Source organism: Medicago sativa, chromosome 1, assembly GCF_051527215.1.
Source record: "Medicago sativa cultivar Bolivia chromosome 1, Bolivia_mono, whole genome shotgun sequence".
Lineage (NCBI taxonomy): Eukaryota > Viridiplantae > Streptophyta > Magnoliopsida > Fabales > Fabaceae > Medicago > Medicago sativa.
Window position 1 is genome coordinate 90,191,672 of NC_140749.1, and position 72,089 is coordinate 90,263,760.

The 72,089-nt window shown below is 32.5% G+C and overlaps 6 protein-coding genes across 6 annotated transcripts; 3 read left to right on the plus strand and 3 right to left on the minus strand.

Moving 5' to 3' along the window:
- Nucleotides 1-9,896: 9,896 nt before the first annotated feature.
- Nucleotides 9,897-12,176, minus strand: LOC146958987 (uncharacterized). Its single transcript, XM_085752874.1, has 2 exons — nucleotides 11,685-12,176; nucleotides 9,897-10,655 (listed from the first exon to the last, which is right to left on the minus strand). The coding sequence occupies exons 1-2, from the start codon at nucleotides 12,174-12,176 to the stop codon at nucleotides 9,897-9,899; spliced, it is 1,251 nt and encodes a 416-aa protein (XP_085609000.1).
- A 1,330-nt stretch (nucleotides 12,177-13,506) lies between these two features.
- Nucleotides 13,507-14,058, minus strand: LOC146958988 (uncharacterized). Its single transcript, XM_085752896.1, has one exon. The coding sequence runs from the start codon at nucleotides 14,056-14,058 to the stop codon at nucleotides 13,507-13,509; it is 552 nt and encodes a 183-aa protein (XP_085609022.1).
- A 2,260-nt stretch (nucleotides 14,059-16,318) lies between these two features.
- On the plus strand, nucleotides 16,319-29,998 carry LOC146958989 (DEA(D/H)-box RNA helicase family protein). Its single transcript, XM_085740508.1, has 19 exons — nucleotides 16,319-16,742; nucleotides 17,295-17,449; nucleotides 17,554-17,641; nucleotides 17,845-18,090; nucleotides 20,114-20,209; nucleotides 22,400-22,588; nucleotides 22,703-22,862; nucleotides 22,945-23,075; nucleotides 24,173-24,340; nucleotides 24,427-24,699; nucleotides 24,963-25,157; nucleotides 26,206-26,409; nucleotides 26,559-26,628; nucleotides 26,722-26,870; nucleotides 26,952-27,257; nucleotides 28,309-28,368; nucleotides 28,495-28,647; nucleotides 28,772-28,882; nucleotides 29,066-29,998. Exons 1-19 carry the CDS (start codon nucleotides 16,482-16,484, stop codon nucleotides 29,525-29,527), a joined length of 3,477 nt encoding a protein of 1,158 aa, XP_085596634.1. The 5' UTR covers nucleotides 16,319-16,481; the 3' UTR covers nucleotides 29,528-29,998.
- A 1,166-nt stretch (nucleotides 29,999-31,164) lies between these two features.
- On the minus strand, nucleotides 31,165-34,461 carry PDE345 (Aldolase superfamily protein). The gene is made up of 6 exons (XM_085740509.1): nucleotides 34,205-34,461; nucleotides 33,612-33,881; nucleotides 33,138-33,247; nucleotides 32,952-33,042; nucleotides 32,188-32,457; nucleotides 31,165-31,694 (listed from the first exon to the last, which is right to left on the minus strand). The coding sequence occupies exons 1-6, from the start codon at nucleotides 34,346-34,348 to the stop codon at nucleotides 31,416-31,418; spliced, it is 1,164 nt and encodes a 387-aa protein (XP_085596635.1). The 5' UTR covers nucleotides 34,349-34,461; the 3' UTR covers nucleotides 31,165-31,415.
- A 4,268-nt stretch (nucleotides 34,462-38,729) lies between these two features.
- LOC146958991 (2-oxoglutarate and iron-dependent oxygenase domain-containing protein CP2-like) lies at nucleotides 38,730-44,078 on the plus strand. Its single transcript, XM_085740510.1, has 9 exons — nucleotides 38,730-39,183; nucleotides 40,795-40,842; nucleotides 41,145-41,321; nucleotides 41,418-41,568; nucleotides 41,667-41,753; nucleotides 42,731-42,855; nucleotides 42,998-43,116; nucleotides 43,224-43,335; nucleotides 43,866-44,078. The coding sequence occupies exons 1-9, from the start codon at nucleotides 38,854-38,856 to the stop codon at nucleotides 43,899-43,901; spliced, it is 1,185 nt and encodes a 394-aa protein (XP_085596636.1). The 5' UTR covers nucleotides 38,730-38,853; the 3' UTR covers nucleotides 43,902-44,078.
- A 15,417-nt stretch (nucleotides 44,079-59,495) lies between these two features.
- RHA2A (RING-H2 finger A2A) lies at nucleotides 59,496-60,413 on the plus strand. Its single transcript, XM_085740502.1, has one exon. The coding sequence runs from the start codon at nucleotides 59,600-59,602 to the stop codon at nucleotides 60,092-60,094; it is 495 nt and encodes a 164-aa protein (XP_085596628.1). The 5' UTR covers nucleotides 59,496-59,599; the 3' UTR covers nucleotides 60,095-60,413.
- The last annotated feature ends 11,676 nt before the right edge of the window (nucleotides 60,414-72,089 follow it).

The window sequence follows — 72,089 nt, forward strand, 5'->3', positions numbered from 1 at the left end:
TATTTTATAGTGTGCACAAGAGTATATGGCGATGACGAAAATAATATTGTGTACACATTTCTCTTGATCTCACATATATATAAACGAGAGTGGGATTTCTCATTTGAGCTCATAATATATAGTGTTGTGTACACACTCCCACTGATCCCACATATATATAAACAAGAGTAAGTGGGATTCTCATTAGTGATCACTGATATAAAAATATTATAATAATGTAATATTCAACAGTGGGATACTTAATTGCTAGTGCAAAATTATTAACATAAGTGGTTATATAATTTTAACTAACAGAGTTTCATGAACTCAACCACATATTTTGCACATAAGCATAGCAGAATTATTAACACAAGTGGTAACTCAAGGATAATATAAAACCCCTTAAATACATATTTTATCAATGGCAGATATCATCAAAAATTGGGTTTCATAGTTAACCACATATTCTGCATTTGGAATTAAGGAGAATGTAAATTTTCATTTAAGAATTTTATAACACAAGATCTCCTTTTCACAATTAAAATTCCAAAGAATTTTATAAATATAGTAACCTTTATATGACATAGTATGATGATTATATAAAAGGTTTATTATCATATGAGTGAGATAAGTCTCTATTATTATAAAATAAGATATGAGACTCTATTCACAATTTTAATAACTCACTCAAAACTCAAATGCTACAATCATACTTCCACACATTTGAGAAAATATCAGATTACACGCAGTGGAAATACACAAGACTTATATTTTATTGTTACTGAGGATATAAGAGAAAATAGTCATAAGCTTTCATAAGTATTAAAGAATAGCAATAGCATAATTAATATCCTCAATATAAGTCTCTATAATAATTTCATATCTAAAGTTATGAAACAAATAAATATATTTGTTTATGAGATATAGTTAGTTGACATGTAAAATTTTTCTCACTTGTTGAAGAATGATATTTTCTCCACTTGGTGGAGAATGATAGTTAAACTATCTTACTCACAAAAGGATGATTATGTTAAGTAATGTTCAACCCATCACGTTACACAATACATAGCAATGATTCTCCCACTTGATAGAGAACTAATCATGATAGTTGAATTAAAAGTTTAAAAATATTTTAAATAAAATATTCAACTATTTCTCTATCACAAAATGATATGTAAAGTAACGTCACACCTATAGAGTATGTCCGTCACTCACATAACAAAGGGATGGTACCAATCCGATATATTTATATATATAAAAAATCATATTTAGGTAGAAATTTAATTCAAAATGTAATAATATTGGATTGCAAAATTTATATAGTTTTCTACATGTCTTTTAATAGAGTAACTTACTTATTGTAATCTCATTCAAGGACCTTAAGGATAATAATAAGTAAGAACTATGTCATCACAATGTACAATTCTTATGTCTCAAAATTTAAACATTGATAGAGTATTATAATTGACATAAGTATAAACATTTTAGGTACATTGAATAATAACAATTATATTAATAACAACACACCGATAGGGTATGACTGTCACCAATATAATGCTAATCTATTTAACAAAATTTGCATAATTGTATCCACGATAGGTGAGATTACAATTATACAAATCAACAATGTTTATGCCCAAAAGAATATGATAAAATAATATCATGCATAAACAATTCTTAATTTACTCAATTTCGGTCATATTCAAATAATAGAAAAATGTGCTTAACAATATTTTAAATTAGCACATCATAAATATGACTTTGGAATTTCTTTTATATGAAGTAGTATAATAACAAAAGTTATTATTTGGAATACAAGTGTGTCAAATAGTTTTCCAATTTATCCAGAATAGAACTCTTAGAATAATTTTTTTTTAATACTCCCACTATAAATTAGAAAGAACATAAATACAAAATGGAGCATCATAGTAAGAAAATAGTATATAACAACAGAGTTCTGTTTAGAATATTCTGAAAAAGGATTTCACTTCTATATAGGATATCATAATTGCACAACAAAAGAGAAGAAAGACTAAATTTCTTCATATGTGCAATAATAAGCAATAAGTCACAAGAGGATAAAATAATTAAATCACAACTAACCTCGGAGAGTGTGACATTCATCCTTATACTTAGAGCCAATGACTTTTGATGACTTAACGAGAATATCTTATAATATGGTCATCTCAAAATATTTCTCAATAGAGAATAAGCAATTATAAATAAACATATGTGAGACTCTAATTATAAATCAATATGATTTATATAAGAATGAGAATTCAGATGTAAGGATGATACATATTTTAAAAATTGCCTCAATTCTTAATAAGTTGTTTTGATAATAGTTAACGGATAAACAACAAAGAGGCATACAAATTTTAATTCATAATTAGAATATTAGCATAAAAAATGCAACAACGCATCATTCACTATATATAAATACATAGTCTAACATTATTGTGATCCAAATATTTAATTGCGACAAGACACATAATTAGATAGTTAATGATGTTTGTCACAAAATTTAGAGTAATAAACTACGGGTCTAGATTAGAGAGTATAGTAGAAAACATAATGTATATTAAAGAGAAATATGACAATTTTAGATTCAATTAATATAAATGACATATATATACAACTCACTATACTCATTTTGAAAACAAAATATTATGAGGACCTTTCAAAACAATTTGTGACAAGAATCAAAGACAAGTGTCTTAGTTTAAATATGTCGCTAAAAGAATGATCAATTAGTAAACTTTGGATCTTTATGCTAAAACAATATGAATTCAAGAATATCTTATATTAGAATATTTATAATGCCAAGAATATTTAAAATCGTAAAATTTAAATTAATTATATTTGTCATTAAAATTAATAAAATTGAGCCTTCTATAAATTCACAATAGTAACATTTTAATTTATTAGATAGTTAGTGTTAGTAATATGAGAGAGAAATTTCAAAATAGTTTAGACTCAAATATTGAGAATATATGATTTTAAAAGAAGTTATTCTCAATAATCCTTTTAAGATTTGACAAAATTTTGAAGTCCACGCATCAAGAATACAATATCAACAATTCTCAAAATATATTAGTTTATACAAGATATTTGAGACAAGAATATAAGACTGAGTCTAAAGATTCTTCACAATACTAACACTTTAAAAGAATAATTAACATAAGTGTTATATTTTAGACTCAAATCTAAAGAATGCATGATTTAAAAGAACATATGATTCTCATATTAGTATACATCAAATATTTAGAGATCTCATGAACTAATTTAAATCCCAATTTTTATGGGTACAAAATAAATCAAATATTCTTAAGAATATTTTGGGTGCAAGAAAAATTATATTTTTATCCCAAAATAATATAATATTTACTAATTAATTGGGGATGTAAAATTTTGCAGTGACACATTAATCGCATATGAGAAAGTGAGATTTCTCATAGTGTCAAATAAGAGTAAGGAATGCTCGTAAAATTTTCGCCCAAATAGTGAAAATAGAATTTATACCGAGTTAAAACTATACAAATATTTTCAGGTGTCAAAGATTCCAAAATTTATGCCAAAAATCAGAATAATAATTAATAATTATTTGGCATAAAAAAAAAACAACGGTTAAGAGAAGCATGAATGTTTGAGGCATAAATTGGACGGTTGCAAATACCCGGTTTGTTCACTACGTGGGTTTGAACGGTTAACTGAGTTTTTGAGGCATGGATATTTGAATCAATGATTTAGAGAAGCCCCATGAAAATTGATTTTTGGATTCAACAGTATGAGTATTTGAATCGGTATAAAAAAAAAACTGTAGGTTACTAGGTTTAGAATAACCATGATTCCACTCAAAATCTGATTGATTACTCCATTCAAATTTAATTTTGATTCAACTATGATCTCAACAAGGTATGCATTATATATATGAATACAATCACAGTCAAGCATGAATCATAAGAATATGGTGATTACCGATAAATCATACGAATTAGATAATACAATAGCCACGACGATGGAAAACAAAAAATATGGCATATAAAGAATAACTGATTCAATTTGTATGATTCATATTCAATTCATACGATATAAAGGGCAACCAACAATATCTATAAACCGTATCTATTTGACTCTGATACCAATTGATAAAAGTTTTAGTGTTTAGTCATAGATCAATAGATACAAGTATTAGGTTGACGAAGGATAACGGCCGACAACTATGAGAGGGATGACTACCCTCATTCCGTCTAGCTTTAGGTTTTCACAATGATGTTCACAATAATTAACCGTCTGATGGGATGACGTTTAAATAGCTAAACAGCTGAGGGCAGGGACCTCTCATTGGGCTTAGCTAAATGGTTCAACTCATCACGGTTCATTTAAAAAGAATAGCCCAATCACATATATTCATCAACTAATTAGTGTTTAACACAATAGACCATAATTTATAATATAATATTAACTTATAATAATTGATTATTGTCAATCCATAATTGATTAATTAAATAATTAATCCAACAATCCGTTCATTGAATGATATTTTCAAAGTTTAATAGCAATAACTAAACTAAATTAAACTATAGATAAAACCCGATCGAGAGGAGAATATACATGTTTTGTCTAGTACTTTTTTTAATGAAGTTTTATAGGTACAATTTAGATAGTAAAAGACATATAGGTGCAATTTAGATAATAAAAGACATAAAAGTCTTTGATATGTGGATGTGCATGTATTTTTTTGTTACTTGGCTAATTAAACGACGCAAAACAGAAAGAAAGAAAGAAAAAAATGCATAACAAAAGAGACAAAAACTACTCCCTTAAGAGATAAGTTTTCAATGCATCATTTCTTAGTAGATTGAGGATGTCTTCTGGAGACAGACTCGTGAATTAGCTACCTAGAATCTAAGGAGACTTCAAATTTAGCCAAAAAATCTGCACATCAGTTCCGTTCTCTAAAACTAAGAGTATGAGAAATAGAGACATTGCTTTTAGAGATGAGGTCTTTAGTGTCTTGATCTACAATATTATTGGATGTTATTGTTAGACTCTTTTAAAAAAACTCGATGATGATTAATCAATATTTAATCGTAACAAATATTTTGTATTTAAGATTATCCCAACAAATATACAAAAATAATTGTTGAAAAGATTTCAACCACCTTAATTGATTCTTTGTAGCTCAACAACAAGGTCGTCCCTGAAATTTTAAGTACCTGTGTAAACTAAAATAACGGTATCCAACTAATTTTTTTAATATTCTTCTTCTTACACTTTTTTTTCTGCCGTTTTTTTCAATAACTCCTCATAAATTCTACAATGTTCTTTATGAACAAAAAGGGCTACTTATTTTTTGAGTGCCCTTTACTGTCTACTTAATTAATTGAAATCATTAAACTTAGTCTTGTAAATATTTTAAGAGATTAATTAGAATACTCTGACAGTGTAAAATCACTTTACACTGTCAACCAATAGAATTATGTCACATCGTATCATCTTTTAAAATATGTTAATTGAATAAAAAATAAACCTAAAATTACAAGTAACAACTCATGTCGTGCATTGTGTCAAAAAAAATAACTCATGTCGTGCAAACCATCGGTTCTTGGTGCTTGACAGTAACTAACATGGCACTCATGGGCATCCTTAACATAGATGTAAGATTTTTGATCTGGATTTGGAGAGAGTATAACATTATTCAAGCAAAGAAATTGGTGGATTTCACCCACAAAGAAATTTCAGAATTTTATTGTTCCGATCAATCCATATTCTTGTTCTATGTCCCTAAATTACTTGTCGTGTGTAAAAGCACCGTGAGTTACCGTCAAGCGCCAAGAACTAGCATGAGTTGAGACTGTGGTTGAAGAGAAGAAGAACAAGACAATAGAAATAAAGACGTAGCGTGGGTTGTAGGGAGAAGAAGGGGATGAGAACAATAATTTTCAGACTTAATTTTAGATTTATTTTTAATTCAATTAACATATTTTAAAAGTGAACATGATGTGGCAGGATTCCATTGGTTGACAGTGTAAAGTGATTTCAGACTGTCAGAGTATTCTAATTAATCTCATATTTTAATCATATAACTTTTTTAACAATACAATTTTTGTTTTGGTGCCTAAAAAATACGACGGAGTTATGCGTGATCGTACACCTTAAATATGCTCAACACCACGGCTATTGGGGACGGGAATAGGTTAGACCGAGTTAGGCTTTGCAATGCCTAAGTTTGGCCTGATAAATTTTTTAAGGCCCAAGTCTGGCTTACGGCCTATCATACACTTACATTTTAGGCATGAGCCTGGAATTCTAAAAGTCTGATATGACTTGCTATCCTGTTTAAAAACGGCTTGCTATCCTGTTTAAAAACATATATCATACGTATATATCTTTAAATAAACGATGTGATCTAAGTTTAAATAGACTAGCGAATTAATAGACCAATTAGACTAAACTCTATTTTGATAATCAACATTAGTTTTTAGGGAATTTGACTATATATTATATCATATTTCAATTATAGTTTATAATAATACATTTAAATATGCGAAAAATTAATGTATATTAATAACCTTAGATTACTGAAAATGTTAACAAACTTATATTTTAATTCAAAGTACAAAATATAATATAATAGTAAATGATATTATGCATATTTACTTAAAAAGGTCAGCTTAATGGGCGTAAGAGGTTTTTTAAATGGCTTGTGGTCTGACCTTTTAAGCTAATTAGGCTTATAAAAAAACTTAGGTATTATCTATTTAAGAAAAAAGTCTTACGTGACTTGACTTGTCGTAGGCCGTTGTAGACTAATCTGACCTATTCTTATCCCTAGCGACCACTCATTAATTCTTGATTCATTAATTAGATAATCTATATTCAAAATATTTGATGATCAATTCTAAAACATCACCGGAATGCTGACATTGATGTAAGAATACTATGACCTACATTTCACTATTATGATGTATAAGGTTGTATATAAGACTTTCAGTCTTTCACTATTTTAATGTGTAGTTGTTTACGAATTTTTAAGTAACTACAAGTGTTTTGTCATATGATATTATCTAAGTAGGACGAACTTTTAAAAAATTGGAAAAATATCATGTCCAACAAATCAATTTTACAGAATACTACGAATTTGAATTTTCCCAAACGATATATATCTTTTAAAATAAAATAAAAATTGAAAGAGCAGAATAGATGTTTTGTTAAAATAATGGGGGTATGGGGATTAGGTAGGAGTATGTGATAGATTTTTCTCCAAATTATAGATGCAATTTTGAGTAAAATGAACCTACATGCTCCAAACTAAGTATATGCGGGCCTTCCAAAAAAAAAAAAAAACTTATAAGGGGTCCTACATTCAATTTGAAAATTGTTCTTTAGACCCCTTGGATATTTCGTATGCCCCTCAAAAATCCAAAATACCTCTCTTGGATCGTAACTTTCGAACTTATTATGGACTAACTCTCGATCACTTAAGTTCAAGAGTTACAATCCAATCCACGTCAACAACAACCATGTTACTTTAACTTCGACACAAAAATTTGTCGTCCTATAATAAATCATAATCATATGAGAACCCTCGTAACAGATTAAAATGAAGAGTGAAAGTCCAATAAACAGTCTGATATCATAACAAAGAAAGGTAAATTATGCACTTTTAATTTTATCACTCATTAGCAAATTATTTTCCTTAAATAAATTATGCGTGTATTGTAGTACATTTCTACTACGTATATAACCCGTGCGTTGCACGGGTTTGATTAAAATGTTTTAGATAAAAAAAATATTAAAAATAACAGTTTTGTTTACCATGTTGAATTATTTTCTGATTTTAAAAAATGAAAATATGAGAGGTAGAATTTTTTTTTTTAGATACTAAAATATGCAATATATGTAAGTTATGTTGTCACCACCACAAAAACGACCTTATTATTCTTGAAAAGAATCTTGTCTTACTTATAACATGAAACTAACAATACGAAGGACTTCATGATTGCAACGAAGGACTTCATGATTGCTTACCTATGCAATTGAAAAGATTGTTGTCTGACCTATGTTGGGTTGCCATGTCTATGCTTACTTACCTCTAGATTTCTACAAAGACGCCATGTTAAGAAGGTAGGGTAGATAGTTGAAAAAAATAGAACACTATATATACTAAAGAATTACAATACAACATTTGGTTTTCAATTAATGAAATAAATATGTGAACTAAAAGGTTGGTGTGTAATTAAAATCTAATATGCAAATGAAAGGTCTCATAGAAATAATAAATAGTGAACATACTCTCCATTTTCATAATAAAAAAGCTGCATTCAAGTGAAAGAAAAAAAACTGTACCATTAATTTACGTTATTTGTGACTTACCAATTGTCATTGAACCTCCATCATGCTTGGTTACTAATTTTTTTTTTTATTTTTTATAATATTGGTTACCAACTTCTAATATAGCCTTTTTGTTTATTTTTTTTTTTGGGTCTTGCTAACAAGTGCCCTAAGGGCATTGTTTAAGGAACCCACAAAAAGAAACTATGTCTTGAAAATACAAGTCCAACACGTGTTAAAGTCATAAATTTCCAATGCAAAAGTTGCTACTTTTAGATGCTTAAACAATGCCCTTAGAGCACTTGTTAGCATTTTTTTTTTCTTTTCAAAATTGACACTATATGAAGATCACTTGATTTAAGACATGAATGATTAGCTTTGATATCATTTTATACGTAAGTTCTGTTTTTTTTTTTCCAAGGTAAAATATTATATTAATTGTACAATCACACATGTGCATCAGCTCATAACGAAAAGCAATCTTTTTAAAAGAATGAGTTTGCACTTATTTTCTCCAAATTAAACAGAAGTTATATAATAAATTTGTAATTGGTAGATGAAAAAATAGATAGTGAGAAGTTACAAAGCTCAATTTAACAAGTTACATAATAAATATAAGAAAGAAAATATATAAATATTTAGTAAATAGATGAAAAAAGAAAGAGAAAGCCACGTGGTGAATGCTTATAGAAAATAAGTTAGAAAAGGGGTATTTGTGACGTGACATGTAAGCAAAGTGTAGCTTAGAATACATGTATACTAGGTATATAACCCGTGCGTTGCACATGTTTGATTAAAATGTTTTAGATAAAAAAATTATTGAAAATAACAGTTTTGTTTACCATGTTGAATTATTTTCTGATAATGACTTTGAAAATATTTTATTTTTTTTCCTCGTCGAGTGACTATTAAATATAAAGTTAGATAAAAAATTGTTCTTGACATAGATAATGTGTCACTCAAATGTATATAGAAATCAATAGAAGTGGAATTTAATAGTCTTGTCTTATTTAGGTCTTAGTATATTTTTCAATATATATTTTTGTTCAAAATAAAAATATTGGATCACTTGTTTCTTCTATTTGGAAATTGAGAAGAGTGTGACATTGATCCATCTTAGTAAGAGATATTATAAGTTTTCTTTCTCTTCAAAAAACTCGAGACTCATTCTCATAGTTTTTATCCCATAAATGAACTTAGTTTCAATTAATGAGCACCTTTCCGAGATAGGAGATATGATATTTGATATAATCTTTATGATGAGTTTTCAAACGTTCTTCATAGTGGATTCTTCAATAGTACTTGATATTAGTTCTTGAATACCCTTTGATGTACGTGATATTGTATACTCCCTCCGGTCTCAAATGTAAGAAACTTTTCACTTTTTAGATTCATTCAATAAATGATGTATGTGGTCTATATATAGACCACATACATCATTTATTGAATGAATCTAAAAAGTGAAAAGTTTCTTACATTTGAGACCGGAGGGAGTATTCTTTTTTTTTTGGTTACAAAGCAAATTAAAAAGAAACAAAACGAACAGAAACAGAAGCAAAGAAAAGAAAGGAACAAAACAGCTAGCGCCTAATGAACAGATTTCCTAATTCATCTGACCTAAGAAGAGTTAGCAGGCCCTCAGGAGGAGTAGGATGAATGGTCAAAACATCATCAGTCGATGCTCCAAGTTTAGCCATAAAATCCGCACACTGATTTCCTTCTCTGAGAGAATGATGAAGAGAGAAATTTCTTGAACTCAAGATGTCTTTAATGTCTTGAATAATAACAACATAAACATGAAATTGAGAAACATCCTCCTTGATGAGATTAACAGTGAGGAGTGAGTCTGAGTAGCACACCAATTCTTCATAATTTAAGCTGACTGCCAGTTTAAGACCTTGGTGAAGGGCTGATAGCTCGGCAAAGAGAATGTCTTGAGAATTGTTAATGAACCCCGAAAAACTAGAGATGTAAGTGCCTGAATGGTTGCGGAGAACACCTCTGAACCCTGTTCGAATGGGGTCTCCCAAGCAGCTCCCATCCACGTTTAAAATGGTGTAAACATGGTTGTTGCTGTTCCAACAGATAAGTCTAACAGGGGCGAGGGCGCTAGTGAAATTCTGAAGGCAGGAGCTTATGTTCTCTGCAGAATTGAAAATATTGAGACTGAGACGGGTAACTGACAAAGTTTCATTATTAAGACACATAAGGTTGTGGTGCCTCCAAATCCACCACAAACCTGCAAGAAACACCGTGGATCGGGAACAATTAGCTCCTTCTTTTAGCCACTCAATTGCAGAATCGGTATAGAAGAAAGGTTGGGAAGAAAAACCGACTTTCTGCCAAATACAATCTTCGTCTAAGAAGAGATCATAAATGATAATTTAATTCTTTTTAAAGATAATAAAAAGTAATGCTATAGAAAATAACAAAGAGGGGCTTAAAAAGAGATATTATGAGTCTTCCAATGAAGGGTTATTTCTAGGGATAAACAAATTGACCTCCTTCATTCTTCTTCAAATCTTCCCAACCCAAATAAAGTGAACAATCGTATTTTTTAGATCATGATAAGTATGACTATATCAATTTATATTTTCAAAAAACATGATATTTTAGAAGAATGAGAGTTTATAATTGTTAAAAAAAATTAATGACAATTAATATAGTTTTTTGTGGTACTTCAAATATTTCATATGTTTCGTGACACATCATTTTGTTTTTAATAAAAAGAAGACATATCATATTTCATCATAGACACATTTATCACATCATCCTAGTTTAAAACGGTTCTAAATGGGATAACAAAATTTTTCAGAATTTTGCTCTCCACCCAGCACGTTTTGCTCCCACCCTGCAGCCCTTCCATATTTACCCTTGCGCATGTTAACTAACGCAAGTGTAAATGTATGCGTTAGTTAACATGCGTTGCACAACTTAAGTAACACAGGTGTTAAAACACTGCGTGAGTTAACTTGCGTACACATCACGCACCCTATTACAAATGCGTGAGTTAACTCACGCACACTATGTGCATACAACCAGAAGAGGCAGAAACCTCTTTTTTCCCTATTTTTTCAATCCTTCTTTCATACATTCATTCAAGAACAGAATTTTCATCATTCATTCAATAATACATTCAATCAAGAGCAACTCATAATTATATTACAAAAAATAACGGAATAAAATAAACGAATAACATAACGGATAATGTCATAAAAACGCTAAAAAGCGCAAGTGTAATAGGATTACAACCAAATCCTACAAAATGTCAAACAAAAAAAAACTACACAAGTCATAAAACATAAAAGCTACACAAGTCATGCTGGTCCATCCCGTGGACTCCTACTCCTCCTCCGCGGAGTCGGCACCTGCTCCAGCATGCTCCACTCAGACTGTATGCCCTGCATGATGCGAAGAACCTCTGGATTACCAAACAGATATGGATGCCCAATTGCACTGTCCACTCTAGCCCTGATGTTGCTGATGATCTGGTATGGGTCGAGAGGATGTCTGGCCCACTGCTGCTCAACAAGAACCTCCTCGTAAGCAGGGACAGGACGAGGAGGGGCATCAGCTGCGTAGTCAGGAATGGCCGCAGGGGGGTGCACAATAGGATGTGATACTCTAACGAACCATTTCATGTACCCCTTAGTATGAGCCCACGGCTGGTTATCCGGAACCGAATGACCCCTCTGCTGATGGCTGAGGACATGTAGAGCAAACTCAATGAAGGCCTGGGCCACATCATCTGCCGCAAGAACCTCAATGTCTGTAGAAGGCCTGAGAATTCTCTGGACATACCCGTACTGCCTAATAACCCGCTCTAGCAAGTGACGGACCATCCTGTCTCTGCCGGCCATGATCCATCCTGAGTACCAACATATATCCTGAAAGGGCGTGATGTGTCGTCGTCTCTCGTACGACATCCAGGTGACATGAGAAAGGTCCATCGAATCGATGGCAGCTCTGTTGTGACGAGGATCAGTAAATCCCCTGGGAAGTTTCCATTGACTCACAAGCGGGGAAACAGTAGGGTCATAGGCATCATCATCAATCCTCGGAATGATGTTCGAGAAATGCGCCAAAGTTCATCCCTGCAAACACAAAGAAACAAATATTTATATCACCGCAAGAATTATACAAACAACTAAACATTTACGATCCAACAAGTAAAAAAGAAGAAAAACAATTATTACCACAAGCAATGTCATGTAACCGCCGATGGAGGCCACAGATGAGTCGGAGGTAAGAGATAACTGCTCATATAGGAAAGCAAGTCCCATCCCACCCCATGACCAGCTGTCCAACTCGTCCATATCTTGCAGCGCAAGCAGCCAAAGCAGATTAATGATTTTGCTGTTCTTGGCGGAAAAAATGGTCCAGCCAAGCAAGAGCAACAGAAACGCCTTAACGCAGGCTAATCTAACTACAACTCGCTCGTTCTCCTCCTCGACTGTGTCAACCTCAAGAAGCTGATTACACCTATTCAAGAGCTCCTCATATCGCCTCTTCAGTACACCAAAACTGATGTGAGAACCACCCTGTTTTATCAGCTCTTTAGCGGCATCCTCCTATGTAAATAGTAGGTCCGTCTGCATCATCTCTAACCCCTCCTCACGGGTTAACTCTCTATCAGGAAGGAGTCTCCCAGTGATGGGAATGCCTAGGAGACACGCCACATCATCTAGTGTGATGGTCATCTCTCCAATCGGTAGATGGAAGCTGCTGGTCTCCTCATGCCATCTCTCTGTCATCGCACAAACGAACCCGTGAGATATGTTCTCGTACCCACTAGTCAGGAGGGGAGTCAGACCAGACATATTCACTTCATCCCAAAACCACTCATTTTATTCCCCCGGAATAGGCAATGCCAAATTTTTAATGCTCAGCTTATTCTCGTGCGAGATACCTTTCACCCTATGTTTTCTTCGAAACTTAAATACAAAAACAAAACACAATAAACAATAAGTCGTTAAATAAGTAATAAGTAAAACAAACATTAAATATATGTTAACATAAATGTTAATTCTAACATTAAATAAGTAAAATAATAATTAGAATAAGTTGTATAAATAGTAAAACAAGTAAAATAAACACTGAGTAAGAATAGCATAGACATTTAACAACAACATTAATTATTTTAATTGAATTTCAAAACAAAAAATAAGTAAAATAAACATTAAATTATACTTACATCGACATCAACCCGTATCCTACATGCCACATGTCCACCAAAGTTAGGTAAAAGCGTGAGATCAGAAGGCCCCCCGCATAGCCGTCCGGACCGGCCTCGTACACCACCCTCGGCACCCCCTGAAAACGAGGCCCGGACTGCTCAGGCTGCTGAGGCTGCTCAGGCTCACTATTCTGCTGAGGCTCCTCAATAACAGGCGGCTCCTCAACAGCAGGCTCCTCAATAACAAACTGGTACTGGTGAGGCTGAGGCTCCTGAAACTGATACGCATCATGCGGCTGTTGATAGACCTCGTAATGCTGCTGATACTGCGTCGGGTCCATAGTCTGGGATGGACCCGTCTGCGACGTTGACCCCCCTGCAGCACCATCTCTAGTAAGTCTCGTTCCCCCACCTCTCACTCGACCAGCCATAGGAGGGCGTAATGCTTCTTTCTCCCTCCGTGCACTACTAGTAGGGGCCATCCTCCCTGCCCTAAATCTGTCACTCCTATCCTGAGGTGGCTCAGGCGGCTCAGGCGATCTCTGAGACGTATTCCTCCGAGGCATATCTGCACAACATTTAACAAAACACAAATTCAATATACATTTTCACACGCACATTGTGTCATTTCCAACAATTCAACAACAACACTAAAATTCCAACAATGTCATTTCAATCCGTAAACTACCACATTGCAGTCAAACATGTTATAATCAAAATTAACAAACCATATGCTAACTAATTTGATAAGTCACAATCCAAAAAAAACAAAATACTTACCATTGAGACATTTTACCAAACACATGGTGTGCAATTTTCAAACAACTACCTTAATCTAACAATTTGTAGACCCTAAACTACCACATTCTACTCTAAACAACTTCTAAACAACAATTCCTAAGTTAATTCGTCATTAACAATCATCAAAACTAACTTGCAAGCCAAATTTATAAAAACCTAAAAATGTTATATTTCTTCAAAAAAACTAAAATTTCTACAGGTTAAATGCAATTAAGTAGGGTAATCATCACTTACTTGATAATGTGGGAGAAATTGGCTTTGAATGGCGCAAGAATGATGAAAATCAGATATGGGGGGAAAATTTTCGAAGTTGGGAAGTTGGAGAGAAGTTGGAGAAATGTGCTTCTGTGTTGGTGTTATATGACTTAACTAACGCTGCGCAAGTTAACTCACGCAACGCATGTTAAGCCACGCATAAAATATAACTTGCGCAAGTTAAGTTGCGCAGCGTGACTTAACTTGCGCAAGGGTAAAAATGGAAGGGCTGTAGGGTGCGAGTGATTTGTGCTGGGTGGAGAGCAAAATTCAATTTTTCATAGGCTTAAGAACCAAACTAATGCGTCGATTAACTAGGTCAGATCTTAACTTAATTAAATAAGCTAAATTTTTCCCCTTCATAACCAAACCAATCGGTTGGCCACTATTAGCTTGAGCACCAGTTCTATGTCATTCAATACAGGTCGCCTGAGAATCTAATCAAACTATTATATTTTATTATTATTTATATTAATATTAATTTTATTTCGAACCATTGTATTTTTTACTCTATATATTTAATTTTCCATCATAGCTTACGTGCTTATTTTAATAGTATAAAAATCCGTCCTCGTGAACTTAGCTCAGTTGGTAAGAGGACAATACATAATATATGCAAGGTCTGGGGTTCGAACCTCGGCCAACACAAAAAAAAAAATAGTATAAAAATCCACAATGTATATTTTTTTAGACTTTTAAAAATAAGTTTCTTATTTTTTTAAACATCAACCCAATTAAACGGAATCAACCCTACTTATTTTTCTTTGATTTTAATTGGTTAGATTTTCATGATAAAAGATTATAAAAAACCAAACAAAACTAAACCAATTATTTTTATTGATTCAATTTTTTTTCTTTCTTGAAAACAAATCAAACCGACTTTTAAATCTCTATACACCCTCATCCGTCCTCCAACCATCTCTCACCAACTTCATTAGTCAAAACATTTTTGGTTTTCACGGATTCACAAGGTAAACAGCCTTATACTTCATGAGCAAAATTGTATATATTTCTTAATATTGTTTTGATAAATAAATTTTAAAAAAATATTAAATGCGTATTTTTTTACCAGAGCAAACTTATCTCGAGGAAAAACTATATCCATAACAACCATGGCTAATTCAGATGCTACTATTTTCTTACCCTATAGCGAACTTTCAGATGCTACTACTTTCTTACCTTCCAGCAACGAGTTTGAACACAAATAAACTAAACAAGAGATACGATATCCTATTCTTTCTATAAAAAATATACAATCTCTCAGGATATAACAAAAATAAGATAAACCGAGACATGATTTATTGAAAATCTCTACAACCACTTTTGCATCAAGCTTAAATATAACATAATTAAGGTTTAGCTCATCGCTTCGCTTGTAGTAAACCATCAACTCCACCCTCCATAAACGATAATAGAAGAGAATTTTTTTGTCTATATCGGACAAAATTCTCATTATGATCACGCATATACATATCTATATCCACCTTATTTAAATTTATAGTTAGGATGGCATATCCACTTTATTTGAATTTATAGTTAGAATGGCATAATCACAATGAGCTAACACAATTTTGATAAAAAATTACACCTTAAAAGCTTAAGAAGATCACAATGTGTGATTTTGCAAATCAAATACAGTTAGACGAAGTGTTGACCGTTGACCGAGTGAAATGACCTAAGATGTAACTGCACGCTTTCAATACGCGCGTGAAAGAGAGATCTGATGAGCATAGTTCATCATCGTTGTTTTTCACAGTTCATTCTTCCGTCACACTGACACACAGATACACGCACACATAGAATCGACTCATCACAACAATATCCAGCACGACGCCGTTTTACCGAACCTTGCATTGCATTGCATGCTTCCAACTCCATCATCATATCACCATTTCCCAAAAAAACCCTAAACCTCTCATTTCATCATCTCGCCATGAAGGACCGCCCTTCGCTGTCCTCCCATGGCGCCATCTACGTTCCTCCTCACCACCGTCTCCGCTCCGTCGTTACCTCCGCCGCCGCTAACTCCCCCGCTCCCATTTCCGTCAAACTCAGCCAAAATCAACCACCGCCACCTACCACTCTCCAAACCCCCTTATCCAACAACAATGCAAATTCTCGCTTCGTTTCTGCTTACGACGATGCCATTTCCGAGGATTGCTCCAATCATCAACTTCACGTTCCTTCCCTACCGGTAACTTCATTTAAATTTCTCCTTCGTATGTTTATTTATCTTTCTTTATTACCTGAAGCACCGACACCTGAAGCACCGACACCGACACAGACACCTGAGACTACACTTACACATATCAACACCCGTAATAAGTTGAAGAGATGACATAATTGAATATAATTGAATGTAACGACATGTATCTTGTGACGGTGTTGGACACTGACACACCGGGCACAGCTTCTACCAGAGGTATCAGTACTAAGTAGTTCAAAGTGATAATGTTCTTGATTGAATGTTGCCTTCTATTCATGTGTAAATAATACTTGATATATATAAAATTAAGTGTCGGCTCTAGCGACAACAAAGACGACAATATGAGACATGTAAATATTTGAAAAAATGGCATTATTTAATATAATTGAATTATAACATGTGTGTCAGACATACCTTCTATCAGAAGTGTCGGTCTGTAATTCAAAGTGTAACCGTGGGTTTTTGTATAGTAGTGGTTTTCGACTTGAATGTTAATTTTTATGTGTTGTTTTTTGCTTGGTATGATTTTTTGTTTTGTAGAGTGGTTACCTCAATGAGAACATGAATGAATGGAAGAGGAAATTAACGATGCTGTTGAATGATAAGAGTAAGCAAGAGGTGATTTCGAGGGAGAAAAAAGATAGGCGTGATTTTGATGACATTGCAGTTTTGGCAACTAGAATGGGACTGTATAGGTGTGTTTTGTATTATCTGATCTGAATACTTAATGCCTTTGAATCAAAAGTATTGTTTGGTTTGGTCTTTTTTTGTTTAATTTGATTCTGCTTGTTTATGGCAGCCATAAGTATTCGAAGGTTGTTGTCTTTAGTAAGGCGCCACTTCCGAATTACAGATATGATTTGGACGAAAGACGGCCTCAGAGAGAGGTATATGTCATGCTTTGTCATTTGCCATCTACTATCCCATTTTCTATGATTTTAGATACTATACAAAAGCTCAGGGTTCATTAAATATTTTACCTTTTTACTCCCCCCTTTCTACTATTCTTCTGCTTGAATGTATGTTAAGCATAGTGAATTTTAGATCAAATTTCATGAGACACCTTAGTAAAGCTATTAGTTATTGATAGGTGAGCATGCCTCTCACCGTATTCAAGCGGGTTGGTGCATATTTTGAGGAATACCTTAGCCAAAAGTCCAGGGTAAAGAAAAGCTTTTCAGATTCGTCTTTTGCAAGATCAAGCAGTGATGGCAGTCTTGGTACAGATGAAGGGTTTTTTGTGCAACCTGAACCACTAGCATCCAGTAAGTCTGTTGTGGAGAAAATTGCCCGGCAGATAAGCTTACAAATGCGTGATCAACAACAAGCCTGGCAGGTTATTTTGATTTATTAATATAAAATAATTTCATGTCTTCCTTGTTCTGCATTGTTATATCGTTCGTTTGCACTTTCAATTTTTTCACTTTTATATTGTTCCACAATTCAGTTTCATAAGATGTTGATGATATTAACTTTGTTACTACTTTGTATTTTATATTCCATGTAAGATGTTACCCAAGTTGTTGCAACGTTTTATTGGGGAAAAAGAAAAGAGAAGGTCTTTTCGTGTATAATCATTTGTTTTCTTTGAACTTCAATTTTGAGAGCTGTGGTATGGAAGATGGCTATTGCGTTCATGCCTAACTTATATGGTAATAGGATAAAAGAAAAAGTTTTGATGGTTCTTCACGGTCATTAGTCATTGTTGTTAAGATCACAAATTAGATAGTAGGATCAGGCGATTTTATGACCTTACAACCATTAGTCATATGCCTAAAGGTTTTGTTTTTCTTGGTCAGGTTTGCGGCTTGTTACAATACCCCCTCACGATCCTAGGTAGGATCTCAATCTTAACAAGTGCTTACAGATACTAGTTTTAACATATGATTCCATTAATCTGGTTGAATTATCTTTACTAGAATGTGTATCTTTTCCAAATCTCCAACAGCCCTTAGTTGCCTTTCTGGCCATGTTTTGTAAACCCTGTATTGTGAGCTTATTTGTTTTTACCCTTTTCAACAAAAAAAAAAGCCAGCGTTATCAGTACCAATAGCGGGATGATTGCTTTTTTGAATTTTTTTTATACAACTTAAATCAGTAATGGCATATGCATACAATTGCTCGAAAATTAAGATATTGCTCAAAACTCATGATTTTCCAACCTGCTGAACCAAAAACAAAGAAAAAGAGAAGAGAAGAAAAGAAAAGAGAAAGAGGGGACAAAAAACTGAATTTTCAACTTGCTGTATATTTGAACCGAAGAGAGGATAACACTGGGTCACAGCTTGAATTCAGTAACAAAAAGGTCTAAAATTGAACTTAACTCAGAAGCACGGCATGATTTCAGTAATTCAGAAGCTAGAACACAAAAAGAGAAGAAAAGGTAAAGAAGGGGACTAGAGATCTGGGTTCCCAAGTTTCTGGACAGTGATCACAACGAAAAACAGAGCATCAGAAGCATGTTGCGCAAGAGAAGGAGAAAATAGGGCAACAATGACTGGGTTTGCTGGAAACCATCATGTTCTGGCCAAAAAGATGATGGAGAATACTGAAGAGGATTGGTTACACAGAGTCTAGAATGCGTCACCCGAGAGATAGTTGCATCCCACAGTTTCCATTGTAAACGTTTAAATTGCACGTAAAATGCCTAAATCTCTTTAGTTAATGGCTTTCTGGCGCTTTTGATAGACACACTAGAAAATTGTGTGCAATTGGATGCAACGGGACATGGACCTGCTATTGCAACCGCGTCTGAAAGACGCTCTGCAGCTCTGTTTATATATAACATCTAGGATGTTTGATTAACTTTTGAAAGAAAAGAAAAGTATAAAGAAATTATAATTATTGCGAGAATATTTGGGTGTTAGAACATAGCACCTAGGGTCAAGGATGTTTGATAAATTTAGTAAGCTTTAGAGTTTAGCTTGAGTTAGACTGTTAGAATATATGAAAAATATATTATAACATTTGGGTCATGTCTTGTATTAATCTAAAACATCTTAAATTATCTCATGATTAGTTTTGTTAGTTGATGCATTTGATGAATAGTTTTCTTATATAATTAGAATTGGAGTTTAATATCTGTTATGATTATTTTCCTTGTTTAATTAAGGATTAGTAGTCTAGTATTATTATAAATAAGAGTTTGTGCTCAAACTTTTTATATAAAAACAACCACAATTCAAAGTCTTTGATCTTTCTCTTCTTCCATGTATAGATCCCTATAAAAATTAACACTTCAGCAAGCTCCTTGTTCTTTCTCTTCTTCCATGTATAGATCCCTATAAATTAACACTTCATAAACCATTTAGATAACAAAATAGCTTGAATGTTCTTGACATCTTTCCTTTTTATTTCAGGAATCACCTGAAGGAAGAAAAATGCTAGAATTTCGTAGCAATCTCCCTGCTTATAAAGAGAAAGAAGCAATATTATCAGTCATATCAAAGAATCAGGTTTGTTGATAGTTGTATAATGTGTTTCATTAGGGCTATTTATTTTATAGATTAAGCCTCTTTGATTTATTAACAGCATTATAGGTTGATAGTTGTATAATGTGTTTCATTAGGGCTATTTATTTTATAGATTAAGCCTCTTTGTGCATCACCATACTGACATGTTCATGTCAGTCTTGTGATAGCAATGTTGAAATGTCGATTCATGTTGGCCAATTTGACTGGCTTACATGCTGAAGAACAGTTGTGAGGTGGTTCGGAGGATAAATTCAATGTTTTTATGTAAACTGAAAATTGTATCGCGAAATCCACCCATACTGAAAAAAATAAATTGGAGTTTTGGTGGTCGAAATTTTTAAACCAAAGATACCAGGTAATATTATAGAGGTAATTCTTTTATTAGAGAATGAATGGTTTAAATATGTTGGTGGTATTGTTGAATTGCTGTGGCGGCTACTGCAGTGGTCATTAAAGAGGGGGTTGTTTTTGGGGTAGAGGTTGGCTATCGGGAGATTTGTATCATGGACTCTTGTTCATAAATATCGGGAGTATGATATGGATTTATTATTTTGTCCAGAAGATAAAAAATTTCTATCAGATCAATTGCTCTATTGCACTGCTCTAGTTATTCTTTTTCAGACACAAGTGATAATGAGAGTGATGTAATGTGGCATTGTGTCATCCCGTGTGAAGTGGCAGCTGTCAAAGTGGTTTAAATGTGTCCCAAATAGGAAATTGAGGTTGAGTTTAATTTTCAACATTCTTTTACACTTGATCAAATTTGATTTATGGAAACGAAAATTGAAAAGAATCACATCCACAAGAGTATCGTTAACTGTCATAAATCACAATAGTTTATGATAAAGTTAGAATAAAAAATGAAATGATCAAACCTTGATGAAACACATTGGAGCTTTCCGCACCTGTACTAGAATAAGATATAAAGACTGCGTTTGTTTTGGCTTAAAATAATTATTTTATTTTAAAAAAGAGATTTTTGAGAAAAGCTGAAGTTAATTTCCGTTTATTTACTAGGAATAGCTTTTCATATTGAGGTTAAAAATGATTTCTTTAACAAAATGGATGTTTTAAAAATCAGAAACAAACTATTAAAACAATAAAAGTGATTTTTTGGTTAAAAAAATAGATTTTTTGTCAAAAAATCCAAAACAAACAGGCCCATAGTTAGAATTTAAAGAAATTAATTGTTCAAACCTTGATAAAACACACAGAAGCTCTCCACACTGGCTTTGGAATCTGACAAAGCCAACCTCCTGCCAGCAGCTAGAGCTCCTGCTCAAGACATTCTTGGCTTTGGATGATGTTTTTTAGTAGGACGTGTGAGGATCCGTGGTTTGTGTGGGCTTTATTTGTGGCTGCGTTATCAGTTTCACCATTGTTGTTGACGCAGGGGCTGATGGTTTCATGCGTCTAAAACTCGGTTTCTTCTTACCCTTTTTTATGAGCCACCATTCTACGATTCATTATTACAGGTCGTGGGTTTTTGGGTAAGGATTAGATTGATTTATTGGAATAGAAAGGTAGAAATGTTGGTTATTATTTTATTTATTCCAACAGAGGTAGAGAAGAAGACGATGACATGACTTTACACTTAAGTAATCTTTTGCCACATTTTAATCCATGCAAGATAAATTTGGACACGTGGAAACTCTGACGTGACATTCTCCTCCCAACGTAGCTGACAAGGAAATGGTTGGGGACTAAAATTTCCCACTCTAAAATTTTGAGGGATCGAAATGGTAATAAATACTTTGGGACTAAAACAAAAGTCACTATATTTAAAGTGACTAAAAGCATATTTAGTCTCTTAGAATGATACAGTTCTTTTCTTGGCAGTGCACGTGGGATCCTTGAGACCCTTGGAATTATACAAAATATTTTCAGCTTTTATTTGCCCGCTGATAGACTGATAGTGTGACCAGAAATTCTTTTGCTGAACTACCAACGGTTTATTGGGATAATAAATGCTTCTATTAATAAGAAAATTAATAAAATTGTACTACACATCTTGTTTAAATACCATGTTATCCTATACTTTGATTCATATGTGTTGGCTGGTTGCCGCCAAATATATTTTTAAAATAGTTCATAGTCTTAATTTCAATTTTCAATCTTGTTGTAAATTGACATCTATAATTCAATTGTTAATTACTACGACATATTTTGCAGGTAGTCATCATTTCAGGTGAAACAGGTTGTGGCAAGACAACACAAATTCCACAATTTATTTTAGAGTCTGAGATAGAATCAGTTCATGGAGCTGCTTGTAATATTATATGCACGCAGCCAAGACGAATTTCAGCCATGTCTGTTTCGGAAAGGGTTGCTTTTGAGAGAGGGGAGAAATTGGGCGAATCTGTGAGTTTGTCTGCCAATGAAAATTATTTAAATATAATATCCCAACTAATTACTTTGACATGAGAACTTAAGTATTTCTCTAATGGTGGCTCACACACACTTTTTCGTTGAAAGGTTGGATATAAAGTTCGACTGGAGGGAATGAAAGGGAGGGATACCCATCTTCTCTTTTGCACTACGGGCATCTTATTAAGAAGATTACTGGCTGATAGAAACCTCAAAGGCGTAACTCATGTTATTGTGGATGAAATTCATGAACGTGGGATGAATGAAGGTTGAACTCTGAATTTAATCGAGTGTTTGACTTTCAGAAGATTTCTCTTGAATATTAATGTTCTTGCCTTTTTTTATAACAGATTTTCTGCTTATTGTCCTTAAAGAACTCCTTCCCCATCGGCCCGAACTCAAACTGATTTTGATGAGTGCTACCCTAGATGCAGAGCTCTTCTCTTCGTACTTTAATGGGGCTCCAATAGTCAACATACTGGTGCGTTTCAGAAACTAAATGATATTTCCTTGTATATGTTGTAATCTGGGCCGTTGTGTCTTTGGGAATATCTTATGGTCAATGGACCATGAATGTTGGAGCAGAAATGAAAATCCAAAGTGAATTGGTTAGTCTAATAGATTCTATAGTTAACTGGTCCATAACAGGTTTTGTCTGCCCAAACATACCGTTGATCTAAAAACTGCTTTTAGAACTGTTGAACTGACTGTATGATTGGTGAACTGTATAAATGGCCTACTAGTCCATGATGAATTGATTCAATGTTTTAAGTTGAAATATGAGTGAGTAGTTATTTTAGTCCCTTTAAGTTGTACAGGTTAAGCAATTTGGTCCCAAAATTAACAAAATTCCAAAGTGACCCCTGAAACTGAAAATCCTTTCATATTAGTCCTTTTGAGCCATTCAAGTTAGTCTTGAAATTGTCCCTAAAAGGGTTCAATGTGATTGAGGATTTTCAATTTCAGGAATCATTGATAATGTATTTCATTACACTACTTTTTATAGATAGTGCACCGATCGTATCAAGTAACAGTTGAGGGTAAGTTATCATTTCCACGAGGATTGTGTTTCAACAATCAACCACTACAAAGTTATTGCTAATTGGATGTGGTAACAAGATATTTTAGGGCTTTGAATTGATTGAAACAAAATAACAATGCAGATACGATAATTTTTGGTGTTTGGTTTTAAAATATTGTTTGAAAGATGAAATAAAATTAGATGATTTGGAAGAATTTAGTAAATGGGGTTGTTTAGAGTTCCACATCTGATGTGATAAGCCATAAGGCCTGAAAAGGTGTTTATAAGTGGAAGACATTCCTTACCTCACGAGCCGGTTTTTTGAGGTTTACTTAGGTCTATCCAAATCCTCCTAAGAGGGTTCAAACTAGGTAAAATGTCATCCTAGATGGGAATGAAATTGTTTACGAATTCATGTTTCTATTTCAGTTTTAAAATTTTTTGATTACCTTTCTTGGGATAGATATTTTAAATATTTGCTGATTGAAAGGCTAATACTTAGGTGCCAAGAAATATAAGTTTATTAATTGATTTGGCTGGTATGCTTATTAATATAGGGCTTTACACACCCTGTTAGAACTCTTTTTTTGGAGAACATTCTTGAAATCACGGGCTATCGATTGACTCCTTCTAATCAAATTGATGATTATGGTCAAGAAAGGGCTTGGAAAATGAACAAACAGGCTCCAAGAAAGAGGAAAAGCCAAATTGCTTCTGCTGTAGAGGTATGTAAAAAATTATGAACTGCAGTTGCTTCAGCACTTGTTTAGTACTTTCTTAATTTTCATTCATTTTTCGAAAATGTGACCAGGATGCAATTAGATCTGCTGACTTCAGAGAGTACAGCCTTCAGACACAGGAGTCTTTGTCATGCTGGAATCCTGACTGTATTGGTTTTAGTCTCATAGAATATATCCTGTGTGATATTTGTGAGAATAAAAGGCCTGGTGCTGTTTTGGTTTTCATGACTGGGTGGGATGATATAAGCTCTCTGAAAGAGAAGCTCCAAACACATTATGTCTTGGGAGATCCGAAGCGTGTTTTGTTGCTTACATGTCATGGCTCAATGGCTAGCTCAGAGCAAGTAATCGTCTGTCTGTTGACTACTGAATGTTAGAATTTGTGTTATTACCTAACCTATCAGCACTTAGTTTAGCAGCAAAATTTGCAAAATCTTATGTTTGAAATAAAAAGCATGCTAAGATCCCATATCAATTTTTTTTCTTTCTGAAAACCACTTTTAACAATATATTACATGTACAGTTTTTTGTTGAAGAAAGGAAGTATGTGATTGGCCGTCCTACTTACACCTAATATTTATATAAATTGTGCATATTGGATATGCAGAAGTTAATATTTGAAGAGCCTGAAGATGGAGTAAGAAAAGTAGTGCTAGCAACAAATATTGCTGAAACGAGTATCACAGTAGATGATGTTGTTTTTGTTCTGGACTGTGGAAAAGCAAAAGAAACATCATATGATGCACTGAATAACACACCTTGTTTGCTTCCTACATGGATCTCTAAGGCTTCTGCTCATCAAGTAATATTATAATTTTGTTAATTATGCATCTGGCGTTGACCACTTATATAATATGTTAAATTTTTCTGGACATCGTTTTTCATGTTGTCATTATGTATATGTATGGATGTATATTGGTTTACTTTTGGCAAGAATTCTGCCTAGTTCCTATCAGTTTAGTTTGACTGAATGCTTTAGATTCTTGACTAGTGGAACAATTTTTACAGTTTAGTTGGGTTGAGTTCGAATTTTTGCATGATAAATTTGCATCTTTTGCATGACGAATCCGAAGTAGAATATAAAAGAAATCTCACAACATCTTGATGTTATGTTAGAATATTTTGGTTTGTCTCTTAGGATCAGTTTTCAATCTTAGTGTATCTTAGATTTTTCTCCTAGGGTTGATTTCGATAAATTTATATAAATAGGGATTAGTATTTAGTCTTTTGTGACGACTCCTTTCCTATTCAGGGACTAACGTGACTAATCTCCCATTTCTTATTATTTCTCCTCCTTTTATGTAAAATCTCATTACTTCAACAGTAGTAACAATGAAATAACATTATGTGGGTAGTAAAGAGAAGATAGAAGTTATAGGCAGAAAAGTAGAACTCTAGGGCAGAACGTTTCAGACAGATTCAGATGTGAAATTTTCTGTACTTCTCTAGAAGACTTAAAATTATTACTAATAATTAGTATCCCGACCCTCTATTGCATAGGGTCAAATAAACCACAATCATTTAATCTCACTAAGAGGTTCCATTCATTCTATTGGCTTTTTAAACAGCTTGGTACAACGCCATTTGGCAGCAGTCCTGATACCATCATTTATACAGTGAATCGGACAATTTGAATACTTTTTTAGTTCAGGGGAGGGGGTTGGCACATGATTATACGTCCAGGTTTAGTGTGTTGTGAGAGTGAAGGTATTCAGATTGATATTAACATTTTGTTCTCTAGGCTATGCGTTTATGGGGCATTTGTGTGAGTTAAGGTATTAATCATGAAATCGTTGGATGTTAAACATTAATTAATGTTATTCTGTTTTCCCCTGTATCCTTTTTTCTAGAGAAGAGGAAGAGCCGGTCGTGTTCAACCTGGAGAGTGTTACCATCTGTATCCTAGATGTGTATATGATGCTTTTGCAGAGTATCAATTGCCAGAAATTTTGAGAACACCTTTGCAGTCTCTCTGTTTACAAATCAAAAGTCTAAGACTTGGAAGTATATCTGATTTCTTGTCTAGGGCTTTGCAGTCTCCTGAGATACTGGCGGTAATAATTAATAAAGTTGATTTATTCTTTAGAACTCCGTCAAATCATGCATGCCTTTATTTTTAATCAGATAAGTTGTTTATTCATTTATTTTGTTGATTATTTTAATATAAATTTTGCCTCATTTTTGCTTGATTATTTATTCATAGGTACAAAATGCAGTTGAATATTTAAAAATAATTGGGGCCTTGGATGAGAATGAGAATCTGACTACTCTAGGTAGGTTGATACCTGACCTAGTACTGGAAAATTTGGCTTCTTAATTTTCCCTCAAAATGGTGAAAACTTGTGATTGGTTTTTTCAATTGACAGGAAGCTATTTGACAATGCTTCCTATGGAACCCAAACTTGGAAAGATGCTTATATTAGGGGCTATCTTCAATTGCTTGGATCCTATATTAACTGTTGTTGCTGGACTTAGCATAAGAGATCCTTTTCTTGCACCAATGGATAAAAAAGATGTAAGTTGCTTCTGTTTCGGATGATTGGCTAATGCTCCTGAACTTGATTTCATTATTTGAGTTCAAAGTTCTTCACTGTAGCTTGCAGAGGCAGCAAAATCTCAATATGCAGGTGCATACAGTGACCACCTAGCACTTGTACGTGCCTATGCGGGTTGGAAAGAGGCTGAGATTGACCTGGTTGGATATGAATATTGCTGGAAAAACTTTCTGTCATTCCAATCCATGAAGGCTATTGATGCTCTTCGGAGGGAATTCATAGGGCTGCTTACGGATATTGGATTAGTTGATAGCAACACAACCAGCTGTGACGCATGGAGCTATGATGTGAATCTTATCCGGGCAGTTATTTGCTATGGTCTATACCCTGGAATTTGTTCTGTGGTGGTATGTCTTTTTATATAATATGCATCAATATCAAAGCTGTTCCCCTTCCCCTTAATCAGTGCTCGATGTAGATCTGTTCCCCTTCCCCTTAATCAGTGCTCGATGTAGATTGGATCCAAGAGGAACAAATTCTCTTCATAACTTCTTTTTTCTTCAATATGACATCTGTTTTAACATGTGCACAAGATCTTTTCCCTATTGCCCCCTTCCTTTATAACCTAATCTTTGTTAAATCCGGATTTTCCTTTCCTCACGTCAAAGCTTTCCAAGTCATTGATTCAAAGGGCAATTAATTATATAATGACTTTGTGTGCCCTTTTCTTGTAGTTTTACTGTATGAAAAATATTTTATGAGGTTGACTTCCATCGAGTCTCTGCACCTATCTTTATATTTTCATTTTAAGTTCAAGAGTTGGAGATAAGTGGACTCAGCCACTGACATGCTGGGTAAACAACAGCCTCTTAGGCCCCGATTGATAAAAAATTCGTTAAAGTTAATGTTGAAAAGGAGATCTCTTGTTTTTCCGTGCAGGTGCTTTTTGTTTTTTGGGGTTTTGGTGTTTTTTTCCTTTAGTTGTCTTGGGCGTTTACGGTGCACTTGACCTGTTGTGTGTGTGTGTGTTATATATATACAAGACGAGATCTATTATCGTTTTACACATACCCTTAGCAGTTCTAGCTTCACTAGTTTGTTTGTAGAAAAGTTTGAAGTTTTTGTATTTGCAAATTTCCTTACATGATTATGATTATATATAAGAGACCTGATGAAATATTTTTTAAATTAAAAAATAATTAGTGTTTTTACTATAAGTTGTGATACATGATGATATGTTTTTAGATTCGAGTTAAATATGAAAATTCGTCATGATTTAAACTACCGTTGATCATCAAATTCTCATTACACTATGCTCATCTGAAATTTTATTATGTCACTGTTTTCAGAAGGAAAAAAATTACTGGTTGGAGCTATGCAATGTGTTAGTTTAGTATCTAGTATAATTAGCATATTCTTATGTTTTAGGACTGAAATATGATGTAACTTCATTTGCAGCATAATGAGAAGTCATTTGCTTTGAAAACAATGGAGGATGGTCAAGTTCTCTTATACTCGGTTAGTCCTTTAATCATTTTAATTCCTGCTGGTTATGAATTCTTGAAATTGTACTCGAGTTTTATGTTGTCTTTTGATTCTTTTTTTGCTTTCCTTTTTAAATGCCTGTCCATTCGATTTGCCTAGAACTCGGTCAATGCTCGAGAAACAAGAATTCCATATCCGTGGTTAGTTTTTAATGAGAAGATAAAAGTGAACTCCGTTTTTCTCCGTGACTCAACAGCTGTCTCTGATTCAATGATGCTTTTGTTTGGTGGAAGCTTATCAAAAGGAGATGCTGTAAGTGACATGTGGTTTTTATTGGTTGTAATGTTTAAGCTTGTTCTATAGAATGTTATATTTTCAAATTGAAGTCTAAGTTTTAATTGTATCGTGGTTTACTGAATCAAATCTTTTCTACCAGGATAATCATTTAAAAATGTTAGGAGGATATCTGGAGTTTTTCATGGAACCTACTGTTGCTGATATGTATCAAAGTATAAGGAGAGAACTTGATGACTTCATTCAGAGCAAAGTAGGTGCTCATGCTCAGACCAGCTTTTCCTTATTATTTGAAATTAGATTAGTTATAACAAAAACCTGTGCATAGTTTCTTAATGCAAATGGATGTAGCATTGTTTTCGTACCTTTTCTTTTTGCTAAATTACTGCAGACGGTATGGACAATAATTTTTAATATGCATTGTTGTGCTTGACAGCTGCTTTCTCCAAGAATGAGCGTACACTCATATCATAACCTCCTATCTGCGATACGTTTTCTGATTTCCCACGACTCATGTGAAGGAAGATTTGTATTTGGTCGTCAGGTCCTTAAACCATCAAATATACCTGTGATGGCCCCACACCCAGCATCCTTGGTTCCAAGAACAGAGAGTGGACCTGGGGGTGATAATTCTAAAAGTCAGCTCCAAACTTTGCTTACAAGAGCAGGATATGCTGCTCCTGTCTACAAGACTAAACAGTTGAAGAACAACCAGTTTCGGGCCACAGTTGAGTTCAATGGAGTGGAGATAATGGGCCAACCTTGTAACAATAAGAAGAGTGCAGAGAAAGATGCCGCAGCTGAAGCGCTGCAATGGTTGATGGGCAAGCAAGCTGGCTGTGAGTATATCGATCACATGTCAATGTTTCTCAAAAAAAGTAAGAAGGATCACAATTAAGTAATCAACTCTATTGAGCTTAATGCCAAGGTAAGGGAACCCCAAGTATGTACTTGACCTAGTCTTGGGGTTCCTACTCGTATTCTAGAGGCACAAGAAGGTTTGGCCATGTCATTTTGGATCTCTGCATCTTGTTCATGAAAGCGGTGAAGCCCGTACACAACATCACACTGGTTTAATTTGAAGTTGGAAGATAATCTAAAATATGAAGCAAGGAATTGCTCTTGAAGATATTTTCAGCAAGAAAATACTTGGTTAGAGGTAATTGGTATGGTCATTTTGTAACAGGAGGACGTCGTACATATTCAGGGGGAAATGATGCCGTAGTTTTAGTTATGATATCTGATCTCATTAATTTTTTGTACAGTACTCTCTGTTCCATAGTGAGGGAACAGTTTGTAAAAAAATCATCACAAAATGAATGATACTTTTAATTTTACAATGCATTATTTTTCAATTGTATCCTCTAAATAATACTCCCTCCGTTTCAAAATACATGTCCAATTTTTGCAATGTGCACTATTCACTTGACTTATTTTGACCATACTTTTTAACAGAGTTGTGAATGTACGAATATTCTTTGAATCCAACTTGAATTTCGTCCTAGATGCTCCGAGCTTGGTTGTTTATTTAGTGGATAACATACGGGAGCATTTGGACATTGGAGTATATGTATAAATATTTAACTTTGAAGAAGTGTCCTCTCTTATCGAGCAAACTGTTTTACCCAAACTGATTGTTATTCATCAATTGATGTGTAACTTGTGTGGTGTTCTTCATTTGTTCTTTCATTTATATTTTCTTAATCTGTGAAATTGTCAATTTAGGTGTGATTCATATGTGGAATCTCTTTAAGGTTTTGCTGTGCTCGAGAGCAATATGGCATTGAAAATGAAGGTAACAAGATTCGGATATATTACAGGTTAACCAGAAATTTGTAACATTTGTTCACGAAGTGACAATTTCTGTGTTGCATTAGGGTCTATTTAGTTATAGTTTTTTGAAACTATTCTCAATTTTCAAAAATCTAATGTATATAAAAAAAAAAAAATTACATGGCTGAGCAGATGAATTGTTGTTATTTATCCTCAAAATTTGCGTGATTAATTTTTAGAATGGGATATTGCAGTGAACTCTTTTGTTTTGGAGAAGAATTGCAGTTAACTCTTAAACTAAAGTTCTTTCATTTACCTCTATTTCTGGAATTTCAGAATTCACATATTAAGGGCTTGTTTACTTCCTCAACATGTTTTCAATTTTGATTTTTGATTTTGACGAACCATATATACATGTGGAACCATATATACATGTGGTAACAGTGACGTTTCATGAATGATGAAAATGTCTTTCTGGTATTTCCAAAATTATCGAAAAAGCCTCTCTAACTGAATATAATTAAGAAAGGTAAGTTCATTTGAAAATTAAAGATGGAAGTTGATCGCATTCTGCTAGCTGTCTCAAGTTTTTAGGAACAAACTAACAAATCAGTTTCTCTCAGATAGCAATTATATATAACTATATATTTAAGTCATGACTTGTTATTTATTCACTTATCTATACTAATAAATATAGCAATCATATCATCCCAAAAAAATTTATAGCAATCATGATATGTAACTGGATTAAACATGCCAGTATTAAGTCTCCCAACATAAGGGGGACAGCAAAATCTGTGAATTCCCTTTGATTTTTAGGTATCCCAAAACCTCTATTACACCAAGAAAAGTCTTTTTTTTTCTAGCTCACTTTATTCAAACTCATTTGCTAGAAGTTAGAAAGATCAAAATAAAAATATAATAAAAAGTATCCTTAAAATTCACTGATATTGAGAAATGCTATATAAAACAAATCAGCCAAAAGCCAAAAGCCACAAGAGACACCTCAACTTCTAGTAGGTATAGTCCTTGACGAACATTTCCTTCTTGGCTTCTTCATTTTCGCCCTCGGCAGAGTATCTTCCAAGCTGAGCCAAGGAGTTAGCTTTGGCACGGACCAAAAGAGACTTTTGAGCTGCTTCAACATTCTCAGGGCGACCTTGCCATGTCTTAAGCACGGTGTTCTGCAGGGCTCGTGCGTATGAGAAAGACACGTGCCATGGGTTGGGACTTTGGTTCATAGCATTAAGATTTAGTGTTGCTTCCATTTCTGATTGTCCACCTGACAAAAACTGAGAATACGAACACAACATAATTTAATTCAGTATTTCACTCAATTTTAGACTCTAATGTAAATGCGATCTTGAATTGAAACTTTTTTAGTAGAGTCAAATTATGTATGTCATGCATGATGCATCCATCCAAATTACCTACGATCAAGAACACAACAGAATATATGCAATTGGTGATATATATGTTTAAAGATTCTGAATTCAGGCAATTACAAAAACAGTTTGAACAGAAAACAAAATGTTGTGACATGTCACATATGTATATATCAAGGATTTAATTATACACTGCGAGTATAGAGTTTTTACATTCTAGTCAATCATAATTATCAGATTATTAAAAATGTTTGACTTTAACCGTAGTTATTTCCGAAGTCACACGTATAGTTAACTTTGATATGGTGACATTATATTTTTTTACACGACAATGTATAACAATTAAACTCACATTAATTTATGTAAATCAGAAACTAAAGGTGAGGTGCGGTAACGGTACCATGATTCCGGGGACTGCAGGAGGAACTCTTCTGTTAAGCATGGTTAGTGTATATTTGGCAATGGTTTCTGGAGAAGCCCTTTCTTTGTGCTCAGCACCAGGTGTAACCATGCTAGGCTTGAGCAAAATTCCCTCAAAAAGGACATTGTTCTGGGCCAAATAAAAGAAGACTTCGGACCATACCTTCTCGGCAACTTCCAGTGTCCTTTCAATTGGGTGGTCCCCATCAAGAAGAATTTCAGGCTCAACTATTGGAACAAGGCCGTTGTCCTGCAATGGAACACAAAGAGCATCCAAAAAAAGATCAATATAAGAACACTGGAGAAAAATACTGAAATTAAAATTTACTTATTTTACTGATAAAAAATTCATGTGTACTCGCTATATTGTTTATTTCCAATCAGATTAATATAATGATGTTACAAAGCAAGAGGATAAGTGCATTGTGCAAAAAACCTTGCTTGCAATAAATACTAAAAAGTGTTTCATATTTATAAACTGACGTCAAGAACCAACCAATAAAAGGTTCATTACATATCATAAATTATATGATAACTACCAATCAAATTTCACAACCTATACACATTTTCAACTTACAATGTGCTTAAATATCTACTGGCATAGTCAGTAGACCAAACTAAACACACAGCAAATGAAAGAATACCCCTGTAAGACGGCACCAAAGAATAACCCATGAAAGTACACCAGTTATTCTACCGACGAGCTTATTTCAACAAACAAACATTCATGGAATGCAGGAATACCTGAGAGATAGCAGCATATCGTGCAAGTCCCCAGGCCGCTTCCTTAACAGCCAAGGCAGAAGGACCACTTGGAATGCTGACAACGGTACGCCTGTATATTTCAAAAGCAAACCACCATTTCAATTCAATTTCAATGTATGTTATCAACAACAAAGTTTCGTAAAGAAGAAACCAAGAATAGCTTACCACTTGGCAAATCGAGCACCTTGCTTGTAGTATTCAGCAGATCTAGAAGCCAATCCATCCAAACCTTGGCACCAAGATTCATTGTTTGACCCTGGTAGAGGAACCAAACCCTACAAAGAAAAAAGGATAAAAATATAACTTCCAGCAAGTTATGATCAACCAACCAACCACTGAGACCAAATCACAGTCTTAGAGCCTGTTTGGATTGGCTTGTTAGAGTTTATCTATTGAGACCAAATCACAACAAGTTATGACTATATTTTATCTTTTGTATTTCCATAAGCTCTTCAAGATGGCTTATAAAAACAGTTTATAGCTTGTATGAAAACAATTTGACTCTATTTTATCTTTTGTTACTGAAACAGTTTATAGCTTGATTTCTTCTTTCACATAGCTTACACATAAGCACTTAATTAAGTTGTTTATCCAAACAGAGCCTTGATCCTATATTACTAACGAACGCAATTGACATACCTTGTCAACTTTGATGCCAGGTACAATGTTCTCCTCACGGAGACAATCCACAAACTTCTTCCCATCAGTTGTCGATTGGTAAAGGGTTTCTTCAAAGAAAATAGCACCAGAGATGTATTCACCTAGACCGGGTGTGGTGAGCAAAAGTTGCCTGTAAGCCTGGCGATTAACCTCAGTATTGTCCAATCCAATTGATGCCAAACGCTTCCCAGCGGTTGCATTTGATTCATCAATTGCAAGAATTCCACGACCACGAGATGCAACAGATTTCTATACAATCAATCAACAATCAAATCAACACAACATTCAACAAATCTTTCAAAACAAAATATAGACATAGTACAGTGTTAGACAAAAGTGCAAATAATAAGCAAAATTCCAATTAGAATGTTTTATCGGAAAATTGGTGAAAACAAATATTAAAAACAGAACAAAATACACAAATCAACAAGCAAAATCAAAGTCAATGAAATATAAAGAGAGCGAAATGCCCAACAGAAAAGATTAAAACTTTATAGCATGAATTTAAAAGTAATGAAAAAGGGTAAGAAATAAATGTGATCGAAATAAAGAGAATAGAGAAAGGTAGTTACAGCGGTTTGAACAAGTTCATCGGAGTAAGAAGCGCGGATCGGAAGAGAGACGTTGCGAGTGGAGGAAGATCCACCACGGCGAGAAGAGAAAGGGTTGTTAGCGATCCATTGGGAAGAGAGAGAGTTGAGTTTTGCAGAAGCCATGAGAGTGATGAAAATTAGATGTACGATACGATGTTGTTGTCTCTTTCACTCGTGTGTGTGTGTGTGTGTTTGTTTTGTTTGACAAACGTTGGTGTTGTGTTATTCAAGTACGAGAGAAAGAGAAAGGGTTTTGTTTTGTTTTGTTTTGGTTTTCTCGTTCACTCCGTCTAAACGGTTGGTAGTACAGAAACACACAAACTCAAACGGCAATTCCCAAAATTCACCAACCCACTTTTCTAATACTTTTGTTTTTTTTATAGATGGATGAATTTTGTACTTTCACAATCTCTTTTTATAAGCATTCACTTGTAACAAACCACGAGTAATTTGTTTAAATAATAACAAACTTAATTTTTTTCACTCATAAATTTGTTTATCTTTTTTTTTACCGATTCAATTTGAAAATCAAATCTTATTTTCAAGATTATGTGAAGTTTTTATAATTTGAAAAAGACTTTCATCTTTAGTTCCCATTACTATTATTTGATTTGATGCGAGAGAATTTAGATAAAGAAAACAAATATCTTTCATCTTTATCAACCATTATATAGTCTATTCATATTAGAATTTTGATCCCTTAACTGTAATCAATATTGAAAGTACTTTCTAGGTTGATTTAGCAAAAAGTGGAATAAACTACTTTGGAATCTAAAATTTGCAAGTCTTTGGCTGAATTTAATAACAACAAAAGATGGTGCAAATCAATGTGATCATTTTGATGATTCCTATGTGTATTTAGCTTTTTGGTTATTGTGTATTTAATTGTAAAACCATTTTTTGTAGTAATTAAAGATATCATTAATATTTTATATTTAAAAGTTTGTTAGAGTATTTGTATGATTTTATTAGTTTGTTCCTTATTTTAAGTATACAAATTATGTTATTAGTGTGACAAAGTGACATCAGTGTGACAAAGTGGTGTATGAATAGACGTGTATTAAAGAGGTCGATATCTTAAATAAATATATATCCTATGGTTATAATTATAAGCAAAAATCAACTTTTTAGATTTATTCATTAAATGATGTATGTGGTCTATAATAAAGATCATATTCATCATTAATTAAACGAATCTAAAATGTAGATTTTTGCTTATAATAGTGACCGGAGGATGTATGTTGCTTTGAAGAGGGAATTGTCTCCGCGGTTTCATTCAGATGATAAATATAATTTTAGGCAAATATCACTTTTGCTCCTTTACGTTTTTCAAAAATATCATATTAATTTTTAAGTTTTTTACAAGAAAAGTTTCACTTTGGTGCAATGTTGACGTTTTTTTTACAAGAGAAGTTTCAAATATGTGAAAGAATGATGCATTGGTCTAAGATACAAAAATCTAACAGTTTTACATTTACCTTTTTCAAGAGGTCAAGCAGGACAAACAATTCTAACTAGAACATAACTTCAAATTAAATTATTTTAGCACGCACTCATAAATGACAAAAATTATAAGAGAAAATAATTTAACAATGTAACTTAGATCGTTTCTCTTTTAATTTTTTATATTTGTATGTATAGTCATAAATTTGATTTGAGGTTGTGTCGAAACAAGAATTGTTCCTAGTAAGACACATGCAAATCGTGAATTCATTATATGGCTTTTTACTATTTTTACAATTCGTTAAAGTTTATAATGACGATGCTTTGCTCGTCAAATTATTAATTTTTTTCTTTCAAAACACACTTTAATTTATTTTAATTGTAAAATAGGAAAACAAATACTGTTTTTGTTTATTCTCGTCTTGATAAAAAATCCATTTTCTTTTAATATTTCTTAATATAAATATATTATTTTATATTTTTTCATAATTTTTTTTAAAGAAATAGTTATTAAAAAATAATGAATTATTTCCCTTTCTTCCTCTCTCTCTTCTCTCCTTCTCAAAGTCTAGCCGTCACCCCTTTCTTCTTCTTCTTCTTCTTCTTCTTCTTGTCAGAGGGGGGATTTAGGGTCAATTTTGACCCAAAAATCACCCATCCGAGTTGTTTTTCCTTCTATTCTATACTAATTGAATAAGTGATTTCACATATTTTTTGTTTTCTTTCGTTTGCTTTTGTGATTTCGTCGTCTCTGAACGACTTTGTTTGTTTTGATTTCCTGTCTTGTGAGGTGTGTTTTTGATTCCCCGTCTTAGTGCGGTGTTTATTTGATTCAGGTTGAAAGATTAGCTTAGAGCAAGTGCAGATCCGATCAATGACAATGACTTTGGCATCGTCAACGTTGCAGATCCGGAGACATGAGTATTCCGAAGACTTGAATATAGTCATATTAGTCATATTTGTAGGCATAGATACTTTGTCGTTTTATGCTATTAACATGAATGTTGTGAGTTTGTTCACAGATTCATCCTTTTTGTTTTTAACGAATTTGAATTTGTATTGTATCGATGTACTCTATCAATTTGAATGAATGAATATCATTTACTTTTGTCAAAAAAATAAATAATGAATTATTATACTGCTATATTATTAATAAATATACTGTTTTTAAAGGGGGAAAATACTGTTATTTGCTCCCGTAAGCATAGATCCGTTGGTAAAGACATTGTTTTGTACAAGCAGGGGTCGGAGTTCAAAGCTGAAATTCCCAGTTATTAACCATAAAAGTGAAATTCTAGTCATTAGGTTACCTGACAAAAAAATATCATTGTTTTTTAAATAAATAAAATGATCTAAATACACATTTTGTATGTTTGATCAGCGTTGACATAAATTAATTTTCTCAAAATGATATTTGTTCAACTATTATATGTGACGATTTTGAGACAACTCTATTTTATACTTTCATTTTATTCTCACTCTCGTTATTATTTTAGTTCCAAAATATTTGTGGAGCAAATGGTTGTCCCAAAATTTATTACAAATTGGTTGTACAAATATTATTTTTCTTAATTTTGAATGAATTAACAATGAAAAATTAATTTTATTTGAAAATAAGTTGAAAGTAAAGTGATTCCCGTTTTGAAACATTCGTATAAAACTATTTGAATGCAACAATTAATTTTATAATAAAAACTATAAATTATAACTTCATAGAAAAAATAGGTTATACTTTAAGAAAAATCCTAGAATCAATTCTAAAAGGAAAAAGAAAATCACTTATGCTCTAAATAATCAAACATAGAGATTAATTAGAATAGACTGTCAGAGTACATCTGTTTTACAACGTCAACCAATTAAAATCAATATTTTTGACACATTAGTACAAGTTAATTAAAATAGAAAAATCTAAATCAAATCTTTAGTAACCATTTTGTCACACCTTCCTTTGTTTTTGGTATTGATTGATAATAAGTCAATAACTATTGTCGTCCTCCCTAAAAAAAATAACTATTGTCGTCCTTGATTTTGATATTTGCAGTTTGGACAACTTCATCCTCCCATAATTCTGTTCAGTGTTTAACTTCATCCCCCCATAACTTTATCCACGTGCACACATGAAAGTGTAAGCAAGATTAATAATTTCTTAATTAACTTGCATATTGAATAACAATGCTGCAGAATTTTTTCACTAATTGAAGAAATTTCACCAAAAATATAATTTGATGGAAAAGAACAAAATTAACATATTTTCATTGAAGGGGAGATAGATGATGGTGAAGAACAAAATCATGAGGGAGAAGCTATCAATCAATACCGAAAATAAAGGAATGTGTGAACAAAAGCGGTTATTAGAGATTTGATTTGGATTTTTCCATTTTAATTCATTTGTGATGATGTGTCAAAAATATTGATTTTAATTGGTTGACGTTGTAAAGTATATATACTCTGACAGTCTATTCTAATTAATCTCTCAAACATATAACTTTAGAATGAATTTTGATTGAGATAATATTTCAGTCACCGAATATGAAAAGAGTTATTTCAAAATTGTTTTTGATTGCGTTTTCTTTTAATCAAAGTAATATCTGATGTTTAAATAATCTTTCAATGTTGATAATAATTTTTTATTGTAAAAACTAGTATGACAATAAACAAGTACTTATAGAGATTGATATGCTAATAACCAAATATATTGAGAACTGATAGAGCACTATGAACATAACATTTTTACACGAGAGAAGTACTATCCCGAAGTTTCGATACATTCATAGATTAATGTGATACACATGACCAAAATGACTATTACCAATTTTGATTCTTCAATAGACACATTTGGTTGGACACAAACCCATATAAAAATATTTGGACAGATACACAAAACCAAAGAAAAATTAAATTTCAATATGTCAATTGATGTGACTAAATACATTTTTTTTAGGAATAAATACATTTTATTTAATTTTGTTAGTTTTATGTAAGTGTGTTAAAATAATATTTATTTAGAGTTTTTTTTTTTTTTTTTTGTCAAATTTATTTGGGGTTGTGTGAAGACTTTCTCATTCTTCAATATCTTATTATTCTTTTATCTCACAATCTTCCTCTTCCTCGTTCGTCATTATTCATTTTAGTGTGACATCAAAAGCCATGAATTGAATGAGAGAGTAAACCCTACAACCCAAATCATGTATCATCACCATAACCATAACCAGAATGGTTCCTTGGAGCGCAGAGCTCAAGCGATAAACGGAGACATTGCTGCTGCTGCTACCACCAACGGTAACGGTGTCGTTGGTGCTTCCAATTTGAATCCAACAACAAGACTTCTCGGAAGCCCCAGAGGAGACCACATGCCTGACAACTATGAAGATCTTCCTTTGGATTTCAACCCACTTGTCTTCACTTCACTTGAAAGACATCTTCCTTCTCACATCCTTAACCTCTCCAGAGACCTTAAAGCTCACTACATGTCTAACATTCTTCTCCGTTATTTGCCTCACTCCGAACGTGTTCGGGTTCGTCTTTTTTTCTTCTATTTGTTTTTTTTTTCTTTCTTTTCAAATGCCCAGAAGCGTTTTTTAGTTTGAAAATGTTTTACTTTCATAATTCTTTAATAAAAATTTGATTTTGAAGTTTTTTAGTATGAAGACCTTATATTTTCCCCTTTTTTTTTGAATAAAAATTTGATTTTGATGTGGCCCATAATCATTAGGGTTTGTGGGTTAATATTGTATCTGCTAGTTTCTTGATTTTGAGGGTTTCTGAGATAATTTAGGGCAAGATATTGATTTTTTGTTTTGTTTGGGCATTGGGGGAAGATGAATTTTACTACAGACTGTAATGTCGTTAAGACATATATGAATGTCAATCTTATCTTTAGGGTTTATTCAAAAAATCTTATCTTTAGGGTTTGTTTAGGGTTGACTTATTTGAGCTTATATTTAGGGCTTGTTTGGATTTACTTATTTTGAGCTTATCTATTGCTATCAGTACTTGTGATATTGTTTCAGAGAGCTAATGGGGGGCGTCTTAAACATTTTAGGGGCCCTGTTTAGGCCCTAATAAAAAGAAAGCGTTGTTGGGTCCTGTAAATTATTTCAAAATATTATATTTTTACCAAATTTGAAGCCTCAAAATTTTGAGGCACTGTGCTAGTGCTATAGGTCACTTTGCACTTGTATATAACCGGCCCTCAAACAGATAATGACACGTCTATTTGTTGTTTTCAGCTCATTTTCATAAGCTCTATTGGATAACTTATGAACATAGGTTATAGGTTATGTGAATACAATTTGACTTTATTTTACCTTTTCTTATAGAAATAACTTATACATAAGCTCTTACCACATCATAGCTGCTTAATAATTTGTTTATCCAAATAGGAACTTAATCTGTATATCTTTGGTTCTGTGTTTGTGTATTTTCTAGGCATGATACATCTGGTAGGTACGACTATGGATTTTAAAAGGAAGCATAATGTTCCTTTGCATGAGTCTACAATTCTGGATTTGCTTCCTGCAATTGCTGTCGAGAATGTAGTATTGTTTTTTGTTGTGCTGGCATGGCTAGGTTGCATTTCCTAGAGCCGCCTATGAAAGTTTTTTTCACCTTTCAAGTTATTCTTTCTTTACATGTCTTGCTAACTGCCCATAAATAAGGCGTGTTTAAGAGTAAGTTTGTTACGCAAGAATGTGTGGGAAGGGCATTCTTCAGAAGTGTCAAGTTTAAGTTTCTTCGTGATGACTTATTCCCTTGAAATTAGATGAAAACCACTATTTGATTCCTCCAAGATATAAAATGCGATCTAGGCTTGAGGAAATCATGAATAGTGAGTAGTGTTTTAAGTTTTAAAAAATTCTTCTACCCTCTAAATAAAATTAGAATAGCAGATTGATACGTTTGTGAGTGTGTGTTACAAACATATTGTTAGTTAGTTAATGTAAATAAAAAAAAAAATCACTTGTTAGCCTAAAAGGGTGATGGAAAATGATCCTAATATCTGTTGTCTCGTGACAGCGAGTTTCTCATAGCAGGCAATTTCTTTTATTTTTCCTATTATTTTGTGTTTAGCTTGGTTCTGTTGTTCATCTTCTGAGTTTTTGGTTGTTCTATGTTGGATCGAACAGATGCAAAAGCAGAAGGAATACAGGCAAAAGATCATATTAAACTATCCTGTAAGTTTTCTATTGAATGTCAAATAAGCTTTGTCCATTTGTCTTGTTAACAAAAAAAAAACTTTGTCCATTTGTAAATAGAAAATTTTCTTTTCTTGTTATGATTCTTTTGGAAATCATGGGATAAACGTGGTTTTATTTCGAAGGCCATATTTTATTTGTTGCTTGTATACGAGAATCGGGAATTAGCATATAAATATCAGAATCTTATGGCTTGAGAACAATCATCTTGTCTCCTTTCTTACAAGCATTTATGTACAAATCACACCTTATCTTACCAATTATTCGCATTTGTTTTGTAGCCGCTTCATAAGGAGATATATACTATGCATAGCGAACACTTTTTGGCTCCCTCGTTTCTCAGAGCTATTAACGAAAATACAGAGGCTAGTTTTAGAAGTATAATGGCTGAACCATCCAGAGGAGTTTATACGTTTGAAATGCTTCAACCACAGTTTTGTGAAATGTTGGTATCTGAGGTATCACATTCCTTTTTTTTTCCTTTTCATGCATATATCATTACATCTGTTCTATATTAGTGTTTTGTGTTTTCTTATCAGGTTTTGATTGCTTAGGTAGATCATTTTGAAAGATGGGTCCATGAGACCAAATTCAGAATCATGCGACCTAATACAATGAATCAATATGGCGCTGTTCTCGATGATTTTGGCCTGGAAACCATGCTTGATAAATTGATGAACGATTTCATACGTCCTTTAGCTCGAGGTTATTTTTTATTTTTCTTAATGAGAATGGATGAGAATATAGTGTTCTTTGAGATAAAGAAGCAATGCTCACTTTTGCATTTTTTTTTTTTGGTGCAGTGTTCTTTTCTGAAGTTGGTGGATCCACACTGGACTCTCATCATGGTTTTGTTGTTGAATATGGAACCAATAGGGATGTGGAACTTGGTAGGTTTTTCAAACTTCTGTCATAGTTATGCGACTTGCTATTAGTTGGAACTTGTATCAAAATGGACTATCATGAAACCTTTCAATCATTCCTTATTCGTTGTTGGAACCTATATCAAAATGGACTATCATGAAACCTTCCAGTTGTTCCTTATTCGTTTTAATAACACTATATAACACTGTTATTTAAAAATGTAAAAGTTTACCCTATTCCAGTGTCGTCGAACGTCGTCGGCCATGACAGCGGTAGGCGAGCTGCGGTGGCTGATTTTGGATAACTGCCATGACCAATTTGCAAAGGATGGCGGCACCATGGCTGATATGGTGGCTTAAAATGACAATATTTTTAGTTTTTGCAATCAATAACACTTCCGTATTCCCTCTCAAACCCTTAATCTAAAATGATTTTAGTTCACTCATACTACGTCATGATGACTTTTGAGTTTTTTAAACTGTATACTCTAACTTTCATGATACTGTGATAATTTTGGCCTATCTGCTGCTAAATATGAATGCATCTATGATAGGAACCCAACCCTCAAAGCCCCTAAGCCTTTCAGGTATATACCCGAACGCCTAAGTTACATGACAAAGAATACGGAGGTTTTTTATATAAGTAACATGGGGGAGAGGGATAGGATATATTCTGAAATATTGACTGAACTGTCAGGGGATAGCGATTCATCCTGAGCTGGTAGCTTCAGCTCTGTAATTTTCCTTTTCTTTGATGTGTAATATAGTAAGAAATACATTTCTATATAGCAGTTGCTATCGATCTATGCTCATACACTTCAAAGAAACATTAACTTTTGATGCCTTACTTGTTAAGCCCTCGTAAATCATAATAATTGGATCTCATGGATTTTATTCTATACTAAATTTGTTTCCTTCTTGCTTGCTACCTATTTCATGTTTACCTCTTAATCCTTTAGCTTTACATACTTTTGTTTGTATGTAAAAAACATTTTTTTTTACAGGGTTCCACGTGGATGACGCAGAAGTCACCTTAAATATTTGCTTGGGAACACAATTTTCTGGTGGAGAACTGTTCTTCCGAGGTGTTCGATGTGATGAACATGTGAATACAGAGACCCAATCAGGGGTATGTCTGCTACCTTATTGTTAGAGGAAAAATATCTTTGGGGATAATTTTTATGGGTTTGTAGCAACCGAACACTGTTGATAAATTATCTAAATTTTATGTGGCCATTGCTTCTTTTTTAATTCCAACCATATCATTGTAGGAGATATTCGATTATTCCCATGTTCCAGGACATGCAGTCCTTCATTCTGGCCGCCACCGTCATGGTGCTAGACCGACAATATCTGGGAATCGAATCAATTTAATTCTCTGGTGTAGAAGGTATTTCCATCACTTTTTTCATATGTCTCCTTGTAATTGGAATGAATGCTGTTGATTTTTTTCTGCTAATATATTGGGCATGATTATGGTCATCAATGTTCATGTAGTTCGGCGTTTAGAGAGATCAAGAAATATCAGAGAGAATTTCCGAGCTGGTGTGGAGAATGCAGACGCAAGAAGAAGGAGAGAGAGCGCATATCAATTGCTGCCACCAAAGAGGTAATGTAGCAAGCCTTTGACATGAATTTGTTTGTTTGTTTGGTTGTTTTTTGTTTAAATTGGGGAGAGGAAATATTATGACAATATTAGAGAGAGAGTTGGGGGGTAGCACCAATCACAAAAAAGATGGTAGAAACTGTTAGGTGGTTTGGACATGTAGAGAGTTGACCTTTAGATTATGTAGTAAGGAGTAGATCAGATGGAGAGTAGTCAAATCACTAGAGGCATAGGAAGACCTAGAAAAACTATTAGAGTTCCATGAATTGGATAGGGAAATGATATATGATAGAACATTATGGCGGTGTTTGATCCATGTAGCCGACTCCAGTTAGTGGGATAAGGCTTGGTTGTGGTATTTAGAGGGAGAGGAAGCCACCAAATGCATACTTCAGTCGGTATCCGAGCCCTGTCCTTTAGGTTACAAAACTAGGCAGTTGCCGTTGCTCTTGAGCTAAGTCCTATTGGATTTATGAGATGAAACCATGGGATGACCAAGGTTGATGTTTATGTTGCCCATCTTCATTTTGCAGGAATTATTGAAGAGGGAACTTAAATCAGCCTCATGAACTTGCACCAGCACATGCAAATGGTACTTGGTTTTTTTTTTTTGTATAATTGACTTGATTCATGAGTGTCAACTTGACATGTTGAAACTTTTCTGGATTCAGGAGTATTCTTAGTGTAACAATATGTGATTTTAGTTAAAAGTAATATAAGCATGCATTTCATATTTTGTTGAATAACCATAATTGTTCAATTGGAAGCTAATCTTTCCTTCATTGTTATAAATAAACAAATTATGGGATATTTACGTATATTAAAAAGATGATTGCTGATCTCCCCCTAAAATGCAGCATTTTACCGGAAACATGCTTCTGACAGATTTGGGTATATTAGAGGGGGATGAGCAATCAACTATTATAAATAAATTGGGAATGGCAAATTTGGAGGCTCGGTTTTGAAACTTGTTTCCAGTCCCAATTGAACCCAGATCCAAACGAACTAGGCCACTTTCTTCTTGTCTTTTTTGTGATAATAGATTTAGAATTATATATTTACAACTATAACAACTTATCATCTAACAGATTATATTTTGTCTTGGTTGGGAATTAGTTGTGTTTTGACAAATAATTGCTATTGTGATGCGGTTCAATTTGTAGGTTTGGTATCTCTTATAGTAAGAAAGTGAATGAATTTTATATCTTCATTCAATTTGAAACATTTGTAACTATGTGTTATTTGGTCATCATGATAGTTTTAACATGTGCATCGATTGATCTGGTTAAACTGTTGGTCTGGAATTGAGCTCCCAACCACTCCAACTTTAGGAGTGGTTTTTTCTCTAAAATAAATAGTTTCCATACAGTTTTGTTTTTGCTTTGCAATTTTTCAATCTAAGCACTTGTTCTTTGATTGATTGTTTTATAATTATATCATCTTTTGGTCTGTTAAAAAAAAATACCAACAAATTATAATATTTTTCACTTAAAATTAGTTCTATCCAAATTTATATTTCATAGATAAGTATAAACTGTATGGAAATTTTATAAACATTATAAAACTAACCATGTAAATTTGAGTATTTTGGAAAATTTATAAACAAAGATATATGTCTGTACTCTTGTTAAAAAAAAAAACAAAGGTATATGTATGTACTCTTGTTCAAATAAAAAAAAAGATATATGCATGTACTAGTATGTTTTTAGTTTGGTTTTAAATTGGTTTGGTTTTTTTTTTTCTTTTCACAAATCTAAAATCCAATAATTTTTTTTATGGTTTTCATGTATTTTTCAATTTTACTTTATTCGTCTATTTTTTGTATATTAATTTTTTCCCTATTGCAAGTAGAGATAGAAGTTTTTTTTTTTTTTACTCTTGGAGACAGAAGAATGTTGAACCAAATACTAGCTCTTTGTTTAAATAGGTATAAGATGCTGTTTTTTACTGGTATACCATAAGATGTTAAAGCCCCGAACATGACATTTTTGGAAGTCAGACATTCTTTTTTCTAGTGAAAAGAATGTCTACTTCCATTGAGTTAACTCCTTACTTACTGTACTACTTCAATTGACAAATCAAACAGGTTTTGTTAGCCAGGGCCGTTCCTAGAGTTTTACGGGCCTTAGGCATAATATGAAAAAAGGGGTCTTATATAATACATTATAATTTTTTTTATCTCGTGTTTTTTTAGCTCTTCATTTCATTTTTTTATTTGGTTTTTCACTACCAAATAAATGTTTTTTAGACAACATCTGAAAATAAATTAAATACACCAAAACAAAATAAAATATCGTAGAAGTAGAGAAAAATAGCACATGCGAAGTAGACTGAAATTTTAGCACCCCATTTTCAACTTAAATAGAATTTGCTTTGTTATGAAAATTATCCTAATTTCTTGGATAATAAATATCGTCGATATTTTTAATATTAGTGAAGCACATTATTAGGAACAAAGGGCCCAAAAAAATATCACCAATTTCTTCGATAATAAATTTTCGAGCATATTATTAAGAACAACCAAATTTTTTTATAGGAGGGTGTATATAGAAATTTTTGTGCTGCATGGGATATATATAGCAAATCTCACTAAAAGGGCCAAAAACATTAACAGATTTCAGCCCATTTCTATAACATGTCAAAGTTTGGGCCTTTTCAGAGAATTTTACTATATATACCCCCTAAAATCCAAATATTTCTATATACACCCCCCACCTTAAAATTTTTTTGGGCCCCCTACCGACAAGGGTCCTAGGCCGTCGCACTCGCGGCCTATGCCCTAGGGCCGGCCCTGTTGTTAGCATGTATGTAAGTACATGTTTTGTATTTGGGGTTTTTTGAGACAAAATCTAATCCGAGTACGGTTGAAGTATAATAAAAGGACAACATTTCCCCCCTAAAAAATAGGACAACATTTTCGCCTCTAATTGAATGGACCAGGCAAAAATTTCTCAACTTTGACCCAAGTTTTCAAAAACTGAAAAACGAGCATCCCCAACATCCCATTTTGGTACCTAAACCGGTACTGTTTGTACACGTCATTTGTTTATAACTAATAATAAGTATTTAATCTCTCCAACTTAGCACTTAAAAAAAATATATTATGAGTCCTAACAACTACTCTATATCAGTAAATTTTAACAATCTATTCTAAATTGTTTAAATTTTGAAATATTAAATTAATTCAATTATAAATTATAATAGGTATAATATTTTTTTTTAAAAAAAGTTATTAATAATTAATAAAATGGCATTTTTCCCTTATAATCAAGCAACTATGCACTACGTGATTGTTCCTTTTTCTTGGAAGGATGCATTATACGTTGTAGTAAAAAAATTGTTTTTGGTTGAAAATGAAAATTCAACGTTGATCAAGTAAGCAAACTATTACATCCATTTTTTTGTTTGTTTTTTAATAATAAAAAGTATAACAATTAAAATTTAAAAGAAGAAAATTATATTTGCAATTAATTATGTTGTGGGACCCATAAAATAATAGGAGGGTGCCTACAAAAGCACATATCTCTTCATGGATATCTCGTCATTTGATGTTACCACAAGGACATCTCTTCATAGACATCTCATTATTTGATATTACTATAAGGATTTCCATTCAGCAGGGTTTTAAATAGGGGAAATCTCTGGTAAATTATCTTATTCTTATATCATACAAAATTAATAAACTTCAGTTTTTTTCTTTTTAAAGATTTTGCTGACAAGTGTTTTGAAGACACTTGTTAAAAATTCAAAAATAAAAATAAATTTATAAATTTTACTTAGAAAAAGTTATTTTTCAAATTTTCATTATGTTGAAAGTATTATTCTCCAAACAAAACTTCATTTTTGGACTTCTTAGCGGTAAACTTAAGGTAAGTAAGCATGAAACTTAAGTTTTGATGCTTTTTTCTAATTGTTGACCTTTGTATTCTCTAATCTTAGAATTTTTTATACATTGATTGTCGGTTTAATATATCACTTTTTTGGTTTAAAAAAAAAAAAAACTAATTTATGGTCACTAATTGAGTAGAAATGTTGCTTACAGTTTAGTCTTAATCAGAAAGACAAAGCGTGGCTTGAATGTGTCTCTCCCGTAATATACTCTATGGTCACTGCATGGAAAAGTTTAACAATGGAAAATTAGAGACCGACAAACATAAAATCTACCTCCAATTTCATCATCAAGTCTTAATGAAGTGTCTGATTAGAGATTTTTTTTTTCTTCCCAAATCTAATTTTTGTTATTAATTCAATCTTTTTCAATAGTGATGTGAACGTTTCTAACTTATCCCTTTCAGCACTTATATTTTGTTCAATGAATGTGTATCCTTTCGAATAGTCTTTACATATAATATTTTAAGAAACTTCTGGACACTTTCCTAGTTTAACCCACTAATCCTTCCTGAAGCTTCAGAGCTAAGATATACTTTTATTATTATCATAATAATAGGTATTCTTTTTAAACGTTAGGTTATATTTTAATACCTACGTTTAATATTATATATTGATTGAATATCATTCCTCTATAATGCTAACTCGTTACTGTTTCAAGCTACCTTAATTAAAGGCAAGAATTTCTCGATTGATGTCTTTGTCATTCAGTCTCATATTCTATCTCGACTCTTCTATGCAATGTATTCTGTATCTTCTTGGATTTAATAAGTATCGTAAAGTTACATAACAAATGCAAAGAGGAGATAATATTATATATTTTTGGATCATTCTTATACCTTCCTCCATTTGGCTGTGTTTGCCATTAAAGAACACTTTTTTTTCAGTACTAAAATAGTTTTTATATATCAAATAGCTTTTTCAAGGTCAACCAAGGTTGACAAACATATATGGTCGTTTGTACCTAAATTATAGTATTTGCAATTTACCTAAGATTACTGAAACATTTCTCCCGCACTAGTGCTAGATATCTGCAACGCGGATGATCAGATAACGGTGATATGATAGCATGTGACCTAGCATATCTCATATACTAGATTATAATATTATTTTAGAACTTAACTAGTACTCGTAGTTGATAATAAATTAAGTAAATTATAAAAATATTCTTGTGTATGTGCGTGTGTATGAGGTTGAGGTCTCAAAAAACCTTAGCTTGGTTTATTGTACAACTGGACATGACTTTTATCTTATGTCACAATTTTATCTTCCTCTTCCCTTTTGGTGCAACCAGGTTTTCTTCTTCTCAATCTGTTTTTTTTCTTTTCTTCTTCTTAGCATGATTATTTGTTTTTTTGTTTTAGATTTTAGAGCTTTTTAATTTTAGATGAATACATGAATATTTCAATTAATTTCTAATTTTTATTTGGGAATTGATTTAATATTTTGTGTGAAACTTTGAAAAAAAAATCAATTCTCTATTCGGTAATTTTTTTATGTGTCTTGGTTACTTTTCTTTTATGTCACGTATTTCGTTCCTTCGTAAATTGAATTGCACAATGTAAGAATCATGAGTTTTGTATGGATTAGGTATGATTTATGAAATTTGAATGGATTATGTATGGATGTTTAAAAATTGAAGTTTTTTGGTAATTAAAAAAAGTTATCCTTTCTACCAAAAAAGAAAATCAAAAATCAATGGGTACCCATGGATATCTCAATACCCGTGGGTTACCCGTAGAGTGGGCAGTGGGCACCCACACAAGTACGACTGTACGAGGCAAGCACGTGTATCATATTTATCCAACAGGGCGGGGACGGGTATCATACTATCCGTACCCATGGATACACATTGACATCCTTACTAATAAGGACTTCTTAAATGCATCCCACATGTACACATAATTTATTTATAATTTTTTTATAAAAAGTACTTATTAATGGTTCAATTAATTCAATGGTAAATTGGTAATACACGAAGAGGAACTCCAATGGACAGTTCTTAAATAGGTCTCACTATGTGCATATGTATTGTGTCATTTATGTGTGCATTTAAAAAAAAAAGAAATTAAAGATGGCCAAAATAATATGACTTTGAAAGGTGGAACCAACTTATACATATTGTATTTCTTATTTTGATTGCGAGACCCGTTAGTTGATGATGAGAGAGAGTCCTTATATAGTTGCCGGTAGCTAATAGGTACCCATTTGTTTCTTCCTCCATTAAGGTCCTTGTTAAGTAAAAAAAAAATGATTGTGGGACCCGTTAGTTGATGATGAGAGAGACTCCTTATATAGTTGCTGGTAGCTAATAGGTACCCATTTGTTTCTTCCTCCATTAAGGCCCTTGTTAAGTAAAAAACTTCCACTTGAAGATGCTCTTAGAACACTTGTTAGCATAACCCAAAAAATTATAGAAGTTGAACAAACATATTGCTTGAGAATCGTGTCGATTTCTTCTCTCAAAGTCTGATTGTCCTATGCGAAGTATGAACATGCTACCCTATTTTTTATTAAATCATACATGCACAGTACACTCTCGCATGCACGCACACGCGCCCATGTATGTGTGTTGATGAAGAAGACCACACACCACCAATGTCACCATCATCACACCACTCCCACGACGACACCACTGATGTCGTTGTCACCCCCATTATTGGTATGTACTGTTGTCAATGTTGCTGGTCTGGTTTTGTTTATACCTTCATGTGCATCAAGTAAATATTTTCCTCTAATACATTGATATATGATATTTACCATAAATATTTTGTCATCCATCTCCTACAAACCTTTTGGTTTAGACTTATTGTTGTCCTTGCAAAACTTATTTACCATATCAATCAACAACTTCTTTCGTATTTAGGCTTGTTGTTGTCCTTGCAAAACTTATTGTTTGAGAATCGTGTTGAGTTCTTCTCTCAAAGTTTGATTGTCCTATGCGAAGTATGAACATGCTGCCCTATTTTTTATTAAATCACACATGCACACACTCTTGCATGCACGCACATGCGCGCGCACTCACCAATGTATGTGTGTTGATGAAGAAAGACCACACGCTACCATTGTAACCATCATGACACCACTCCCACGATGACACCACTGATGTCCTCCAATGTTGTTGGTCTGGTTTTGGTTATACCTTCATGCGCATTAAATAAATATTTTCCTCTAATGCAATGATATATGATATTTACTATCAAGTATCCATTTTGCAGTGACTGATCCAAACTCAAACACAAGCCATAATCACAGTACTCAAGTCACTCTAGGCATCTTCATTGAAACATCTAACGTTCCTATTCAGGGAGATAGAGTTCCATCTTAAATAAATAGGGTATATTTTAAAGGTACTTGTTTTTAGAATTACCTTCCCATGAACATCTTCTGCTCGAAAAAAAATACACTATTATAAGCAAAACTTTGTATTTTAGATTCATTCATTAAATGATGCATGTGGTCTATAATAAAGATTACATACATCATTAATTGGATGAATCTAAAATGCAAAATTTTGCTTATAATAGTGACCGGAGGGTGTAGCTCATAACATCAACCGTAACCATGCATAGTGGACTGAATGTAGTGACGAAAACCAGATGTTTGGTTTTCCTCATTATTCCTAGTAAATAGTAACCAAACCCCGAGAAAAATACTCCCTACATGTGAATGAACTAGTTTATTACAAGATGAGGGTTATAACCTAAAAAAGAAAAGAACTGTAATCAAAACTAAAAGCCAGTAAGCTAGACTTGTTGTAGAAAAGTGTCGGATGCGTCTTCCTCTCTCGCGTGGGACAGGATCATCAAACCGAGAAGTTGACCCGATTTTTATTGGGCTAATGTCACTAAGTGATGGGCCTTGCAAGAACTATCGTGTTGTTCATTTTCCCATTGGTCGTGACTGTGTTCGTTAAAACGACGATATCTAGATCATTTTGAGTCTTTCATATCATGCACTTCATGCATAAAGATTTACAAATTAGTTTTTGGGTACTTTATTCTTTTGGTCATTTCTAATACTTTTTAGGCTGAAATGCTCTTTTGGTCCCTTAACTGTATATTTGGTATCGCTTTGGTCCCTTAACTCAAAAAAAGATTGTTTTGGTATTTTATCTTTATCTCCGTTACCTGTTTTAGTCCATTCCGTTAAATAAATTCAAAAAAACGTTAGGGTTCATGATCTTCATCATCAACAACACACCAACCCAGATTTTGGGACCAAAACGATACTAAATAAATACTTAAGGGACCAAAAGAACATTTAAGTTTTTTTTTATCATCTTCATCTTCCTTCATCATTCATCACCAGCAATAACAACTTACAACAACAACAATCCAGCAACAATAACAACAACCCAACAATAACAATCAATAACATTCTTAAAAAAAAAAAACAATCAATAACAACAACAACACATGTTCATCAATGCTTCAAAAAAACCAACCCATTTTCGGATCTAAAAGCATAAAGCTTTCAACTGTGAACCTCTCCATCTCTGTGCAGCTGTTCTTTTTTTCTGTTGATGCAGTTTTTTCGGTACTGTGGATGGGGTTTGGGGGGAAACGAAAATGAAGATGGAGAGAGAGAGAGATGGAATGGGGCGTAGGTTATGTATATGTCTCTTTTTTGCAACTCTGTTTCTCAAGCATTCAATCTGCAGATGATGATGATGAATTCTGTGTTTTTTTTTCTGGATTTAATTGATGAATATGAGTTTTGATGAAGATGAAGAAGATGATAAAAAAAAAACTTAAATGTTCTTTTGGTCCCTTAAGTATTTATTTGGTATCGTTTTGGTCCCAAAATCTGGGTTGGGGTGTTGTTGATGATGAAGATCATGAACCCTAACATTTTTTTGAATTTATTTAACGGAAGGGACCAAAACAGGTATCGGAGATAAAGATAAAATACCAAAACAATCTTTTTTTTAGTTAAGGGACCAAAGCGATACCAAATATATAGTTAAGGGACCAAAAGAGCATTTAAGCCTACTTTTTAAGTTGATGAGTACTTTTATTAATATTTTATGGCATTTTTATGAGTTTAGATGATTATGCGTGGAACCGAAAATTGACCCTTACTTTAATATAATGTTGTAGGTATCAAATAATGAAGGAAAATGCTAACTTGTGCCCTCAAGGCACAAATTAATGTTCAAATATGCATTAAGAAAATACTTGTAAAATATCAGGACTGTTATTTAATTGTAATTGTTGTAACTTGTAACATAAAAAAAATAAAATAAATAGTAATTGTAAAATACATTAAGCATGCTAACCTATTTTTTTATATGTAAAATACTTTGTTTAAAGCCAATATAAAAGTGTGGTCGGCGGATTGCGGATCTCAGTGGACGGCGCGATGGACTTATGTATGGATGAGTTTTATCGTTAATTGGGTTTATGATTAATTCGTATTATCAGTTTAATGATTAATTAGCTTTAGAGTCATAATTTCTTTCAAAAAAAAAGCTTTAGAGTCATAAATAATTTTGTTTTCTGCTTTAAAAAAAATGAAATCAGCAGTATGAACACAAGTCAGTAACCGACTCACCGGAGATCTCGGAAAATCTCTGTATGCTGCAAATCTTGGTGACAATTTTGTTTGGCCCTCTGTCGTTTAATTATCTTATTCATAATTACTTTATTTTAATTTAGTTATTATACTTCGTACATTAATTGAGTTAGATGCATTCATACCACGAGATTTAAGTTGGCAAAGAGATTCTTCTTCATTTTCAATTACAACTAACCAAACACGTCCTTAAATTAATGCAAATTGCACAAGCAAAACTGATAGACAAACATGCATGATGAATTAGTCTCTGATTAACATAGTTAAGTAGTTTATATACATCTTCAATTAATTTCAAAGATCTCTCTCTATCTCTCTCAATTTATCGTTTCCATTATCTCTAAATTCCAAATTCTTACAACATATGCTTATGAAAGCCTGATGAGGTTGGTTATTGTATGACACTTCCAAAGAAAAAGTCACCTTGAGTTAGAAGTTTAAACACTGTATAGGTAATACTAATACACCCTTCGGTCACTAATATAAGCAAAAGTTTGATTTTTAGATTTATTCATTAAATGACGTATGTATTCTATAATAAAGACTATATACGTCATTTAATGAATGAATCTAAAAATCAAACTTTTGCTTATAATAGTGACCGGAGGGTGTATCTCTCTGCATCATACTGCCTCCGTTTTAAAATGAGTGTTACTTTAGCAAAAATAATTTGTTTTAAAATGAATGTCATTCTGACTTTTCAATGTGCTATTAATTACTTTTTTCTAATAGTACCCTTAATTATTATTATACACACAACTTCCAAAGTATCATTTTGTACTTTAATTTATAATGATGACAAATGCACCAATAGCCAGCGAGACTATTTTAGTAAAAATATCATATTTTTGGACAACATTATTCTATTCCTTAATCTGTGTGCAATTGGCTAAAGTGACACTCATTTTAAAACGGAAGGAAAACTTGACATACTAGTAAATTTATCCTCGTAGTATGTGTCATAGTATAATGCATAGAATAACTAAGGCATACACGTTTCGTACCACCCTTAGTGCAGCATGTCTCTCCCTGCCTTCTCTTTTAACAAAAAAAATAATTTTATTAGTAATTTTTAGGAGTAAAAGTATCTATCTCTCCACTTCCTTTTCAACTTAACTCTCTTATTGCAACCACTGAACCAACATTATATATGTCACTGTTAAAGATTCTTACATCAGCTAAAATATGACATTAATATGTGTTTATAAATTAGAATAATTTTTATCTTAGAAGTCGGTTTTGTAAGGGAAAAGTTAGATCCCAAATTTCTATAATCATCTTCTCGACTTAATGTATTATCAGAAATGTTGGTTAAGACAAAATTTTATTTAATGAGTTTCTTGACAAATTAATGTCTTTAGGTCATTCGTTAGCAATATCCTATATAAAATATAAGTCTTTTATCTATTCCATCCATTCCAAAGACAAACAAGGTGCAATTGACAATACTTGTTTCAACTAAGATTCAAACTCAGAATATTCAGAACAATTCTTGATTAAATGTCAACCACTTCTCTTTCACTTAACTCTAAGTTTTTATTTGGTCAAACTCTTATAACTAAATTAAAAATAAAATAAAATTTAAGACCGAAATTAAGTATAGGATTTGAGACCGAGATGTCTAGGCATAAAATTAGAGTAAATAATCAAAGTAGTCATGGCTTTGCAAATCGTTCGCAAATAGATCCATAACTTTATGAATATTTCGAGAAGGTCCTTGACTATCAATTTTTATTAATATTAGTCCTTCAAAGAATATAGCTGGGACTAAATTAATAGTAAGTTGATAAACTTATGCCCTGAATTCACTGTAAATTATTAAAATATAGGAACTTATTTGATAGTAAATGATTAAATATAGCAACCAACTTGACTGTTAAAAATAATCAAAGATTTATTGAGATATTTATAATTTCAGATATCTATTTCACAATGTCATATAAAGTCAAAACCTAATTTAATATTTATTCCATAAAAATGAATAAAATCATTGGTTGATAATATATTAACGATTTTTTTTTCCAACTCTTCGGTTCTCATAAGAATGAGGCTCTCGTAATAAAAAGTTCGACCAGTAGTTAAGTATAACCTAACCAAAGATTTTTCTACTTAGGAATTGAACTCAAGTTATTCTCTTGAACTATTCGTCATTTGATGAAGCTTATTAACCATTTAAGTTTTTTTTTTGTTGACAAAGGCATTTAAGTTTAATTGTTTCGTTATTAACGTAAATCTCTTGAACTATTCGTCATTTGATGAAACTCATTAACCATTTAAGTTTTTTTTTTTTGGTTGACAAAGCCATTTAAGTTTATTTGTTTGGTTATTAACGTAAATAATACGGCTCAAACAATAAGTAAACATATCACATATATTAAAATTAATATTAAAGTATATGAAAGCCATTTAAGTTTATTTGTTTGGTTATTTAATTTTATAATATTACGGAGAGTAAAGTAATATTGCTTTTTTTTTTTGAGAGAAAGTAAAGTAATATTGCTGATATATACTTTTTTTTTTGTTGACAAATTTGCTGATACACATTTATATAAGTTAATATAATGAAACAAATTAAAAATCATATATGAGATAAATTGGTTAAACCAGACTTATCACCAATGTGATGTTAATTACATAAAATGTTAGGTACTTTGTGTCCTTTTGTTTTATATTTAAATAAAGTAATTTGATTTAAATATTTTAAAGAATTCTTTATTGATTTTTTAGAAAAACATTAATTATGGGTGAAAACTGAAAAAGCATATAAATAAAAAAAATTATGCATGTCAAAATAGTTGTTTTTCCTTCTAAAATCTAATCAACATAATTAATTCAATTTTAACACAAAAATCATTTTTAAGAGAAACTACACACATAAGAAACATAACAAATATTCTTTTTTAAATATGAAACGGACCTTTTGTCTTGGGTTTTGCTTGGATAATTTTAGACTTTATGCCTCTAAATAATTTATTTTTATTATTCATCTATCCTTTTTTTAAGAAGTCAAACCTAACCCAACGAAATTAATATCAGAGAAAATCGAACCGAGACCTTAAGAAGAGCACACTATTTAAGTCTCGGGTCAATATGATCAAACCAACTCAAATGGATATTATTCATATATCCCCTATCCTTTAAATACATTAGAGATATTAAATGTTGAAGTCATATCCAAGTGAATTCCCTTTGTCTCTATGAAATAGAGTCAAATCAGAATGCAAATGGCTCACACCCATCGGGTCACTACTCACTAGTACACGTTAAATTTTGTTTCATTCAAGTTGTGTTTAGTCCAAAAAGTGAGACGTAAAGAACAACCTTAATTAAGAGTAAAAGAAAAAATAATCAATTCCAAAATTAAGATCGTAACATAGTCTTTATATCAAAGATACAATCTATGATAAAATTAATCTGTTAAAAAAATGGTGAATTTATAAATCGGGTCTTCAAACGGTGAATTTCAATTCACATAAGTGGTGGATCAAATTCATCACCATAATTTTAAAGTAAAGCACTAGTACTTGAATATAACTAAAAGAAAAAGATAATTAGTAAAAACAGAGTAAAAATTGTAAGCCAAGATTCTATTCAGCCATGCTTTACTTGTTTGACTGAAATTCACAAGCATCGCAAACAATTATATATCTATTCATTTAATTAGGAGTATTTTTGTGAAAAGTTAATTGATGTAATTTGACATTAAAAAAGATCTTATAAAAAGGATAACGAGATTTTACAAAAGGAAATTAATTACATAGTAAAAATCAAATGTCTCTAAAATTATTTATTGTTTAAAATACTGCAACGCAAAGATCATTATATATATATATATATATATATATATATATATATATATATATATATATATGATTAATTACACATGAACAAGTTATGATGTGAGTAACTATAGCTGAATCTCTCTTTTTCATCCAACCACACTTGTTTTCTGTCAAATGAGAATCCAACGGTGAAAAACACTTCGTGTTAACTTCATGATTTTAATACTTGCAACAACTAAACAAAAACACCAAAACACAACAACCAATTGTTGCGTGTGGCCGTAAACATGGTAAAGAATCACTCAATTTTAAGATACATCATCATAAAGGTGGCATTTAACATGAGAAAGTCTAAAATCTTCCCACCATGGAAAAGTTTATCTTTGCCATTAGATTAAATAGGAACATAGATTTTATGATGGTTTGTCCACACTATATCATCCACCACCATTCTCTTCTACACTCACAACAACCACCGTATTCCTTCATCTCTCCATCTTGGTCTTCATTTTCAATTCATAGAACAGCAAAATCACAACATGGATTTGGGCAAAATTGTTTATCCAACAACTGAAACAACTTCATATTCTCCCTTTAATCATTTCTCTCCCATTCATCTAAAACTCTGATTTAGAATTTGAGATCTCAAACTATTACCTTAATTTTGGTAATAATAGATCTAGTATGCCTAATCAATTTCATTTTATCAACAAAAATGTCCTATTAATCAAAATAATAGAATACTTGTGAGATATAATAAGTAGGAATTTATGAAACCCATATAAATGGAGAAACTATCATGCTACAAAAACAAACATAAACAGAGGTCAGGATTGGGTTCTTTAATTAGATTGAAGCCAGAATATTGTTTTTAATTGTGGGTTCCATAAACACCATGGTTTTTCAATTGCAACACATGGAGATTGTTTCTGAATTGTTCTTTAATTTTCATTTTTTTGTTTTCTTTATATTTTTGAAGATTTTTTAAAAACAACTTGATGAAGATGGAAATGTGTTGTAGTTTCATGGAGGTTGAAGATAGTAAGTTGAAGAGAATGAGGTTTAAAGTAATAGATGGTGGTGGGTGAACTGCAGATTTACAACACTGTGAATATGGGGAAAAATACAGGAAAGAATAAAATGAAGAACGGAGGAGAAAACGGTGGTGTGGAAGTGTGTAAAAAAATTTAGTGTGGAGAGAGTACTATAAGAATGTGGTCTTGATTTGATCTAAAGGTCAAAATAAACTTTCCTATGGTGGGAAAATTTTAGGCTTTCCCATGTTAAATGTCACCCATCATACATCCCTGTTTTTTTTAAGCTTGAAAAAACTAAAATGTATACACTTTGAAAAAGTAGCATCAAGAAATTAGGCACTATATCTGTGAAAGATCACGTCCTCATGTTCATGTTTTAAAAGCAATACTTGTTCAATGTATGAAATAAGGATCACGTGTCCATTTGCTAAATTTAATCGTTTTCTAAACCATCACCTCTTGTTGACTCTGTTTTCTATTTGGCCGATTATAAGGTGAACAACTCCGACGTTGCTCAATGTGGATCAACATTTGAAAATCACTTGAAACTCTATTAATGACTCATTGTACTAGTTAAATGTAAAATTTGAGTGCTACGGGTTTGAAAAACAAATTTGAGTGCTTCAAAAATAAAACTAAACGTATTAGAGTATTCACTTTCCTTTATTTTTGTCAAAGGAGCACAAATGGTATCATCGTCTCATTTATGACAATAATGATGGATGTGAACTTCTAATTTGAATAGACAACATTGATCAATATTGATATTTGATATTTTGAGTGATTTTCAACCACTAGTCAGCCATAGACAAATTTTCAAAGTGATATTTATTTTAGAACGTGTCTGTTCATTGGTTTAAAACAAAGAAATTTTATCGTATCACTTTGTTATATTATTTCTTAAAATATATATCTACAAACATCTATTCGATTTATTATGTTCTTCATCATATCTATGACAAATTGAAGTCATATCACACAATTATAACGCAGGTAAAATTCCAATGTCTAAACAAAAATTTATCTGTCTCAAATAATTTTAAGATTTATCTTAAAAAATAACATAAGCATAAATAGCTGAAAAATTATCTAAAACCTAAATAAAGAACGAAAGGAACCACACCACACTAGACCGCACCTGCGCCTGATGGCCTCTAGACCGCACTTGCGCCTGATGGCCACTAGGATACCTAGAATCTAGTAAATCCTCATGCTAACATAGAGAGCCACAAAAGCTGAATTAGGATCCTCTGCATCTGCTTATATCTTTGTTTCTTCCATTTATATCATGCATCCTTCCTATTTATATCCTTATTCAATTTCAAAATCTTATAGGTATTTAGATGACCCTGTCTGACCCGAAACCTTTCTAAACTGTATGCATAAATGGGCGGAGATAGGCCACCATATGGCAATTGGCAACCGTTGTTTGGGCTAGATTGAGATTTTAAGCCCGAACTTGCTCATTGTCCAAACTTATTTTTTTTAAAAAAATTAATTACCTCATCCGTACATAATCCAATGAGATTTGACCTCACATGTTCTCCTTATTCTAATGTACAATCAATCTGTGTGTATCAAAAAATCAAACAATTAAATTTAAGTGGTTCATGAAGTTCATTAAATGACAAATTATTTAAGAATACTTAGTTTTATTTTTCGATAAAACTCCAAAGTATTGAGCTTCTTTCCATGAAAACACCTAAGGGTAAAAAAAAATGGTGTATGAAAAGTAGTTTAAGTTTTGTAAAACACCTACCTAGTTGAATGATTAGTAATTAGTAGTCTTCTCTCTCTAAGCCAAATCATACATAATTAGAGTTACCCACATCACGTCATACACTCGTTTATAAACTCTGATAGAACCTCTTCTTCTCTCACAATCCACACAAAAACGACACCACACAATTCACCACTCTTCTTCTTCTTCTCTCAAAACTCTCACACTTATTTAGATTCACAAATACTATCAAACATAAAATTATGGGTTTACACAGCCAGCTAAACGACGTGTCTTCTGATTCAATTCCTTTACTGGTTCTGATGCACATAGCCACCTGTGTCAATTACATCCGTTCGATGCTTCTCAATTTCCTCCAATCCATCGGTCTCTCACGTCTCCAAACCGATCAGATCGTCGACGATCACTTCCTTGCCGCCGTCGGATCGGGTCTCGCCGGACTCATCATGCTCTCCGATCAACTCAACCTCAACAATCAATTCTTCTACACATACGAAGACGCCGCTTCCGCCGACAATCACCGCTGCGTCTTCTGCCAATCCAACTTCGAAAACGGCGATCATGTAAGGAAGCTTCCTTGCCGCCATGTCTTCCACCGTCACTGCCTCAACGGTTGGTTCCACCGCTTCAACTTCAATTGTCCGTTATGCCGTTCTTCGCTACTCTCCGACGAGCGCGTTGCTCTCACCGAACGCCGTGTCGGTAGCCAACTCATCTCATGGTTCACCCTTCGCTGATGCGTCGTCTATCAGAGTCACACTCACTCCATCATTTTCCTCAAATCCCAATTTTACCCTTTACTTTTTTTTTAATCTATTTTTCATAGGGTAATAATAGGATAAATTTTTCATTTTACAGTATTGAGTTTTTTTTTTACATTTTGATGGTTCCATTTTTTGAAAGGGTGTTCTCTAATATATAGATGTTTGAGAAACCCTTTTTTGGGCTGATGTAAATTTTGGACTCCTGTGTTTATGGGTAATAACTGGAGACATTAGCAAGTTTCTGCAAAACTTCGCTTCGATAATGGAATTGATATTAGACTCTTTTTCTTCAGTTAAAGTCAAGTAAAATTCAAACGTTTCTTCGTACACTTTTTCCGGCTTTTGTCACATAAATAACGCCAAACGATTGGTTGAACAGAAAAATAGTAAAAATAAATGACATCCCTTGTAAAAAGAAGTTGAAAAATGATATTCAAGTAAAAAAAAGGCAAAATATGTCACTAAAATTTTGTACATTACCAATCGTAGCCGTTGTAGTTGATATAGGTGGTTGGAATCAGTTACCGTAAGCTTAATTCGGTTGGTAAGAACGATGCTAAGGTATGAGGTTCACTACAAGAAAACAAGATGGTTGGAATCAATTAGTTCTGTTTAAAATTGAGTTGAAGGCAAATTGATTAATATTTGGATGTTTGAATAATAATTTTTATTGTAAAAATCAATTTTAGTATTAGAAATTCAAATAGAATCAATTTTCAAGGTATAATTATGAAACTAAAATATAAAAATCAATTATACTGTCTATAATTAATTTTGACTCCTCTAAAATGGAATTAAACATAGATTAAATATGTAATTTTGAATTTTTGAATAATTGATAGGTTATTTTTCAAGAAAGAAAATTATTATTTCTTTCCAAAAAAAGAAAAAAAAATTATTTTGATTAAAAAAGGTTTTTTTTAAGGGGATTAAAAAAGGAATTGTATGTTCTCTATATTTTATTAATCAGCTATCACTTTAAGTTCTCTTTATTGCCATGTCAAAAGAAAAAAAAAAGTATTTTTATCGTGATGCTAATAACTTATATTTTTTTCCATTCCTTTGAAATATTGAATATAAAGCAATTAATTTAGTTTAATTTTTTTTGTCGATAATGTGTAATAGACTCTGTTTTCGTATAAAACTAATTTTCCATCAAATCTGCCTTCAACGAAAGGGAACTCAACAGTACATTAGTACATCGGCATTAGAGCACCATTATCGGTGGTGTCTTTTGGCTATCAAAGTCCACGTGTTGCTACTGTGTCAGGAAGGCATGGATAATTGCACAACAGTTGGTATCTTTTCTTGGCAACCGGTTCCAAACTTTACCACCGTGTCTTTCTCTTTCTCACACACTTTTTTGATATAAATCAATTAAACAATATCATGTAAACTATAAATCAATGGGACACATTGTAAGTTTTGAAATATATTGTAAAATTAATGGGACCCATTGTAAGTTTTGTAAGAGTGGTATGGATATTTAGAAAATGTAGTTGAGTGGTTTAAATAATTAGAAGTGTGAAGTAATATAAAGTATTACGTGGGACCCATTTATACCACCCATGTAGAGTGGCATGGATGTGGGTGCTCTTAGTAGTACAAGGAGACGTGGGACGAAGGAGACGTGGGGTGAGTGAAAATGGACATATGTACATCATCACGATTAATAATGTTTTGTTTGAAAGCATTAGAGAGAGAAAATTGAGGGGAAAGAGAAAACAAAGTCGACATTTTTTTTTTCCTAAGAGAAAGGATATTTGAATATTCATTTTATGATAACTTTTATGATAATTTTTCTTTATTACTTTGATTTTTGTATAAATACCTATATTTTCTTTGTAAATTATGGTTGTCCCATAAATTGTCAATTTTTTTTTAATGGAGGGAGATAAAGCAAAGGAAAATAGACACTTGTGTTGTTGGGTGGAAAAACTCAGCAAATAGAAAGTTAGCATTTACAAAAACTATATTTATCTCATTGTTGTTCTCTCTTCAATTTCAGTAAACAAAATAAATAGATTAGTATTTCCTCATATAATTGCTTTGGACTTTAGATACCGAAAATCGTAGTAGCCACATGAATGACATACTCTCAAGTGGGCTAAAACAAACTGGTGGTGTACAAGGTCTCCTATGCTGCCTACTTTCATCAATCACTTAAACTCCATTTTTTTAATCAAATGATACAATTATTTGTCCTATAAGGTGTAACTGTGTGGATAAAAGACTTTAAAGACATTTGATGAATTGTGACACATTCAAACATGTTGGTGATTTCCAAAATAATGGAATCACTTTAAATCAAAAGTTGTAACTCTTCATGGGAATCATTCATATACATTGGAACTTTTCGCAAAGAGATGCTTAACGAACATTTGCATTGATTCAAATGTATATGATTATAACCTTTGACAAAAGGGTGCTTAATGAACCTTTGCATTGATTCAAGTGTATATGATTATAACCTTTGACAAAGGGATGTTTAATGAACCATAACATTGTTTCAAATCAAAGGGGTGTTTTCTCTCATATGAAGGGTCATATAATGCACTATAAATGCTTGACATTTGGGCATTAGTTGGACACAAAAAAAAAAAAAAGAACAACAACATAATTCTCCATCATTCTCTTACTCTAAATCATCCATCAATTTTCTAATGCATGAGTGAATTGCTGGAACCATAAATCTGTAAAATACTGTTAGGAGATACGCTTGGTGTGGTTGTGCAATACACGTCAAGGAACTCATAGTATCCTGAAGGGGATTCGCCGGTCATTCCTTATTGCATCCAATATACAGTTATTGGTGGGGGCGAATCGAACCTAAAGGTTAGTATGGCAACCCCATACGCTTTGAGTTTGCATGCATAACCATTAATCTTTTCAGGTTTCAAGTACAACAGCATCTTCCCAACAATCAAGATATACAACAAATCTTTGGAATTTATGTGCACACTTCATCGTATTCATCTTCATCATCTTCTTGGTCAAGTTATTGCAGCAGACCCCCAACACAAGATCCAACAATCTTTAGGTTCGATTTATGATTTACTTGTGATTAATGGCTGCAATTTTGGGAGAGATGAAAGTTTACATTTTCATCCATGACTACGGTGAACGGTAAACAAATTCCTTTTATGAACATATGTTGTGGAAATTTATGGATAAATATTTCATATGTGATGTGTTATGTTAAATTTACATGTGGTTGTGGATAATATATGCATGATAAATTTTGATATGTATGAAATTTATCGTTTGAAATCTGTTTGATGTTAATTTCAACATGAGATAATGTGCATATAAGTGATTACCTATTATGATATATTTAGTGTTCTAAATGCATGTGTATAGTATCTAAGTAAATATGAATATGTTAAATTTAACATGTGGTGACATATATATACATGATTTAGAAATTGTTCAAGTATATGAATTTTGATGAGTATAGTAATATGTTAAGAATGTTTAAACACTATTTTATTTATGAAAGTAGTGTAGATAAATTGTCAAAATATCAAGTGGTTGCTTTAATGATATTATTTACTTTGTGTAAGAAATTATTATCATTAATATTGTGTTGATATTATATGTACATGATAATATGAAAAGTAATGGTTAATTATTTCTTGTTTATCATGATATTAAAATAATTTGGGTATGTTTTGAATTATTGTAAGTTGATATATGTTCATGGAAGAAAGTCATAGAGAATATTAATGATTTTGGTTCATTGTTTATTTTCTTATGTGATTGTTTATTGAAATTTAGTATTGAACATATTTAAACATAAACTTGAATTTAATACAATGAATTTATGATATATGTATTAGTTATATGATAACTAAAATCAAAATGATTGTGTTATATTTCATTTTATGTGGAGTATATGACTTACATGTTTAATCCCATCTTATGAAGTTTGGTTATGACATTCTTTTATGATCAATTTTTATTTTGCTATGTATGTTTAATGCATTCAATGTATGATATATCTTGGCTAGATATAAAAGAAAAGTTGAAGTTCAAATTGAAATGCATGTTAAATATTGTTATAGCAAAGGTGTAATGACATAAAAGTTTGTGCATTATTACAATGTACTCAATTGACAAAAGTGTGTCATGGTTTGATGATAGTTGGTGAATACTATCAAGAGTATATAAGTTGATCCATAGACATAGCTATGAGAATACAAAATCTATGTGAAGAATTGAATATTCAAAGTTTATAAAAGTTAAAAGAAAATCTTGCAATTATTTGACGAAATGATTGACAAGGAATGATGTCTTTGGAAATGATGTTGAATACATTGAAGACATTATTAGGGATGTGGTACAAACCCAAATCTAATTGATTACCAATGGTGGAAACTCAACCCACACTTGAGTAGCATCAAGTCTTGGGTTCAATGGTGAAAGTACACTATTAGAGTAATTGAAGTACTTGACAATAGATAACATCCCAAGGGGCAAAAGTACTTGGACCATAAGAAGGAAAAGGGTAGGATGAGGTTTTCCTCTTAATGGACATATAGCATACATTTGCTGGAATGCATACTTATGGGGCATTTCCGATATAGTCTACCTATGTGAGAATGAAGTTTGGCCGCTTCACGGAGTTCAAGGGTTTGACTCTTAAATTCTCATGAAAAGGGATATATGACACAAGGCCTTCTTAATGTGTCATCTTACAAGTCTCTTTATCAATGGTACCGAGATTCTATGTGTAAGTTATGCACACTTGTTCTAATGGATAGTTGGTTCAAAGCTTGCCTACCATACTATTTGGGAATGAGCGAAAACTTAACTTACTAAGTAATGGTTCAAATCGCGAGATACCATTATCTGAAGGCATGGAATTTCCGGATTTATGTGATTTAGTATTTTGAAAATGGTGGGGGATTGTTGGTGATTTCCAAAATAATGGAATCACTTTAAATCAAAAGTTGTAACTCTTCATGGGAATCATTCATATACATTGGAACTTTTCGCAAAGAGATGCTTAACGAACATTTGCATTGATTCAAATGTATATGATTATAACCTTTGACAAAAGGGTGCTTAATGAACCTTTGCATTGATTCAAGTGTATATGATTATAACCTTTGACAAAGGGATGTTTAATGAACCATAACATTGTTTCAAATCAAAGGGGTGTTTTCTCTCATATGAAGGGTCATATAATGCACTATAAATGCTTGACATTTGGGCATTAGTTGGACACAAAAAAAAAAAAAAAGAACAACAACATAATTCTCCATCATTCTCTTACTCTAAATCATCCATCAATTTTCTAATGCATGAGTGAATTGCTGGAACCATAAATCTGTAAAATACTGTTAGGAGATACGCTTGGTGTGGTTGTGCAATACACGTCAAGGAACTCATAGTATCCTGAAGGGGATTCGCCGGTCATTCCTTATTGCATCCAATATACAGTTATTGGTGGGGGCGAATCGAACCTAAAGGTTAGTATGGCAACCCCATACGCTTTGAGTTTGCATGCATAACCATTAATCTTTTCAGGTTTCAAGTACAACAGCATCTTCCCAACAATCAAGATATACAACAAATCTTTGGAATTTATGTGCACACTTCATCGTATTCATCTTCATCATCTTCTTGGTCAAGTTATTGCAGCAGACCCCCAACACAAGATCCAACAAAACATATAATGTTTCATCTTCTTCACATTTAGTATGCTAGACATAAATTACTGCAGGATATCGATCACAATCACCTTAAAAATATAGTTTCTCAATCAATGTTGAGACAAATGGTTCACTTAGGGCAAATACATTTTAGGATATCTGAAACTAAAGATAAAATTATCTTACTTTAAATAGTAAACTATCAAATTGGATTCTGAAATTATAAGTGTCAACAATTTTCAACCTTAAATTGACAAAATACCAAACTTCTCCTTTAAATTGAATCACATCACTAAATAACTACGTCTAGAGGTGTCACGTTAGATGATGTCATGACTTGTTCACATTGGTAACACGTTATAAAGAACATTTTAACAATTTATGCATATACAATAAAAGATTCAACATGTATATCATGCATCCTTATTATTTATATCCTTATTGAAATTCAAAATCTGAAAATGCTGATATAATTTTCTGACGAGAACATTATGATGTAATTACCTATGACATATATATTAGTATATATTAAAACAATTAGAGCAAGTATTACAATGGGTGAAAAACAAGCGGTCTATGACAGACCCAATCTTGGCTGGAGCATGATGTAAGCAACCTGAGTCTGATATCATTAGCAAGAACAACAACAAACGGTCCAGATTGTGAAGTGTGGAGAAATGTAGGACCATTGAAAACCTCCCTTATTTTCTGGGTCTGTCCTAGTTGTTATTGTTGTTGTGTCTCTTCTCTACAAAGTAAAGGAAGCTGCCGCCGAATGGAAACAACCACAACAACAACAAGGTTCTTTCCAAATTTTTAAATCTCACATGCCCATTGAAGACTAGAAAGGGTATACTATAGTGTTTCCAAATTCTCAAATCTAACATTCCAATTCAAAACTAGAATTATGTCCTTATACATGCATATTTTGGTTCTATTGCGTACAAATATTTAAAAGAACAGCGATCTTCATACTCATTTTTTCCTACATTGTGACACTTAATTAATCACATTTAAAAATATAATTAATTCAGTTGAGTAAATGATCAACTCAGTTTATATTTAAAATTATGGTTAATTCAATTTACATAATTAAACAAAATTTTGCATGGGATTAATCTGTTATCGTAGACTATAAAAAAAATAAAATAATAAATCTGTTATTGTAGAGACAATTAAAAATAAGGAGTATATAATTTCAAGTTATAGGTACACCATATACTTTTATCATATTATAAATATTTGTGGGTGACGGTGTTCCTTTTGGATCAAAACTCGTGGTGTTGAATCCACCAAAGTACTTGGATAACAAGCTTATTGATTTACTACCGTGTGTTTGTTTTTAGTGTTGCACGTTCCAAAATACTACTACATCGACTTAATATTAAAAAGTATTATTTGGCATTAAAAACAAATTAATCACGCGTTTATGTGTAAAAAAAAGTAACAAAACACTCCCCAGTTGTTAGATGGATTTGAATTAGGTGCATAGTGACAAGATCGGTCACACGTATTTCGGACGTCCAAATAATACCAGACGATCCAAAATTCAAACTAGATTTTTTTTTTTAAATCTATAAAATTTAACTTTAAATCAAAACTGTTTAATTAATATAACTATAATTGAAGAACCGGGATAGATACATATGACTGTACACAACCTGAATCTTATATGGATGTTGGTATGAAATGATTCTATGCTCTTGGCATACAATATTTTATAGTATTTAACATTTTCCCGGTCATAAATATTATTATAGTTTTTCAATGTAGTTTTAATTAATTTTCTTTGAATTTTATCATCAAGGGTCAAGACAATGAGCGTAGAACAGTACAACGATTGTTACATTTGAATAGTTAGGTAGAACTACTGGATGCTTACACTGTCATTTTCATAGTTTTGTTGTCTGTCATTTTAGAATGGACCCAATGGTTGCTTAAGCGCCACCATTCAATAAGCAGCTTTCGTAGAAGTAATCAACTTTCTTACAAAAGTAGTAGTACATTTTTTCACTAATTGCAATTTTCAATTTGGTCAATTTTTTCTTTCCATATTCCCCTCCATTGTGCTATACAGAACTACCAGAGGAGTTTGTTGCCAACAAAACTTGTTAAACATCATGGAATTCTTGGGGATCATTGCTATCAATCGTTTAAACATATCATTTTTGGGTTTTATTAATTGTTCAAAATTACTCTAGGCTCACCGTTTTCGAATAGCTTTTGTCCAAAATGTAATTGTTTCTTGTCTTAGAAAACGTTTAATTTCTTCTTTTAACATTGTTTTTAAATGTAAGACTCTTGTTTATTAAAAAATATGGTATCAATTCTTGACCAAGTGATTGATCTCAAGTGATCGGTGAAATCCAGTAAAAGATGAATTGTTCGGAAGAATCAAAATTCGATTCTTAGATGAAATAATTTTTTGTCAAACTATATTTACCTCATGATTGAACTCTGAATTATCAAGATTTTATCTAAGAACAAAAAGTTAACAAATATATACGCCTAAACAAAGGCTCTTTTGTAAATTTTTTTGTCACTTTTTATATAATTCATTTAAAATTTTCAACCACAATTATTATTTGTTTATCAACATATACCTAATTATTTTACCTCTTTTGCAATCAACCATACACATTATGATGTGAACATAAACAGTTTCTGTTTCTGTATTGAGTAAACTTGTAAAAACAATATCACATATAATTCTTTATTTTACCTCAATAATCGGTAGTTTTCTACACATGGTGTAATCACCACTGCCACTTAAGTTTTTAAAAGGCGTTGAAGAGTTTATCAAATTTGCTTGTTCGTCTCAGTTATGCAAAAATGAGAATAACCTCACCTAAGATGAAGTAAACACTCACATTCCCCATCATTGATATGAAAGACTCTCTTTGTCCAATTCCAATATTCAGGTGTAAATCCATGTTGGTAAATGTGTTGGAACACTAGTTAATTCTAGTGAAGAAAATTGGAAAGAAAAACACTATGAAAAAACTAGTGTGTGGGTGTGACTTAAAAATGTCCCACATTGAAGGGTCACCCCAACTAGTAAGTGTATATATATGGGAAAAGTGACCTCTAAGGGTGTGCCCTTGCGGTACCCAATTTTGTGAACGGGTGAACGCTTAAAAAAATTGATATATATTTTTTTGTCACTTTAAAATGTTAAATTAATTAATTAATTAATTTAATCATTATCCGTAAGCGCTACGCGTAACAAATAAATTTGTTACGATCCGACCCGATCCAAAACGCGTATCCAGAAACTTCCGGATATATCCAATTAAGAAACAAAATGCGTTTGCTTAAGGATTAAGCAGACTTAATCCCCAAGTCACTCGTTTTTTGTTACAAACTCTCCCTATAAAAGGAGAGCTCGCCCCATTTGATTCTTTACACCGAAAATTCACAGTCGATGCTTCCTGTGTTTTTTCCTCTCTTTTCCCTCCGACTTGTTTTTAACAAGTTTCTTCTGCTTCTACTCCTTTCTGTCCCTTCGGTATTAAGAGTGTTCTTAAGACCATAGTCCCTTGGTCTTAAGTTCATAGTCCCTTCGATAATATATGATTCTTCGGAATATAGAGTACTATTAAGATCATATTAAAGAATGATCTTAACAGTATATATATATATTATTTTAAAGAGAAATGGTGGTATCACCATATTTGAGTGGTCGTAGTGCCATATTCATGTTTTGGAGAAGTTAGAATGGTGATAACACCATATTTGAGTGGTCTCAGCACCATAATAGAATGGTAATAATACCATATTAATTTGAACGGTTTCGAATAGAGCGGTTACGTACCGTATCGAGTGGCTTCGATCAAACGATTGAGCCATATTTTGAGGGTGTAATTCTCGAACGATTTTTCTACAGTGCAGTAGTTAATCGAACAGTTGTAGCTGGACTTGTTTTATCCTGGAGGCGGCGTGGTTGATAGTCTACCTTGCACAACTTTGGGTAGTGCCACGAAACGTCTTAAAGAGAGCGACCTGGTCGTGACTCAACCTAGTAACAACTTCGGTAGATAACAGAATTTGGAAATCCAAATTTAACAGTTTGGAAATCCAAAAACAACAAAATGTGAGCGTTTGCTTCATCGGAGTGAGGTGATTTTCATTTTCGCACAATTGACATCAGCATCTTATTACACCCCGTTTAAATACTTTTTCTTCTGACAGGTAAATTAGATAAACTTTTCAACGCCTTTTAAAAACTCAGTTGTATGTCCTCTATGGCCAGGGTGAAGCCTATAATACATCCATGTCCGAACGGAGTAACTTCAATTTCCATGCAACTCCAAGAATGTTACGAAAAATCTAGATATAAAGCTTTAATGCATTGAAATAATATTATTTTAACCACAACAATTAATTGCTGGTTTTGGTCCAAAATCCCAAACGGAATACAAAATATGGTTAAACAAAACATATAGACAGCAATGGCAACTAAATAAGTTTAACTAAAAATAGCACTATATGCTTGTAAGTTTCGCTTTTATCTTCGTTTATTTACACGAGTAGGATGGATATTTAATAATTTATAAAAACTGAAAGAGTGAAAACCTAGAGGAATTGAGTTCATGTCCTGTTAAGGCATTATTACTCTGAATTTTATCAAGCACAAAGCTTGTTTTACAAAAATGAAGACTAATGGATACAAAAGGAAAGGAAAGGAAATCAAATTTTCATCTCAATTTGAATGTCACTTAATACCGCGACATTTATGTCACAAATTATGTATGATTTTTGCTATTTTTATGTATGTATGTATGTATGTGTTTATATGAGTCTGGTTGAATGTGTATGAATTTAGTTTAATGTGTATGCGAATGAGTTTGAGTTTGAATAAGGGTGTTCAATATGAGTTTGAAACTTTGAATGTGTATGAGAAGTATTTACTTTAAAAATAAAAATAAAAACTATCAAACTAAACCTCATATTATTTTATTCTTTAAATTGCATGATTTTTATCTTGAAACCGGTTCAAACAAAACTATGAAGTATGAACACCCACAATTTCCATAAAACATGTATGTTTTTAGCAATAGTGAGGGTGTATATCTAGTAAAGTCATTTTAAAGTTTCAAGTGGGTCGGTGCACTTGATTCATAGGATATCTAAAATTGCAAATAGGCAATAGCATGGAAGAATGACAATGTTGTAGAAGAGAACATGAAACACATATCATTGTTCGTAACCATCCACCTGCAAGACACTTTTCATTCTCTATAGGTCTTCTCCATTCGGACAGCAACAATCTGATACGGAAAGCAAAATCCGGACAACTTCATTAACCTAGAAAAAAAAAACCACAAATTAACATGCATGCATAAGAATTTCAAACTAGCCTTCAATTTGATGTTTGATAAGGCTTGAAATGCGGTGATTTTGAGCAAGAAAACTCCAATTTTGGACTGAGTCGTACAATTCGGAAATTGGGATAAGGGGAGAGAGAGAGAGAGAGAGAGAGAGAGAGAGAGAGAGAGAGAGAGAGTGAGTGAAATGTAAAACTGTAAAATGGGGGGTGTGGGGTGGGGTGAACTTCCTTATATACTTCGAATTTGTCCAGATTACGTAATGTGGACATTATTTTGGTTTTCCGGATTACATAATCCGGAGGGTAAGTTTGTCATTTTTGCAGGACGCGTGAGTATAACATAGGGTGGAAAAAATAATAGTGTTAAAATAGAGGGTTGTTGTGCCGGTCCAATATGCCTGACCTATTTTGACAGAGCTCTACTCATCGTGTGATTAGGGATAGTCAACATAAAATTAATAATGTTAGTGATAATTATTGTTTACTAAAGAGACTTTTTCTTTTGCTTTTGGGGAGGCCAAACAAAATTCATCAACTTTACCTCTGTTTGCTAGACTAGAAGAACAGTTAGTACAATTTGTCCCAGGCACCATTAGAAAAGTCTAAATATTCGTTTTCCAAATTGTAATTATTCTGCCATTTTTGCCGGAAACATAACAAAACAATCAAATTATATATTTATTGAGAAAAAAAAACATTTTTTTATTGAGAAACAAATAGATAAAGTGAGAAATATGTGTTAAATTATACCACCAGTACAAAAAAAAAATCTACAATTTCATTGAATTACATTTAGTTTTATTCGTCTTGAAGGATCAAATATCCAACCTCTACAATTGTGCGCTGAGATTCATGGTTTACACGAAAATTACACTTATTGTTAGCCATGCACAAGCGCATAATTAGTCAAAACAAACTAGCTTTGCTTCATTTTCTGTCAAACAATCAATGCTGAAATATTCATTAATCATTTGAGTCCATT

Excerpts from the sequence above, each read along its gene's own strand:
- LOC146958988 (XM_085752896.1), bottom strand. The coding sequence starts at position 14,058 with ATGCCTCGGAGGAATACGTCTCAGAGATCGCCTGAGCCGCCTGAGCCA.
- LOC146958991 (XM_085740510.1), top strand. The coding sequence starts at position 38,854 with ATGTATCATCACCATAACCATAACCAGAATGGTTCCTTGGAGCGCAGA. Across the intron at positions 41,569-41,666 it reads CATACGTCCTTTAGCTCGAG|TGTTCTTTTCTGAAGTTGGT; the intron begins GTTATTTTTTAT and ends TTTTTGGTGCAG. Across the intron at positions 42,856-42,997 it reads ATACAGAGACCCAATCAGGG|GAGATATTCGATTATTCCCA; the intron begins GTATGTCTGCTA and ends ATATCATTGTAG.
- LOC146958987 (XM_085752874.1), bottom strand. The coding sequence starts at position 12,176 with ATGGCCGGCAGAGACAGGATGGTCCGTCACTTGCTAGAGCGGGTTATT. Across the intron at positions 10,656-11,684 it reads AGTGGAGCATGCTGGAGCAG|AAAGTCGGTTTTTCTTCCCA; the intron begins GTGCCGACTCCG and ends TGTATTTGGCAG.
- RHA2A (XM_085740502.1), top strand. The coding sequence starts at position 59,600 with ATGGGTTTACACAGCCAGCTAAACGACGTGTCTTCTGATTCAATTCCT.
- PDE345 (XM_085740509.1), bottom strand. The coding sequence starts at position 34,348 with ATGGCTTCTGCAAAACTCAACTCTCTCTCTTCCCAATGGATCGCTAAC. Across the intron at positions 32,458-32,951 it reads GATATGCTGCTATCTCTCAG|GACAACGGCCTTGTTCCAAT; the intron begins GTATTCCTGCAT and ends GTTCCATTGCAG. Across the intron at positions 31,695-32,187 it reads CTGCAGTCCCCGGAATCATG|TTTTTGTCAGGTGGACAATC; the intron begins GTACCGTTACCG and ends TCGTATTCTCAG.
- LOC146958989 (XM_085740508.1), top strand. The coding sequence starts at position 16,482 with ATGAAGGACCGCCCTTCGCTGTCCTCCCATGGCGCCATCTACGTTCCT. Across the intron at positions 20,210-22,399 it reads CAGTCATATCAAAGAATCAG|GTAGTCATCATTTCAGGTGA; the intron begins GTTTGTTGATAG and ends CATATTTTGCAG. Across the intron at positions 26,871-26,951 it reads CACCAATGGATAAAAAAGAT|CTTGCAGAGGCAGCAAAATC; the intron begins GTAAGTTGCTTC and ends TCTTCACTGTAG.